General features: G+C 35.0%; 4 protein-coding genes and 1 pseudogene across 4 annotated transcripts; 3 read left to right on the forward strand and 2 right to left on the reverse strand.

The window, feature by feature from the left end:
• The first annotated feature begins 5,991 nt into the window (after window positions 1-5,991).
• Window positions 5,992-7,224, forward strand: LOC139865917 (histone H2A-like). Its single transcript, XM_071854028.1, has 2 exons — window positions 5,992-6,320; window positions 6,710-7,224. Exons 1-2 carry the CDS (start codon window positions 6,111-6,113, stop codon window positions 6,953-6,955), a joined length of 456 nt encoding a protein of 151 aa, XP_071710129.1. The 5' UTR covers window positions 5,992-6,110; the 3' UTR covers window positions 6,956-7,224.
• Window positions 7,225-8,535: 1,311 nt separating this feature from the next.
• LOC139889637 (large ribosomal subunit protein uL2mz, N-terminal part-like) lies at window positions 8,536-30,240 on the reverse strand (annotated as a pseudogene).
• A 4,602-nt stretch (window positions 30,241-34,842) lies between these two features.
• LOC139865920 (T-complex protein 1 subunit gamma-like) lies at window positions 34,843-41,082 on the forward strand. The gene is made up of 13 exons (XM_071854030.1): window positions 34,843-34,977; window positions 36,445-36,506; window positions 37,191-37,263; window positions 37,414-37,481; window positions 37,714-37,783; window positions 37,965-38,033; window positions 38,131-38,202; window positions 38,422-38,495; window positions 38,752-39,414; window positions 39,944-40,069; window positions 40,189-40,293; window positions 40,584-40,658; window positions 40,761-41,082. Exons 1-13 carry the CDS (start codon window positions 34,953-34,955, stop codon window positions 40,941-40,943), a joined length of 1,665 nt encoding a protein of 554 aa, XP_071710131.1. The 5' UTR covers window positions 34,843-34,952; the 3' UTR covers window positions 40,944-41,082.
• A 953-nt stretch (window positions 41,083-42,035) lies between these two features.
• On the forward strand, window positions 42,036-42,413 carry LOC139889643 (uncharacterized). The gene has a single exon (XM_071872584.1). It carries the CDS (start codon window positions 42,036-42,038, stop codon window positions 42,411-42,413), a length of 378 nt encoding a protein of 125 aa, XP_071728685.1.
• Window positions 42,414-43,281: 868 nt separating this feature from the next.
• On the reverse strand, window positions 43,282-52,023 carry LOC139889649 (short-chain dehydrogenase TIC 32 B, chloroplastic-like). The gene is made up of 8 exons (XM_071872589.1): window positions 51,693-52,023; window positions 45,952-46,183; window positions 44,987-45,066; window positions 44,726-44,879; window positions 44,470-44,548; window positions 44,301-44,385; window positions 44,168-44,214; window positions 43,282-43,458 (listed from the first exon to the last, which is right to left on the reverse strand). The coding sequence occupies exons 1-8, from the start codon at window positions 51,808-51,810 to the stop codon at window positions 43,282-43,284; spliced, it is 972 nt and encodes a 323-aa protein (XP_071728690.1). The 5' UTR covers window positions 51,811-52,023.
• Between the last annotated feature and the right edge of the window lie 20,066 nt (window positions 52,024-72,089).

Here is a 72,089-nt window from a genome sequence, read left to right on the forward strand (position 1 = left end):
AAAACAAGATTGGATAATTTTTCTTGTTGTAGCAACGTGAAAATTGGTAACAAATCTATATTAATCATATCCTAGCTAACTTATATTGTATTATACATGTATTCTAATATAATATGTAATCTTGGGATACCATAGACACGTATGCAAATGTTTTGACATATCATATCGACCCATGTGTATATATTATTTGGAACAACCATAGACACTCTATATGCAGTAATGTGGGAGTTAGATATACAGGGTTGAGGTTGATTCCAAAAATATATATACTTCGAGTTGTGATCTAGCCTAAGACGTGTAAACACCGGGTCGTGGATTGATTCAAGATAATATATATCAATTTTTTTCTGTAAATCTAACGTTGGACAACTAGTTGTAGGTTACTAACGAGGATAGCTGACTTAATAAACTTAAAACATCAAAATGTATTAAAAGTGTTATAAATATATTTTGAATATACTTTGATATATATGTACATATTTGTTATAGGTTCGTGAATCGACCAGTGGCCAAGTCTTACTTCCCGACGAAGTAAAAATCTGTGAAAGAGAGTTATAGTCCCACTTTTAAAATCTAATATTTTTGGGATGAGAATACATGCATGTTTTATAAATGATTTACAAAATAGACACAAGTACGTGAAACTACATTCTATGGTTGAATTATCGAAATCGAATATGCCCCTTTTTATTATGTCTGGTAATCTAAGAATTAGGGAACAGACACCCTAATTGACGTGAATCCTAAAGATAGATCTATTGGGCCTAACAAACCCCATCCAAAGTACCGGATGCTTTAGTACTTCGAAATTTATATCATATCCGAAGGGTGTCTCGGAATGATGGGGATATTCTTATATATGCATCTTGTTAATGTCGGTTACCAGGTGTTCACCATATGAATGATTTTTATCTCTATGTATGGGATGCGTATTGAAATATGAAATCTTGTTGTCTATTGTTACGATTTGATATATATATAGGTTAAACCTATAACTCACCAACATTTTTGTTGACGTTTAAAGCATGTTTATTTTCAGGTGAATACTAAGAGCTTCCGCTGTTGCATACTAAAATAAGGACAAGATTTGGAGTCCATATTTGTATGATATTGTGTAAAAACTGCATTTAAGAAACATATGTCGATGTAATATATTTCTATTGTAAACCATTATGTAATGGTCGTGTGTAAACAGTATATTTTAGATTATCATTATTTGATAATCTACGTAATGCTTTTGAAACCTTTATTGATAAAATAAAGGTTATGATTGTTTTAAAAATGAATGCAGTCTTTGAAAAACGTCTCATATAGAGGTCAAAACCTCGCAACAAAATCAATTAATATGGAACGTTTATAATCAATATGAACGGGACATTTCAGGAAGGGAGTCATGTGTTAACCCTCGGGTTAGGTTATCCTTTTTCGGGAAACTAAAAAAGGATTTATCACATATAATATACACCACCCGAGGTGTAAATGATTGGCTCACTATTCTGATTCGTGAAACTTTTTCTACTGACTTCACGTCTCGTCCGATAAAGTGTGGGGGAGTTTAACCCCACTAGGCATTAAATTTGGGGTCGAGTCAAGTGCATGATGCGTTAATAAAAGTGCACGATTTGTTTCAAGGTTTTAGTGACACTAGCATTAAAATTCAGCAAGGTACCTATAAAATTAGAATTTGTGTGATGAAGATCAAGGAATGAAGGATGCGCCATCGCTCACCTATATTCCACGATGTCCAGGTTTTTGTACCTAGGTTTTTCGAACTCCTTTTTCTCACTATTGCCCTCTCGAATTTAAATTTTTACTGATTTTAAGTAATGAGGGCATTACTTAATCTTAAGTGTGGGGGATGGTATAATTCTCGCGGGTATTCAAACAGTATTCAACTTGGCTCTTTTTCGTAATTTAATGGGAAATTTTAAATTTTTTTGAAATAAAAGTCTTAACGAAAAAGCCAAGTGTGGGGGATTTTACCAATCTTTTCGAATTACTATCACCAAATTTTGCTAAGAAAAATGTTTAAAATACTTTTGGCTTGAAAGGAAAAAGAATAATGTCACTAAACCTAAAGGATGTATCTAGTCCATCCTTGAAGGAAGTAAAGTCTTCCGAATGTTACCTTACTTGATATAGCAAACTTCCTAAACTATGTCATTTCATACCAAAAGTATTTTAAACATTTTTCTTAGCAAAATTTTTCTTAGCAAGATATAAAGGTAAAGTGGGAAGGGAAAGTCTTGAACTTTCAAACCCGAAAATAAACTTGGTAGGGTAAATCCAAGTCGCTATCCAGTGTAAGACCGAGTACGGTGAATAAGCTGGAGCAGGATTTGTCCCACGCGATAGCTTAGTCTTCGCAGTTTTAACCCTTGAATTAAAATGTACAAATTGTCATGAAAGACCGATATTAATATCGCGTCAGGGGCGCCCGGTTAAGAGTTCCATGATACTAAAATCATGGGTGCGGATAGCTTGCTAATCGCCGACTGAGACTTCAGTTTTCAGTTACTCTCAATCGGAATTTGAGGTTAAAATCGGAAAACATGTCTAGTGTAAAAACTAGCATGACATTTTCAAAATCATAAAACGTTTTCACAAGATCCAATTTTCTCTAAGGATCCAAATTTTTCGGAACTTACAACAAAGTTCATTTCTCCCGAGCAATCCAAATGTGTACGTGTGTTTCATATATTGTGTGTGTACCTCAACAAGTGTGTATTCCCAATTGTGTAACATGTGTTTCATATAGCGTGAGTTCGTGTTCCAAAAGAACGTGTGTGTTTCGTGTACTTCGTGTGACTAGTGTAAACTTGTGTACTATATCGTGTGAGTGTGATTCTTATTATTGTGTTCTCTAATAAATGTGTGTGTATTCTATTTTGTATTTTGTATTAGTATTTTTGAAACAAGACTTGCTTGAGGACAAGCAAGAGTTAAGTGTGGGGGATTTGATATTGCTCAAATTAGACATATCTTTATTCGCAATATCAAGTTCTATCGTTGTTTATTTCGTGTGTAAACATAGTATTTTCGTTTGTATTCCATTTTATTGTAAAATAGTTAGAATCATTGTGTAATTGAAGAAATATAGAAGATTTTGGATGATACTACTCAGAGATCGAAAACAAGTCAAAAATTCGATGAATAGTAGAGTGCGCCAAGAAGTGCGCCACGGGTGTGCGCTCAGCTCACTCGTCCAAATTTTGATCAGAGAATTCTGAGAGTTGTAGAAATAGTGCGCGCTGCTACAGTGCGCTCGACGCACTCCTGAGCGCACTCCAGCCTGTAAAGCAGATTGAACGCGTAAAGTCGAGCTGTAAAGTGTTTTCGGGGTTGGTGAACAGTGCGCGCAGCGCACCCCAAATAGTGCGCTCGGCGCACTCCACTTTCGGTGCAGATTATTCCCTTTTTAAAACCCTGTCCATCCTCATTCAAAACACACCACTACACAGTCATTTTCAGTGGCAGAGGTTATGATTCAAGGTGATCCTTGGAGTAATCCAGGATCACCTAATCCATCATTTCAATCCGGAATCAAGAATCATCAGGATCATCATCCAAGATTGCTTCAAGAGGTCGATTCTTGTTAGTTCAATGAATTATATCTTTGTTTCCAGTTTGTTATTGTCTTTAAATATGATTGTTAGCTAGTTCTTTTTATGCTTGTCTAGATTAATAATCGAGATGTTGATTGTTTACCTTTGTTGATTGATTGTTCTTATGCATGATAGTTTGATGTTTGAATACAAGAACCATTCTTGTTAAGTTTAATCTTTTCGATTCAATTAGTCAGTATACTTGTTCAACTAAGAAACACCATCTTGTTGACTTAGTATATTGATTTGCACCTATTGACAAGTATTTGTCCGTCTTTTACCAAAAGGGGTAAGTTGCGTTCAAACGATTAATCTATATAGGAATGTAAGAACGACTCTTGTAGATACTTTCGGATAGCTTAATTGATATGTGTAGTTGTCTAGGAGAACGATCAATTCCCTAGAATCTGTTATACATATTTTCATTAGTTAATTCCATATAACTAATAGGTGTTAGTAATTTGCCTTATCTAGTGACGTTTATAAGGATCCTATTGCTACATTAATTTGATTACTTGGGTTGGGTAAATTGGGCATTTAACCGGACCAAGAGAATGAACTAAGCTAAACCATTAGTTGACATAGAGTTGATCATGATCAACACATCATTGGCATGATCATCATTCAAGTCTTTAGGCTAGTTGAATTAATTGATTACAAATATGAGGTCTTAGATGACAAGAACATCACTTGCGTCGTGTAATCCCGTTTGAGTGTTTGCACAAGACAACTCTTGGTAAACCAATTAATTATTTCTCGTACGTAGTCAATCAATCCAGTCTTAATCCTAAAACAACAATCAACATTCGAGGTTAAAAAGTCTAGACGAGCATATTTGTGTAATTTGATATAAAAACTATCTTTTCATATTTATAAATCTGAAATACCAAAAATATTGTCCTTTAAACTTATTCCTTTATTGATTTGTCCATCGTTAAACGACAACCCAGTATCTTGTATTTGTTTGATTTCATTTTATCTAGTTAAAACTCAATTTAGTTTATACAATCTTAACTTGCACATATAACTGTCCTTGGAACGATACACGGATTTTACCATTATTTATACTACTACACGATCAGGTACACTGCCCGTTAGGGTGTGTAATCTTTAAAACCGGTATGTTCCATACAACAATTCATATACCACGTTTCACACATCAAAAACCCATGAGATTCGTCTCAAAAGATTAAACCAATGTCTCATTTGTCTTCTTTAAAAGCAACAAACAATTCAAACTCCCCAAAACTGCCGATGCTTTCCATTGAGAACAAAGAATATAAACAACAATTAGAATCACACAAAAACCAATCTATTTTTTTCATTTTTAATTCTTTTGTCAAATGTCAAATGGTGAAGGGTAGTGGATCTCCAAATCGGAATCAAAATTCTCGATTGCAGGTTCAAAAAAGAAATCCCTTGACTTGAAGATCTCAAGTTTAAAACCCTGACGATGATGTAGAATGATGATGATTTATGATTTAAGATGATAAACGGAATATACTGAGTTTATATCTATACATGTGAATTGAAGTTGAAAAAATAGGGACGAGATGAAATCCGTCAGATATGAGTTATGATAAACTTCAATCAATCAATTAAAAAGTTACATAAAAAGTGGAATCTGAAACGGAGAGAGTAAACGGAATATACATATGGATTCATGTTTTTGGTACTCATGTTAATTTATGTACACGGAATAAAGTATAAAGTATATACAAAATAACGACAAAAAAAAGTTTGTTTATTCATGTTTTTCAAAGACGGACTAAAACGGAATCTGAAACATTTAACTGGAACTTATAACCGGAATTTTAGAGGAGATGACGGAGATGAGATGAAAATGACGTGGCAACGAAATTTACATAAGATGAAAATGATTTTACAAATGTTGAAGGGAATGGTGGGATTAAATAAGACTTAATGAAAAAATTTAACATACGTTAACTTTAGGGATCAACCACAAACATTTTCTACATGTTAACTGACATCTTCTCTACAAGTTACTTAATACATAAAATAGAACAATTAAAATAGTTGAATGCATATAATAGGAGATTTAAAAGTTGAATATATACAATAAAAATTTGGTAAAAATTTAATGTATTTTCAAACAATTTTTTTCTTTAATTTTTGGTGAACAAAATAATAGTGAAGTTGAGAATACATTTCCCTTAAATTATTTGATCAATGCCGGAGTAAAAAAGACAGTTGACATGGCTTTTCCTGATTGGCTTATTCCCAGACACGCGGATCCCCAATCCCTTACCACCCTAATCCAATCCAACGGCCATAAATCCCCGAAAAAGAAAAACAATTGAACAACCTCATCAAACCAAAACAAATCCATATTCCATATATCCATATATAAATATCATCACTCAATTATTTCCTATTCACACGCACTCTCTGTGTATCTGTATCCAACCTTTTCCACAACCAAAAATTCACCGGAAAATTTCATAATTTCTCCAAATTTAATTAAAGTTTAATTAATCTGTTGCTATGGACGCCGGTGGAAAGTTTAAAAAAGGTGTTGCCGGAAGGAAAGCAGGCGGTCCAAAAAAGAAACCTGTCACTCGTTCCGTCAAAGCCGGCCTTCAATTTCCGGTTGGTAGAATCGGCCGGTATCTTAAGGTCGGTCGGTACGCTAAGCGCGTAGGTACAGGAGCTCCGGTTTACCTCGCTGCCGTTCTCGAATACCTTGCTGCTGAGGTATTGACGAAAATTAGGGTTTATTTCTAGCGGTGTTTAATTGTGGTTCATTTCCTATATATTTAGTTAAATTTTATAATTAGTATACATATACATATACATATTTATATCATTATTTGATTTCGTGATAATCTGTTTGAATTTGTTAGGGTTAGCTCGATTTAGGTATTTTCAGATCCAAAGTTGAAATTAGGTATTATGCAATATTGTAAATGATCCTATGTACAACATGGATTTGGTAATTGGTTGCTTGAAATTAGGTTATAAGCTCAAACAAAACTGTAGGTTTAAGTAAATTACATGATAATTTGTGCAGCAACTAACAATCAGTTAGTTGATGAAGATGAATTTTGAAATTTGTTCTTGTGTGATTTTGGGATTGTGATTAGGTTTTAGAGTTGGCTGGTAATGCTGCTAGAGACAACAAGAAGAATAGGATCATACCAAGGCATGTATTGTTGGCTGTGAGAAATGATGATGAGCTTGGAAAGCTTTTATCTGGTGTGACGATTGCGCATGGTGGTGTTCTTCCTAATATTAATCCCGTTCTTTTGCCAAAGAAAGCTCATGAAAAAGCTGCGAAGGAGCCTACTAAATCTCCATTGAAATCGGCTAAATCACCAAAGAAAGCTTAGTTGTTGAATGAAATGAAATGAATCGTCTTTGTACGTATGCGCCTTTCTTTTGGTGATCTTGGATTAATTGAACTTTGTGGTGTTTTTAGGTAAGATGTAGTCTGATTGTACTTGGCTTTGTTCATGTAAGGAGTTCTAGTTATGAAGAAGAATCTCTCTTTTTCTAATGACAATTGTTAACTTTCTGAATCTATTGAAGTGATTGTTTCAATGAATGTGTGATAAATGCTGAATGTTGTTCAAATGATTCAAGTATCTTTGTTTGATTATTATGATGTTTTAGGATCGTTGTTTGTTTCTTTGCATTGAATCACTGTACTCATGTGTTAACTTAACAAGCATTAGGCTCCTGATAGATAACTACTTGTGCAAAAGATTGGTTGGTAAGAATTAAGAAGTGTAAATGGTCTAGTTATGGTCTGGTGAAATGTTGTATGAGTGATTAGTGTAATAGGTTTGCTATGCTAATGCATCTCAGTATCATAAAGTGAAATTTATGTATTAGTGATTTAGCATCTCAGTATCATATTACATACATCAAGTGCTATGTCAATGCATCTCAGTATCATATAGTGAAACGTAGTATTCATATAGTGAAACGTAGTATTTAGAGTAAGTAGCTAATCCAACTGTGGTGGTGGTTGAATATGGTTTTTTGTTAGGTGATGCATTATACTTGAGCTTCATACAGTTTGTGCTGAAACTGTTAATGTCTATACCAAGTTATTGACATATTGAACTGAAAATGACACATTAATACAGTAATTGCTTGAAATGAGTTTGTTGAACAATGTTCGGTGATATTGTAGAAATTATACCGGTACGGAGTGATATTTAGATTATCTGGTGTTCAATGTCAACAAATGTTGAGATTGTTTTGAGGAAACACGGGTCTTTTATTGTGGCCCAATAATGAAAAAGTACTACTTGTCTACTCTAAGAGGGGCACACATTTTAATCCTATGGGGTTTAATTGGGTTATCCGGTGACATTTTCTGATCATTTTCCTCCTGGTCACCTTAAGATATGCAGCTATTGGGGTTTCAATTTGAACTTGAGATCTCTTGTTGTGCGAATATATCCAGAATCCGGTCACTAAGTTATCTTGGGATGATTTATATTTTAAGATATCATGTTTGAAATTGAACAGTTGAAAATCACAATTCAGGTGTGAATAATAAGCTCGATTTGAAAAATCTTTTGGAGGTAATAGGACATTATCCTTTTAAGTTTTTATACGTTCCTCACTATGACCTTTCCAGATGAAAATAAGATCCACAAGCCAGATAACAAATATGATATTTTACTAAATGCTAAAGTAAAAATCAGATGGATCTACTATCATATGAAGAACAAAGAAAACAAGTGTAGCTCCTTATCAGTTGCATTTACGAGATCGATATATAAGACCAAAAGCTTATAGATCGTTGTGCATTTTACCCAGGAACACCCAAAATTTCTAAAAACTAAAGAAACATACAATACTCAATGAACAAACTACAAATTATGGAAGCAAGATTTGTCTTGACTCTATGAAGTTGACTCATTTCGAATAGGTTAACATAATAACATGCTTCTCGCTAATTATTAAGTAACTCATCGTTTGAACGTTTAGACGAAGCACAATTCATCACTATTCTCTTCTCACTTCCATTTGATGGGTGGCTAATATATAAGTTACAGGTGAACGATCTACGGTAAACTTCCCATCTCTTTTTTCTTTGTCCATTGCTTTCATCTTTGACTTTGACTCATTTAAACCAGCTATTCCAGCAAGCCCTGATATCTCTTGTGCCTTAAACTCTGCCAAAAAAAGGCCGCTTTACGTTTCATCTTATGAGCCCACACAATGCTATCTTTATCCCTTTTCTTGATCTCATCATTTTCTTTAACACCACCTTTCATTCTTGAAACAAAAAAAAAATAAAAAAAAAAATAATAAAAAAAATAAAAATAAAAATTCAGGCTTTGCACCTGCAACTGCCATGCGTGGCAAACCCAACGCTCTAACAAAGGAACATGGCACGTTATCTCCCTTAGTTTTTGCAGACGAAAACGCGGATATGAAGACCTCCTTCACATATGTCATTTGCTTCCTGCGGGTGTGGCTTTACTGGTAAACGAGTTTTATGACCCGCGAATCATAGCTTTAGGAAGACCAACCACTACATGATCCCTTTTTGGTACAGAAGAAACCATATGTCTATCTTCCAGCATCCCAGGTAAAGAACATAACGAAAACAGACCTCGACTATTTATACTCATGGTAGGTAAGATCTTACACTCGTCCATTCCGTTGACTTTCTTTTGATGGTCAACCTCAGCCCCCTCCTTGTAGTGACCCATCCTAATCCATCTGGACGAAGTCTTCAACAGTTGGTCCCATTGCGAGGTTCTGACCTCTATATGCCATGAACGACTCCATGTAATATGAGCAAATGCACAGCGGAAGATTTCTTTCATACCTGAGAATAAACATGCTTTAAAGTGTCAACCAAAAGGTTGGTGAGTTCATAAGTTTATCATTAAACAATAAAATTCATCATTTTGATAGACCACAAGATTTAAATCCTGCATGGTACAAATGGGCCCGAATCCTATACCCACCTGTAATGTACATGCGATATCTTTTTGTGATGACCCGGAAAATTCTGGCCAAATTTAAACTTAATCTTGTATGATTAACGTTTCCAACACGATAAACAAAGTCTATGAAGTTAAATCTCAAAATTTTGAACTGTTCAATTAACCTTCGATTGTTCTCAACGAAACGCGAACAATTATATATAGATACATATACTATAACTTGAAAATGTAACAAAGTGTTGAGGATATGATACTGTGCATTAAACTTATTGGTTTGATTATCTGATTGATATATTTAACTACAGAGTTAAAAGATTATGTCAAATGATTCTAGTAAAAGATATTTACTGAGTCTCTTAAGAATTATGATATTTTTACGTGTCTCTGTTGAGAGATCCACGTTGTTTTGAGAAATCATTCATTTTTAACAGTATTCGAAATAAATGGTGAATTATTTGTTTAAATAACGTAATTTGGACACATACAATAATAAGGAATATTAACTGATAAGAATTAATTATATGAATAACTTGCGATACGTATTTTAAAACGTGTTTATAAATATTGAGAATAGATATTAACTTGGTTATGAAACGTTTGATAAATACTATTATATTAATAAATAACGAAACAATGATTTATAGAAGTAAATGACCAAAATACTCGAAAGTTTAAGATATACTTTGGGTGGTATAATTTAGGGATAAATTAAGGCTATATTTTGACAAAGGTACGTGTCCCAGAATGTAAATTACAAGTTTTCTCAGCGTACGAAGGGACACTCGAAAAACCGAAACCGGGACATAAGTCGCGTAACAACGTACGACTTATCGGAACAAAAATTACAAGTTAACTATGCATGTGAATTTAATATAATATATAATTAATTATATAAATTAAATATATTATATATATTATTAATAATTATGTCGACAAACAAAAATACAAAAAAATGTGAGCTGGATTTTGGGGCCATGCGATCGCATGGAAAATAGGCATAAAACCCATGCGATCGCATGGGGTCAGATTTCAGGAAAAGTTTATAAATTAAATTCGTTTTGCTTCGAGACACACACACACACCAATCCATCTATCTCCCTCTGTAATATATATTTATATATTATTATTATTATTAATTAATTAATATTATAATTAATTTTAATACTATTAGTAGTATTATTATTAATTAATATTATACATAAAATACTACGACGAGGTCATGAGCGTGTCACTTCAAAACAAGTTTTTCGAGCGGGATAAAGCTAAGGAAACTATGAGTTATAGCTATGGAGGTTAGGGGTAATATTCGTGGGTAATATTCACAAGTCAAACCTAGTGTTTATCATCTCCGTTACGTCTACGTACTTTTCTGAAATATTGAATCACAATAATAATACGTAAGCATTTATATTTTATATTTTATAAACTAATTGTGTATCCATGTCTAGTGCTCGAGTATATATATTTATACAGGCTTGTATGCTAAATTCATCGTTAAACAGTTTATAATGAATCACGAATTAAATACATATATTATTGGTAAAAGATATATGATATACATGTTTTTGGAAAGCTGGCGAAAAATCAATAACTTTTCATTTAGAAATCGCGTAATTTCGATGAACGAAAAAAAAGATATGGTCAACTGAATTATAATTGACGTTAATTGGAATTGCTTTTGAATCTGCAATTAATATTTAAATAACTTTTTGGTAAGATTGATAAATTGAATTTTTGAATATTACCAACCGAGTAAATGAATCCTTATATAAGGTACGTCTCGTTTTGTTGAACTATTGTCAAAATTGACCTTTCGAAACGACTTTGGATAACTTTTGTATGTCGATCTCGAGCATTAGGATTGTGATACACTATGACCATACCTTGCTTGTTAAACATTTATTGACCAAAATATGTTCTCTAGGTTGAGGTCTACGGCTATTTGGGTATTTCGAGTTTCGATCACATTTTGGTGAACAACTTTATGTGCTGCTAAGGTGAGTTTCATATGCTCCCTTTTTAATTGCTTTTGCAATCTATATTTTTGGGCTGAGAATACATGCACTTTATTTTAAACGCAATGTATACAAGTACATACTTAATTCTACACTGAGTTTGAACCGAAAATCCCTAAGCTTTGGTAACTAGTAACTGCCAGTTATAAGAACTGGTGGGCGCGAGTAGTTGTATATGGATCCATAGGGCTTGACATCCCCGTCTGTTCCAGGTATAGAAACCCTAGCCTGAACTATAAAACAGACGTATGCTATTTGAGTTTAGTACACGTTGGTTTGCGTGTATTATACATGTTGGTTGCATGTATGTTAAAACAGGGGTACTTATTATAGACGTTAAAGCTTAGTTACCAGGGTGCTCAATCTTGTAGAATCTTTTGATAAACGTTTCAGGTGAAACAACTAAAATCTTGTGATCCACCTTTATATACAAATTATACGAAACATTAAAACTATGAACTCACCAACCTTTGTGTTGACACTTGTTAGCATGTTTATTCTCAGGTTCCCTAGAAGTCTTCCGCTGTTTGCTTATATGTTAGACAAGCTATGTGCATGGAGTCTTACATGGCATATTTTTTAAGGAAACGTTGCATTCATCAAATCATCACCATGTATCTTATTTTGACTGCATTGTCAATGGAAGTACTATTGTAAATTATTATTTACGGTGATTGTCTATATGTAGAAATCATCAGATGTCGAAAACCTTTGATTTAAATATTCATTTATGGTGTGCCTTTTCAAAAGAATGCAATGTTTACAAAACGTATCATATAGAGGTCAAATACCTCGCAATGAAATCGATGAATGACGTGTTCGTCCATATGGATTTGGAGTGATCGTCACACTTTTAAATACATTACACATTTCTCGTGTACGAAATCCATTTTTCATAAATCATAGTAACCGTACACATATTCCGTGCACAAAATAACATACACATAACTTGTGTATAAAATCATTCTCTCGATACATAATATTCACTTCAATTGGTGGCAATTATCATGTCCACATAATTCAATGGTGGCAATTATCATGTCCACATAATTCAATAATAATCCGCAGAACTTCTGTCTGTATAATAATTCATTCGAGGAATGTTTTGCTTATGTCTATCTCGTCAAACATTTATAAAAGCATTTCATGTATTCGCAGTTTAAAATATATTTCAAAAACATTTAATAAAGCAGTTGTAAAAACAGCGCATGTATTCTCAGTCCCAAAAATATAAAGAGTAAAAGGAAGCAAATGAACTCACCTACTGTATTTTGTAGTAAAAATACATATGACTATATTGAACAACTGAACAATGCAGGGTTGACCTCGGATTCACGAACCTATATCATTTGTGTATTTATTAATATACATGTAATTGTAATCGAATAAATATATATATATTATTATTAATAAGTTTCATTATATAAGTTTTCATTTCTATATATAGAAATATTAATGTAGTTAGATTATATGTAGTATATATATATATATATATATATATATATATATATATATATATATATATATATATATATATATATATATATATATATATATATATATATATATATATATATATATATATATATATATATATATATATATTTATATAATATCATGATAATAATACTATTACTTAAATTTAAAAATGATGTTGAAATTAATTATCTTGATAATATCATTAGTCACTTTGTTAGTAAAAGTATTGATAATGTTAATTGTAATATTAATAATAATAATAAAATGTAAATTTTTATAAGATGAGAATTTTTAGAATTATAGGTTTTTAATAAAACTGATAACGACAATTCTTAAAAAAAATTTTTTTTTTAATAACAATAACTATTATTAATGAAAAGTTTGATAATAACAATAATCTTAATACTAATAATACTAATACTTAAATAATAATTCGATCATAATGGTATTATATTTTAACCTTATTGATAGTACTATTAATGATACTAATAATAGTAATAATAATAATAATGATATTAATAATAATAATTCACTACCTCAAGAAATAGGATTTCTAAAAAAAAAATGTCCCTGCCACGGATCGAACCCACGACCTCTGGCTACACAACACGCCCACTAAACCATCTGAGCTAACTTGCATTTTTAATTTAATACCCATTCCAAATATAATTAACCCGTTCGTGTTCGTCCTATTAATAAGCCCACGAAGCAAGTAACAAGCCCAATTGAATTGTGTGACGCCCCGTACTAAATCATCATGTACGGACCATCATCAACAGGATCATTACAAGGTTAAGTACTATATGCGTTTTCAAAACAGAGTTTGCATTCAATAATAAAAGTGACGTCATAACATACGTCAATTGTTTTACAAATCAGAGTATGCTTCACTAAGTAGAAGCATTAAATAAGTGTACGTGACCATAATGGTCATTACATAACATAAGTTCATAAATAAAAAGTTTGAATGCAACATAAGTAGTCATGCGATAACGACTCTAGGCAGCGGGTTCTACAGCACGACTAGTAAGATAGCGGAAGCGACTTCAAGCACCTGAGAAAATACATGCTTAAAAAGGTCAACACAAAGGTTGGTGAGCTATAGTTTAAGTATAACAGTAATGTAAGTAGGCCACGAGATTTCAGTGCTACAACGAGCGTTTCAAAAGTATGTAAAAGTATATGCTTAACCGTGGGCACCCGGTAACTAACTTAACGTTTAATGTACCCCCTTAAAGTGCACTTGGCAAGTGCGTATAACCTCGAAGTATTAAACACTCGTTAAATGCTAGCGCTACTAGCCCGAGTGGGGATGTCAAACCCTATGGATCCATATCTAAGATTCGCGTTCACGGTTCAAAAACCAATGATTAAACGTTACCGAGCTAAAGGGAATGTTTATGCCGTTGTATAACCCACACATATATAAGTTTAAGTACTCGTGCCTAGTATGTAAAACATAAAATCCGCATGTATTCTCAGTTCCCAAAATAAGTTAAAGTAAAAAGGGAATGCTATAACTCACAATGATTAGTAGTAATGGTAAGGTAGTAGTCGGAAAGTGGTGTGCAAGTAACGGTCCAAACGTCCTCAACCTAAGTCAAATAGCACTAAGTCAATAAGTCGTCTCAAAAGGTTTACAAGTACGTAATTAAGGTCATAAGGGTCATCATCAATCATCATTAAACAAAAGGTAACAAGTAAGACTCGTTTATGAAAGTCGTTTAAAACAAAGGCTGACTTCGGTCAGTCACCACGGCCTCTACCCTTACTGAATTAAGGTGAGACCAGTGGTCATGGCTCCGTCTATGAGTCCCTTGAGTGTGGTAAAATTTACAGAAGCAAACTCGTCTTGGTTTGACCGTGGCGACGGTCTAAGTGCGAGTAGGTCAGAAATTTCTGCACAACGTTAAAGGACATGGTAACGATCGGAGGGCCATAAATCCTAAACCGTAACTCGGATTAAGACGAGTCCTATATGAAAAGTTATCTACTCGAAAAGTTCTATATAAAAATCAAGGTTAGAACAGCCCAGGTCTACTGGTCTGTTCCAGAAGCATCAGGTCAGTAGGTTTTGGACAGAACAGTGGGTTTTGGAGAGTTCCGGTTGTCTCGGTGCTTGATGTTCATCACGGTTCTCATCCTTGATGCGTATAGCTTCAAGTGTACAACTCGTTGATGTGTTAACATCATTTTGACCAAGGTTTGTCCATCATAACTCAAGTGCAAGTATTGTAAGTGTTTGATGAACCAAGATTACATGTAAGTTTATGAACAAGTTCATGAACACTAAGAAAGATCACAACCAAGTGTTAGATCCATGATACTTGCACCAAAGTGTAAGCTCTTGTTGGTTTCATGTTCTTGTTCAAATGTGTAGTAAGCAACTAACAATAAGAAATAAAGAAAATGAATGATAAGCCTAAACCAACCATGAAGGTGGTATTCTAGTAACATACAACAAACAAGAACACAAGTAACAATTATAAAGATTATAAACTTTAAATCTTTGAAATAAATAAAGTAGAAAGTTAACAAAACAAGAAGATGATTCATAGTTGCTCTTACTTTTAAAGATTCAACCCTAGTTGATCTTTAAGTGAAGTAACTTCAAAGTTACTTCAAGAACTACAAGTAAAGAGTTTATACAACTATGAACTTCAATTCTTTGAAACAAAATATGTAGAACATAACTAGAGAGATTATGTTCTTGACGTTCTTGTTAAATACAAGATATAATTGAAGAATCAAAACTAGAAAGTTTGATCTTGTAACTTGGTAAAGAAAGACAAGTAAGTAAGTAAATAATAACTAGTAATCTACAAGTAATTAAACTACAACAAGATTAAGTAACAAACAACAAAAGATGATGATGATTGTGAGTGTTCTTGAATTCGGTTTTAGAAGAAAGAAGAAGAGAAAAAAAAGGTCTTTAAGTTACTTACAATAATGAGAGAAAAGAGAGAAAATGAGAGTGAAAGTTCAAGTAGCTTGTGTGTGTTTTGAAATGAGAGAAAACAAGTGAAGGATTGATAAGGAAAAATGAAATCAAAAAGCTCCTAAACACCCCTAAAGGCTACGGTTTTCAGCTGCATCAAGGGAGGGGGAATTAGTTTGTTGGGTTCTTGCATGTAAAGCTCATAAAAGGTGGATAAAAGGGTGGTGTTCATGGGGATTATAAGGCAACAAGATTCTAAATATACAACTAGCTAGTTAATGTTGTAAGTATTACTTACATTATGAAAGACATGGGCTAATAAACCCATTTAAGATGTAGGGTGGGCTTGTGAGTCTAATTCATGAGTCCATTAAACTAATTAAAGCCCAAGTTGCAAGTAATCCAATAAAAGTCCAAGTTAAGCCCAAGTAACTAACTAAAAGCCTTAGTTAATTAAAATGATTAATAAAATTAATCATGGATGTAAATAATATCTTAAAATATTATTCGTGCAAGTTCTGGGTGTCACAAAGACGTTTCGGGCATTTAAAGTTCAAGTACGGGCAATTAAAGCAACATGTAAATGTAATCGCATACATTCGTTTAATCAAGCGTATTAATAATAATAATTATTAATAAATAACGTAGGAAAAACCAGGGTCGTTACATTACCCACCTGTTAAAGAAAATTTCGTCCCGAAATTTAAGCTGAAGTAGATGGAGGAGTCGGGAAAAGATGAGGATATTTCCGCATCATTTGATCCTCTCGTTCCCAAGTAAACTCAGGTCCTCGTTTGGCATTCCATCGTACTCGTACAATCGGAATCTTGTTGCGTTTCAAGGTTTTGATCTCACGATCCATAATCTCAACAGGTTCCTCCACAAAGTAGAGTTTGTCATCAATAGTAAGTTCTTCCAATGGTATGATGAGTTCGGGTGCAGCAAGACACTTCTTCAAGTTTGACACATGGAAGGTAGGATGAACTGAGCTCAATTGCGCTGGTAGATCTAAACGGTAAGCAACTGGTCCAACACGTTCCAAGATCTCGAAAGGACCAATGTATCGTGGGTTCAACTTTCCACGTTTTCCAAAACGGATCACACCTTTCCAAGGTGCAACCTTCAACATTACACGATCACCAACATTAAATTCAAAGTCTTTCCGTTTAAGATCGGCATAGCTCTTTTGGCGATCACGGGCAGTCTTAAGTCTAGCTTGGATCTGAGCAATCTTCTCCGTGGTTTCGTGAACTACCTCGGGTCCGGTGATTTGCTTTTCACCTACTTCGGCCCAACAAATAGGAGATCGGCACTTACGACCATACAATGCTTCAAAAGGTGCAGCATTAATGCTTGAGTGATAACTGTTATTGTACGAGAATTCGGCGAGTGGCAAATGCCTTTCCCAGGCCTTTCCAAAATCAATGACACATGCACGCAGCATGTCCTCCAAGGTCTGAATCGTTCGTTCACTTTGCCCGTCAGTCTGAGGATGATAAGCAGTACTCATGTCAAGACGAGTTCCCATGGCTTCTTGCAAAGAACGCCAAAATCTGGAAGCAAAACGGGGATCGCAATCGGAGATGATTGATAAAGGTACACCATGACGAGATACAACCTCTTTGATGTACAGCTGAGCAAGTCTTTCCATTGTATCAGTTTCCTTCATCGCTAGGAAGTGTGCAGATTTGGTGAGGCGGTCAACAATAACCCAAATAGTATCGCATCCGCCCACCGTCTTCGGCAGCTTAGTAATGAAATCCATTGTGATCCTTTCCCACTTCCATTGTGGGATTTCCGGCTGTTGAAGTAACCCAGAAGGTCTCTGATGCTCGGCTTTAACCTTCGAGCAAGTCAAACACTTACCAACATAAGTCGCAACGTCCTTCTTAAGATTCGGCCACCAATACTGTTCCTTAAGGTCGTGGTACATCTTACCTGCACCGGGGTGAATCGAATATCTTGATTTGTGTGCTTCATCAAGTATCAGGCTTCGTAGATCTCCATAGCAAGGTACCCAAATTCTTCCGGCATAACATCGGAGTCCAGACTCTCTAACCTCGAATCGAGAGACAAGTATGTTCAAATGCTCGTGAGATATGTTCTCCTCCTTGAGAGCCTCAACTTGGGCTACTCTGATCTGGTTGTTGAGGTTCGAATGGATGGTGATGTTCAGAGCCCTAACACGGAGAGGTGCCGTCCTCTCCTTTCGGCTTAAAGCGTCAGCTACAACATTGGCCTTGCCAGGGTGATAACGGAGTTCACAATCGTAGTCGTTGAGCGTCTCGATCCATCGACGCTGTCTCATATTCAATTGCTTCTGATCGAAGATGTGCTGGAGACTCTTGTGATCGGTGAAGATAGTGCTCTTAGTTCCATACAAATAATGTCTCCACAATTTGAGTGCAAAGACAACGGCTCCAAGTTCAAGATCATGTGTAGTGTAGTTCCGCTCGTGAATCTTCAATTGGCGGGAGGCATAGGCAATAACCTTTGATCGTTGCATCAGTACACAACCAAAACCACTCTTCGATGCATCGCAATAAACAACAAAGTCGTCACTGCCTTCAGGAAGTGATAGGATAGGTGCGGAGGTTAACTTCTTCTTCAAAGTTTGGAATGCTGATTCGTGTGTGGGTTCCCAAATGAACTTCTTGCCCTTGTGAGTCAGTGCGGTCAAAGGACGCGCAATCAGAGAAAATCCTTCGATAAACCTTCGATAATAACCGGCGAGACCTAGAAATTGGCGAATATGCGTTGGAGTAGTGGGGGTCTCCCACTTGCTGATGGCTTCAATCTTGGCGGGATCAACTTTGATACCCTGGTCGCTCACAACATGACCCAAAAACTGTACTTCCTTCAACCAAAATTCGCACTTGGAGAATTTGGCGTAAAGTTGCTCTTGTCTTAAGAGTTCAAGCACTAATCGGAGGTGTTGCTCATGTTCTTCTTCGCTCTTAGAGTAGATGAGGATATCATCTATGAAGACGATAACAAACTTATCCAAGTAAGGCTTGCAGACACGATTCATGAGATCCATGAACACGGCAGGTGCATTTGTCAAACCGAATGGCATCACGAGGAACTCATAATGACCATAACGGGTCCTGAATGCAGTTTTCATCACGTCACTTTCCTTCACCCTCAGCTGGTGATATCCGGATCGCAAATCGATCTTTGAATAAACGCTCGATCCTTGTAGTTGATCAAAAAGGTCATCAATTCGTGGAAGAGGATATCGATTCTTGATAGTCAATTTGTTGAGTTCACGGTAGTCGATACACATACGGAAGGATCCATCCTTCTTCTTTACAAACAACACAGGTGCGCCCCAAGGTGAGAAGCTTGGTTGGATAAACCCTCGATCTAATAGCTCTTGTAGTTGACTCTGTAATTCTTGCATCTCGGAAGGTGCGAGTCTATAAGGTGCGCGAGCTACAGGAGCAGCTCCTGGCACTAAGTCAATCTGAAACTCTACTGCCCTCGGTGGCGGTAATCCAGGCAGTTCTTCGGGAAAGACATCGGAAAACTCGTTCACAATTCGAACGTCGTTCACTTTCTTCACCTCAGTTTCTACCGCTTTCACATGTGCTAGGACAGCAAAGCGTCCCTTCTTCATAATCTTTTGCGCTTTCACGCAACTAATGAGGTTCAACTTCGAGGTACATCTCTCTCCATAGATAACCAGTGGTTCGCCATCTCCTTGTGGTATGCGAAGTGCTTTATCTCCACAGATAACATCGGCCTTTATCTTGCTCAACCAATCCATACCGACGATCACGTCAAAACTTCCCAGTTTGATAGGTATCAAATCAATTTCGAAATCTGCACCAGCTATGTTGATAATAGCTCCACGACTAATATGGTCAACCTTTTCAAGTTTTCCATTGGCGACCTCGACAAGCATACTTTCCTTCAAAGGAACTAACGACCAATCTAACTTATCACAAAAATGTCTACACACATAGCTCCTATCGGCACCAGTATCAAATAGGACAGAAGCTAAAAGATTGTTGATCTTGAATATACCTGTCACCAAGTCGGGGTTGTCGCGAGCGTCCCTTGCATTAACATTGAAGGCTCTAGCACGTGGTGGTCCGCCATCCTTACGCTTGTTAGGACACTCATTTCTGAAATGGCCCGTCTTTCCACATTCATAACACTTCTTAGGCCCATTGTTGTTGTGGTTTGGCTTCACATTCAAAGTGGTAACCTTGCAATCCTTGCCAACATGTCCAGATCGTTGGCACTTCTCACAGATAACATTGCAATACCCAGTGTGGTGCTTGTAGCACCTATTGCATTGTGGTAAGGTTCCTTTGTAGTTCGGATTGGTGCGGTTGTTGTTGTTGGGGTTGGTGTTGTTGTTGTGCATGTTGTTGTTTTGCCTGAACCCTTCGTGTCGTTTTGCCGGGTTTTGATCATAGTTCCTACCCCTGTTGTTGTTGTGGTTGTTGTCCCATTTCCTCTTTTCACCACTAACAGTTTCAAACTTAGCCTTCTCCGGCTCGTCCAGGATGATTTGATTCAAGAGAGTATGCGCCATGCGCATTGCTTCGGGAACACTTGGTGGTTTGGATGAGGTAACATTACCCTTGATGGACTTAGGAAGTCCCGAGAAGTATTTCTCCAAACGCTTAAATTCGGGGGTGACCATGGTTGGACACATAAGAGCCAATTCCAAAAACCTACGGTTGTAGCTGTTAAGGTCGTTCCCTACGGTTTTCAATTGCATAAATTCGATTTCCATCTTTTGAATCTCGGTTCTCGGACAGTATTCCTCGATCATAGCACATTTAAATTCTTCCCAAGGCGTAGCATACGCCTCATCAATTCCTTTCGCTTGGGCCATGGTATTCCACCATGTGAGCGCGCCATCAGACAGCGTGCAAGATGCAAATTTCGTTTTGTTAGCCTCAGAACAATTGCTAACCCTGAATACCGATTCCAACTTTTCGAACCATCTGGTGAGACCGACGGGTCCCTCAGTGCCACTGAAGTAGTGTGGCTTGCAGTTTTGGAATTCCTTGTAAGTACACCCATCTCGGACGACAGGTGGATTGACAGGCGGTGGTGGTGGAACTTGGGGTTGTCTTTCAGCTAGTGCAGCAGCGACACGTTCGTTAATCATGTCCTCAATCTGGGCGGCGGTAGGTGTGGTTCTTCCGTTGGCCATGATGTTCTATACAAACATTTTGACTCAAGTCAAAATCCATTATGCAAATAATAATAGTATAGTATATAACAACCAACATGAAAACAGCACAACACATGTTGATTAAGTAATGCAAGCATATATAAGTACCACAAAACCATGATATGATAACGTAAATAGAACACTTGCGCACAAAGTAACAACACAAATTCCATTCATTAATGATAATAAGTTCATACATTACAATAAGTTCGTACATTACATAAGTGAAATATGAAATTACAAAAGAGATTACAATACAGAATCTAGTACAAAGTCCTACGGCGACGGTGGGTACAAGATGTCCAAAACATGAGCCAACTGCTCCTCGAGCTCAGTAACTCGAGTCTGGAGAATCTCAATCTCCCGCCTCATTTCCTCATTAGAGGAAGATGGTGGGGCAGGTGGTGCTGGCGGTGCAGGTGGAGCCGGTGGTGCTGAAGTGGATGGTCCGGCTCTGGGTGGAGACGGTAATATCAGTGGGTCGGCGGGGTACGGCACCAGCCGTTTACGAGCAGTGATCCTACGACGCCGACCATAAGCGTCAGTGATAGTACGACCAGGAATTATGCCAGCGAAGCGATACCGCTTCTTCGGCGGGGTAGAAGGTGCCTGAATCGGTCGGTCAGCGGGATCCTCCTCATCACTGGAGTCGTCAGATGAGGTGTCGTCTGAAGAAGCATCGGTGGAAGAACCGTCGTCTGAATCATGCGGTGGTGGCGCGGGTGGCTCAACATATCCGAAAGCGGCCAACATCTGTCGGTGTCGGCCTGGCGTAATCACGGCTAAGCGGCCGTCGGCAGTGCGTCGGCAAGGTGTGCGCCAGTGATTACGGAAGGGTCCTTCCCCGAACTCCGCGGGGATCTCCATGCCACCAATGCGAGCCAGTTGTCTCAGGGGTCTGGAAGAAGACGCCGGGATAGGCACACTAGAGCTAGCTCCAGAACTAGAGGCGCCGGGGTCGCCAGTGGGTGTCGGGGCCGGAATGTCGGCAGCAGCAGCAGCAGCAGCAGCAACAGGTGCAGCAGTGGGTGGAACAACGGGGCCTGAGCCGCTCGGGATGTCAGTAGGTGGAACGTCCGACATCTGAACAAGGAAAAATAAATTTTCCATGTCAGTATGTCATAAAGCAAGCAAATAATAGGCCAACAGTTTAAATCATGTATAACAATAAGTAGCATGGCAATATCAGTAATCGTACGAAACTAGCATGCAATCGAAAGCAAGTAATAGCATGCAGTAGTGAAATCACGTAGTAGCATACGGCATATAGCAGTAACAGTAAGCAGCAGCATGCAGTAAGTTCAGCGGAAACAAGTAAACTAACAAGTTGTAGATTAGCCCTATTAGTGAATCCTACTCGGGTCGGTCTTAGACTCACTAATGCATCCTAATTCCCTACAACCAATGCTCTGATACCAAATGTGACGCCCCGTACTAAATCATCATGTACGGACCATCATCAACAGGATCATTACAAGGTTAAGTACTATATGCGTTTTCAAAACAGAGTTTGCATTCAATAATAAAAGTGACGTCATAACATACGTCAATTGTTTTACAAATCAGAGTATGCTTCACTAAGTAGAAGCATTAAATAAGTGTACGTGACCATAATGGTCATTACATAACATAAGTTCATAAATAAAAAGTTTGAATGCAACATAAGTAGTCATGCGATAACGACTCTAGGCAGCGGGTTCTACAGCACGACTAGTAAGATAGCGGAAGCGACTTCAAGCACCTGAGAAAATACATGCTTAAAAAGGTCAACACAAAGGTTGGTGAGCTATAGTTTAAGTATAACAGTAATGTAAGTAGGCCACGAGATTTCAGTGCTACAACGAGCGTTTCAAAAGTATGTAAAAGTATATGCTTAACCGTGGGCACCCGGTAACTAACTTAACGTTTAATGTACCCCCTTAAAGTGCACTTGGCAAGTGCGTATAACCTCGAAGTATTAAACACTCGTTAAATGCTAGCGCTACTAGCCCGAGTGGGGATGTCAAACCCTATGGATCCATATCTAAGATTCGCGTTCACGGTTCAAAAACCAATGATTAAACGTTACCGAGCTAAAGGGAATGTTTATGCCGTTGTATAACCCACACATATATAAGTTTAAGTACTCGTGCCTAGTATGTAAAACATAAAATCCGCATGTATTCTCAGTTCCCAAAATAAGTTAAAGTAAAAAGGGAATGCTATAACTCACAATGATTAGTAGTAATGGTAAGGTAGTAGTCGGAAAGTGGTGTGCAAGTAACGGTCCAAACGTCCTCAACCTAAGTCAAATAGCACTAAGTCAATAAGTCGTCTCAAAAGGTTTACAAGTACGTAATTAAGGTCATAAGGGTCATCATCAATCATCATTAAACAAAAGGTAACAAGTAAGACTCGTTTATGAAAGTCGTTTAAAACAAAGGCTGACTTCGGTCAGTCACCACGGCCTCTACCCTTACTGAATTAAGGTGAGACCAGTGGTCATGGCTCCGTCTATGAGTCCCTTGAGTGTGGTAAAATTTACAGAAGCAAACTCGTCTTGGTTTGACCGTGGCGACGGTCTAAGTGCGAGTAGGTCAGAAATTTCTGCACAACGTTAAAGGACATGGTAACGATCGGAGGGCCATAAATCCTAAACCGTAACTCGGATTAAGACGAGTCCTATATGAAAAGTTATCTACTCGAAAAGTTCTATCTAAAAATCAAGGTTAGAACAGCCCAGGTCTACTGGTCTGTTCCAGAAGCATCAGGTCAGTAGGTTTTGGACAGAACAGTGGGTTTTGGAGAGTTCCGGTTGTCTCGGTGCTTGATGTTCATCACGGTTCTCATCCTTGATGCGTATAGCTTCAAGTGTACAACTCGTTGATGTGTTAACATCATTTTGACCAAGGTTTGTCCATCATAACTCAAGTGCAAGTATTGTAAGTGTTTGATGAACCAAGATTACATGTAAGTTTATGAACAAGTTCATGAACACTAAGAAAGATCACAACCAAGTGTTAGATCCATGATACTTGCACCAAAGTGTAAGCTCTTGTTGGTTTCATGTTCTTGTTCAAATGTGTAGTAAGCAACTAACAATAAGAAATAAAGAAAATGAATGATAAGCCTAAACCAACCATGAAGGTGGTATTCTAGTAACATACAACAAACAAGAACACAAGTAACAATTATAAAGATTATAAACTTTAAATCTTTGAAATAAATAAAGTAGAAAGTTAACAAAACAAGAAGATGATTCATAGTTGCTCTTACTTTTAAAGATTCAACCCTAGTTGATCTTTAAGTGAAGTAACTTCAAAGTTACTTCAAGAACTACAAGTAAAGAGTTTATACAACTATGAACTTCAATTCTTTGAAACAAAATATGTAGAACATAACTAGAGAGATTATGTTCTTGACGTTCTTGTTAAATACAAGATATAATTGAAGAATCAAAACTAGAAAGTTTGATCTTGTAACTTGGTAAAGAAAGACAAGTAAGTAAGTAAATAATAACTAGTAATCTACAAGTAATTAAACTACAACAAGATTAAGTAACAAACAACAAAAGATGATGATGATTGTGAGTGTTCTTGAATTCGGTTTTAGAAGAAAGAAGAAGAGAAAAAAAAGGTCTTTAAGTTACTTACAATAATGAGAGAAAAGAGAGAAAATGAGAGTGAAAGTTCAAGTAGCTTGTGTGTGTTTTGAAATGAGAGAAAACAAGTGAAGGATTGATAAGGAAAAATGAAATCAAAAAGCTCCTAAACACCCCTAAAGGCTACGGTTTTCAGCTGCATCAAGGGAGGGGGAATTAGTTTGTTGGGTTCTTGCATGTAAAGCTCATAAAAGGTGGATAAAAGGGTGGTGTTCATGGGGATTATAAGGCAACAAGATTCTAAATATACAACTAGCTAGTTAATGTTGTAAGTATTACTTACATTATGAAAGACATGGGCTAATAAACCCATTTAAGATGTAGGGTGGGCTTGTGAGTCTAATTCATGAGTCCATTAAACTAATTAAAGCCCAAGTTGCAAGTAATCCAATAAAAGTCCAAGTTAAGCCCAAGTAACTAACTAAAAGCCTTAGTTAATTAAAATGATTAATAAAATTAATCATGGATGTAAATAATATCTTAAAATATTATTCGTGCAAGTTCCGGGTGTCACAAAGACGTTTCGGGCATTTAAAGTTCAAGTACGGGCAATTAAAGCAACATGTAAATGTAATCGCATACATTCGTTTAATCAAGCGTATTAATAATAATAATTATTAATAAATAACGTAGGAAAAACCAGGGTCGTTACAAATTGGGCCTAATAAATGGTACGTGTGTGTTGTAGAAGAAACAGAACACGATAGCCACAACAGCCATGTAGCTTTTACGGCCTAATCATGTATCATCATAATTACGGTTCATCATCTTTATCAACGTGTATTAATAGAAACGATTAATGTAACATGATGATCACTTAGGGTTTTCCAACAATAACCGAAACATAAATATGAGACGAGTACAAGAGCGAGTAAACAACACTTCAGATCATTATCATCATGTTACAGTGTCATCGTTCATATCTCATACCGTCATCAACATCCTCATCTACATCACATCATTCTTATCGTACTGTTCATCGTCATCATCTTAACAACATACACCATCATCATTCGTTGTTGTAATAGGAAACAGAAACAGGTACGTCGTAGCAGTAATACAGTGGTGGTTATGGTTGATCTTTGGTGATTGTTTGTACAGTGACAGAAACATAAAAGTGCAGCAGCAGTTTAGTGGTTAAGATGTATTTCGATAGTTGGTTCGAGTATAAAAGAAATTGATAATGGTGGTGTGGTTCGTGGATTGTAAAAACAGAAAGGAAAACAGAAAAATAATGCCGGTGGTAATAGGTGGTGTTGAGCTATGCTGATCGATAGTGGTGTTGGTGATTCACGGTGGTGGTTTTCTAGTGGGTTCATGATGGTGAGGTTGTTGTAATGGTTGTGTTGGCGATGGTGGTTGATATGGGTGGCCGACGGTGGTCTTGTGGTGGTGGTTGAGCGGTGCAGAAAAATAAGAAAGATGGTGAGGTTTGGTGCTATCTCACGTACGAGTATATATATATATATATATATATATATATATATATATATATATATATATATATATATATATATATATATATATATAAGTCAAGTTCAAATGAGAACCAAATAAAAAGTGAGAACTGGAAGAACTAATCTTGACCATTGATCAAATATGATATAATTAATATAATTTAACATAAAAATTAAATATAAAAGGGTATATTAGTAAAACTAATATTAGTGTCTACGTCAGTTTCATAACCGTTTCTAACTTACTCCTCACATAGCCATTATTTTTTGTTGCAAAAGTCAAATTTCATAACATTTTTTAAAAATTATTAACGTGTGAATTCATTTAATTCACGAATCGTCGGTGACAAAAGAATAAAGAAAATTTATATAATGACAATCAATGTTAATTATAAGAAATGTTTACACATGCGTAGTATTTTTTTATTTTTTTATTTTTTTCTGGTAAACATACGTAAATATGTATAAAGTAGATTGTTAACCCATGCATAAATTAAAATAGAAGATATGAACATATTATACCCACATGTGAACAAATTAACTCAAGAAAATGTGAACAAATTCTTTTTGATCATTTTCTATAGCTAGTAAAGTGAACATTGCATTCTTTTGGTTTTTAATGTGCACAAGTAAACACAATTTTCTTCATCACGCGTTCAAATTGATATTTGTCTTCGTTGCTTCGTTCTTTCTCATGCACACATATGAACATATATCATCTCTATCTCGTGGGCACATATGAACATAATATCGTTGGCACATATGAACATATATCATCGATCTCATGGGCACATATAAACATACATCATCATTCCGCATCTCGTAAGCACATATGAACATACATCATCATTCCCGCATCTAGTGAGCACATTTGAACATATATCATCTTTAATTATGTGTGTATACGAACGATTTGATTCTACCATCTTTCTCAAGCTATGCATTCACATGCGAACAATTCCATTTGACAAAAAAAGATGATGGATTATTAGGTGTGAATACATATATGCTCACCATAACCGAATTAAGAACATAATGAGTTACTCCCATGATTAGAATCAAACTGCATTCACAAGCATCTCACTTTTATACTCTTAGCGAGCATATATATACAAACCTGTTACATGTACGACATCTTTACAATCTTCATGTTCGTTCTTCCATTGTTTATAACCACTCGAAGTTCACAAAATATCTACCATAGAGTTCATAGTTGATTGATTACTCACGTATGCCTTTATCATCTTCATAACATCAACTTGGAGTTACTCGTCATCTTGATAGTTTTTGTATTCTTCCTCGTCATCGTATCACGATATATATAAAACTCGAGCGAGATATAATTGATTAACAAAACATGTCAGTAGTTATTGATTTCTTAGAATTACTAAATGTGAAATATGATTTTATTGAAACATACAACTATACAAGCGATCAGTTATAAAAATGTTTTAAGCCTCTTTATAAATGAAAATGTTGTCCAGTAACTGCAAGACATGAAATTTGTAACTTACTTTCAAAGAAGAAACGGATGGAACTTGAATTCCCATAATACCCTTTTATCTTTACTAAACCCCACTTGATATTATGTTTAATTACCATCATGTCACGTGTTGTCATAACCATTGATTTAATTATCTAACGATCAATATTGGTTCTCATAGTTCTTGACATTTTACTGGTTCTCATTTGAACTTTTACCTATATATATATATATATATATATATATATATATATATATATATATATATATATATATATATATATATATATATATATATTGTGTGAGAGAAAGATAATAGCTAATGATCCATATCATGTTACTTTGAAAAGTGATGTAGCGAAGTGGTGAGTTATTTAATACTCTAAGTCAGTAACTAGAGTTTGTATGGGTAATACTACAGTAATTTTTGGGTTTAATATTTGGCCATGTAGCAATTTATTTATGTACAAATAATACTATAACAAAGTGCTTCACCGAAATACAATGGCAGAATGTTTTCTAGCTCGTGTTAGGGGTTTGATCTGGGAGCATATGACTAAGCTTAAAAGGCCATAGAAAGAATATTAGGTGGATGAAATATTCACAAATATTTGTCGTAGTCTTATGGGTTAATTATCACTTTTCTATATATAATAAATAAAATACTTAATATGATAATAATGATTCAGCTGTGAAAAGAACCAAAAACAAAAAAATCTCAATCAATTTAAAACAGCACAGCTATGAATGAATTGGATTATTCTACCGACAGTTTATCCCGAATGGCTATATCGTGTCCATTGCTAAACAGCTAACGTATAATAGTGTTCCTAAAAATCTCAAATTTTTAGATTAAATATATTTAATTATTTCACTCATTAACTGTTTGAAACCTGATAAAAAAGGTTCGATAATTATTTATTTTTTGTTCCAATTTATATGTACGGAGTACTAATATTTAAACTTAAAAAGGTAAAAATATTTTTAACAAATCTAACATCTTCGTAATCGATTTACAGTTCAACTTTTATTTTAGTCCTTCATGAACATGTAATATATCTATATTAAAACTAACGAAACGTCAACCGAGTGTTACTGACGTTTACTAATTAGGCTCGAAATCATCCATTTTCCATTTACTCTCTCTCTAAATATAATCAGTTTTAAATAACAAGTTTTATCACATAAATATATATATTATATATTTTTAAACAAATAGATTTAATATTATTTTATATATTTACAAGTAGTATTTATATACATATTTATATACATATATATATATATATATATATATATATATATATATATATATATATATATATATATATATATATATACATTTGTAATAATAGTTTTCATTATATCGCATATTATTTTACATATTTATTTCTAACAATTACCTCATATATTATTTCAATTAATATTTCAAATTATTATTATTATTATATATATATATATATATATATATATATATATATATATATATATATATATATATACATGTATCTATTTACAATTAGTCGTTTGTGAATCGTTGAGAACAGTCGAATGTCAATTGAATATATGAAACAGTTCAAAAATTTTGAGACTCAGATTAACAGACTTTGCTTATCTTTGTCAAAGATATTAAATCATATCGAGAGTTTGGTTCAAAATTAGTCGAAATTTTCTGGGTCACTACACTCCTCCCATCTGGGCCATCTCACTACTGCAATTCTAGAATTACGGTCTAGGTCATGTTCGATCCTTTCAACAACACAAACAGATGAAGTGTTTCGTTTAAGATCAATTGTCTGTTGTGATCATTTTGCTCCACCTCTTCGATGGAAAATCGTTATAAGTCATGCAGAATTTCTACTAGCAGACTTCCCTTTGCCAGAGACGAATTGTCTAAGCGGCCTATCATGAATGACAACAGTTTTAGCACCTGCAAAAGACTCTTATAATGGTTTATTTACTCAATAAGTGCAATAATCTCTCCGGTAACGATATGAGTCTCATATGAATAAAACATATATTGATGATTAGAAACATACACGTGTCATATCAACAGAAATTAACATTTTGATTACGAACAGCACCTTAATGCAATGTTAGGGTTTCAGGCGATAAAAACAAATTATACATATACAATTATATAAACTAGTTGAAATTAACATTCTCATTACAAGAAGAGCTTACCAAAATATTAGGTATTCCGATAAGTCAGGTCAATTGTTTGGTGATTTCGGTCCGGCGGGTTGAATGTAGAAGAGCGACGCCTTGTGTGGATGTATGTGTGTAGATGTGATGCCTTTGTGTCGATGTATATGTGTAGATGTGATGCCTCTTACCTTTTGTCTTTTGTCCTTTAGTGCCACGTAATAGGATAAGGAGAACATCTTTTTTGCCGAGTTGTACTATTTGGTCAAAAAGCTGATAAAGTGCATGTGATCCATGGCGCGATCCGCCAGTTGTCTGTACCAACCATCGTGCACCATGCACCATTACGTGCCAGGTGTATTATGTCGAGATCGTGCACAACCACTTATGTCGTCCTTTACTGTCATACTGTCTTTGTGTAGCGCAGTTCGGTTGCGCCACCGTTGGATCGGGTAGCACATTAATCAGTGCTATGCGTGTAATAACCCGCCTTTTTTCGTTAAATTATTTTAACGCCCGTCTTTTTTTTTTTTAAATATCTTTCGTTATGTAGATTCGTATCCTCCGTTGATTAGCGTTTTAATATTTCCGTTATTTAATTATAACATCTCTCGTTTACTCTAGCGTATTTAAAATATTTCATTCGGTTAATTCACACACCCGTTTTTAAACTTGAGGGACTAAATTCGCCATTTGACCAAAGTGGTAAATAGTTGAACTAGTCACCACCTCCCTTCCCCACCATTCATTATCCACCCCCTCTTTCTTTTTCTTAATACTTCCACTATTTCTCTCAAACTCACAATACAAAGAATCATCATCTAAATCATTTTAAGGAAGCAAACATCAAAATAAATCGTACTTTTGAAATCCTCTCTTCATCCTCTACGTTTTGGTATCAATTTCATAGTTTGGGGAAAGTTTTTCAAAATCTCTAATTTTCATAAATTAGACCTTTAAACTTAAAAGTGCGTTAATTAGTGTCTATGGTGTAACACCCCAGCTTAACATGACCACAATATTGTCCGCTTTGCCCGCAGGCGCACGGCTTTTTCTTGGCGACCACATACGAGAAGAACTTTCCCAGGAGGTCACCCATCCTAGTAGTTCTCTCGCTCGAGCACGCTTAACCACAACGTACTCGCACATCCGCTCTGCCTGTGATCCCAAAACGCGTTGTGTCATTTAAGCGTGAGTATTACCTTATAATCCCATGATCACTCATGTCAGTGGGCGATGTGGGATTCGCCTAAGGTGTTACATTCACCCCCCTCAGGGACTCATCGTCCTCGATGAGGTTTGCCCCACACCCCCAACAGCACATGAGTGGCTCTGATACCATTCTGTAACACCCCAGCTTAACATGACCACAATATTGTCTGCTTTGCCCGCAGGCGCACGGCTTTTTCTTGACGACCACATACGAGAAGAACTTTCCCAGGAGGTCACCCATCCTAGTAGTTCTCTCGCTCGAGCACGCTTAACCACAACGTACTCGCACATCCGCTCTGCCTGTGGTCCCAAAACGCGTTGTGTCATTTAAGCGTGAGTATTACCTTATAATCCCATGATCACTCATGTCAGTGGGCGATTTGGGATTCGTCTAAGGTGTTACATTTGGCTCGAGTCTAACATGAATATGTGATTTATTTGCTCGATCTTGCTATTTTGCATAAACTAGCATGAACTTGAAAAAGGGTTTGTTTAATCTTGTGTTTTGGGTGATTTAATGTTGTTAAATGTTAAAGCTCATGTATTAAATGTGTTACTAGCATCATTAGCTTCATTTTGGTATGTTGGATGACATGAAAACCTTACATTAACATAATTATCAATTTTGTGATTCTTGGTTAGGGTTTAATAGATTTTAAAACGAACTTTTGATGCATTAAATGCTTTGCAATGTTATTGGTAATTACCTACGAAATGGCATATTATATGTGTGTAGTAAGTTCCAGAATCATGAAATGCGTTTTACGAACTTGAAACTTTAATGATGAACTTTTAACGGTCATTAGACGAGATTTCGGTTATCGTAAATGTAGGTTTTGGTTGATAATATGTGTTTAGTTGCATTCCTCGTTAAAATACCTTTCCAGCGATGTATGGCATGCATTTTATGTGTTTACAGTTCATTAGTTGCGTTGAAATGAAGTTTGGTTCGAGAATTGAACACTTGAAACAACCCAGGGATCAGCTCACGCCCATTGCCGCGGCTCGGCCCACCTTTGGCGCGGCGCGGCGCGGCGCGGAATTTGCCTGGTTTGGGGGCTGTTCAACTTTGTCGTTTCACGTTTAATTCTAACTATGCTACACACCTCCGATTAACATGTAACTTGTTCTAATATGCTCATATATGATTAATTAGCTTAGAAAAATTGTCCGAGACCCGGCCCGAACGTGTTGACTTTTTTGTTGACTTTGACTTGACCAAAGTTGACTTTTATTCAAACTTAACCAATACATTGTTTAATCGTTATAACCTCTCTCTTGTACTTATATCTTGCATGAAACTTGACAACGCGATTCACATGCTATATAATCGAGTCGTAACGAGCCATAGGACTAATTGAACACATTTCGCCCGACCTTGTGTCGTAACCGATAATTGATACAACTTACTTGTTTAGGTCAAGACTAAACAACTTTCATGCACACTTTTACTTTGTGAAGTACCTTTATACTCGTGCACTCAAGGTGAGATCATAGTCCCATCTTTTCAACAACTTTTATACTTTAAATCATGGGATGAGAAACATATACGTATCATACTTTTATGCTTTGAACACAAGTACGAAAATAAACATTCCACAGCGAGTTAGAACAAAAAGCCTCAATTTAATTATCATTAGTTACACTTGTAGGGTGTAAACGTGAACCTATATTGTGTGGATCCATACGGGCTTGACGCGCCCTCATTCGGACGGTTCGCTACCGTTAGCGGATGAAATATATCTTCGGGTATAGTGTATGTTCTAACACTACGCAACAGGGTACAAAGCAGTTAAGTCTTGATAATTGGGTGCTCGCGAACGTACAACAACTTTGGAATGCAAACGATTTGGATAATCAACATATACAAAATCTTGTGGTTCAAAACCACGTTTTCAAATACATCTATGATTTCACCAACGTTTTTCGTTGACAGTTTTCTATATGTTTCTCAGGTTCATACTTGGCTACTTGATACATGCTTCCGCACACTTTGATTACTTGTTTGGGGTCAAGCATACATGCATACGCTAGTGATAGCACCTTTGGATTCAAACTTAAAGCATACATACTTACGCTATTTATAGCAATCGTGATTTTCAACTTATATTATGTCGCAAGTTATTTCATTTATACTTATTAACTTTTGTAAACTTAAACTCGTTGTCGAAACGCTTGGTAACTTAAAACTTTGCAAGTCATACACGTTTCAAATGAATGCGACATAATTTTGGTCAAACGCGTCTCATTTAGGGACTATGACCAAGTAGCGGGACCTAAGTTGACGGCGCCATCAATGGCGATTTTGTCGGGTCGTCACAATGCGCTACAACGTTTATAAGCGCAAACATCATACTTGCATTTTTTTTTTTTTGAGGAATCGACTGATTAGGCGTAGGTTAACAACCACGTGTGATGCACATGTATAAGATACGTGAGCATGCACATCATTAAGTCCCCCAGTTCGAGAATTATGCGCATGGTGTCGAACTTAACTAAATTGCAATTCCCATCGAAAAAGACTGCCAATGTGTAATGTTCACGCAAAGAGAAACTAGTGTTTCAGTGGCGGCTGCATTTGATAAATTGGCGCCTTTTTGGCGTGTTGTCAGTATACATCAAGTATACATCAGGAGAAAAGCCTTCCATCAAACTGTCCACCTTCACATCACCACCAACCTTGAAACGTTGCCCCATTAACGAAACCGAACAACATAGTATCCTATAGTTAAATATGTCAACTTGAAAGGAAAAACTGGCTCACAATGGCTATGTTTTATACTAAAATAGGCCAAAATACCCCTATTTTCGAAAACTTTACAAAAATATTCATGTGTGGTTACCGAGCATCGTTGCTGGTTATACTATTATACCACCCAACACACATCACGCATTAAACACCATGCACCATGCTTGTTGGTTCGTATGTGTTGTGTGTTGCACATGATAAGATAAGATTTTCTGACATTTTGTCAATTATAAAGATTATAACAGGCAAAACTGGGGTCCTAAATCTCACATTTTTTGGATTTTTTGTCGATTATCAACATGTTAAAAGCTAAACCTAGGGTCTCGAATCTCACATTCAGGATAAGTGGATAAGTGGTTTAGCTGATTGTTAGCCATTGTAGAAGATGTTAAATTATCTAATATCTTGATTAACAACTTTAACACCAAGAATTTTCGCGGAATTTTGCTCAAAAAAAGAGAATGTGGGTTCTTTGGTGCGTGCGTGCGTGTTAAAGTGGGTAAACGGGTATAATCACGGTTGTGGGTTAAAGTGTAACTATGATCGAGTGAATGATAAGCATAAAACAGATGAATCTAATGAATTCACTAAATTGCCGTTTAATGCGTGTTTCTAGGTTTATTGTGAGTGTGAGTTTTAAAACTTAATTGGACGCCTTAATAAACGAACAACACGCACCATGTGTGTTGGAGGTTGGTTAGTGTGTGATGCATTACCATTGCTTGCCTTGCGTAAGTGTTTAGAGAACATGCATCACACATCAAGTTACACACGTCATGCATTGTGCATGGTCAGTGAGCATTAATGCAAATTCAAAATTTTGTATGCATATTGTTAAATACTTTTGGATGAATGGGGAATTGAGTGGCCCATTCAAGTAGCCCATTTGTACAATATTACAGCCCATTTAACGATTCGAATGCTAAACACCAAAAAGTAACACAAATTTTAACGACTGCTGCTTTCGTTCCTACCTTTTTCTTCATTTCATTAAAAAAAAAAAAAAAAGAAACCCTAGAAACAAACAACACTACTACCAGCTTCTGTAACAACTGATCTATACACAGGGTTGTTTCTTCCACTCATCTCTACAATAATGCAATCACCGGTTCTCGTTCTCAGTAAGTTTCTATCCTTCTCACATTCATACGCACGTGTGTGTGCGTATCTAAATGCTATGATCTCGTGATTTGCTATGTGCATTTTAGATAATGATTCCGATTACATTATTTATACTTATATACAGATCTAGGTTTTACATTACTGTAACATATGTGAGAAGTTAGAAGTTTATTAGGTTTAGCATTTCGAGACCTCGAAAGTGGACTTCCGTTGTTTAAAAGATGATTTTGTTCACGGTTTTTGTTGCATAAATGATTTTTGAGAGTGTACGATTGTATGTGTGAGTAATTACTAAATGCATTGTCACAGAAATTTGAATTGTGTGGTTACTGTTATGAAGTTGTAACCGGTGGTGGAAGGGGGCGAAATTTTTTTAAAACAGCAACTTTTTTTTTGGCAAAATATGTAGGCTTTTGAGTAAAATATGGAGGCGTTGGGGGCAAAACATGGAGACTTTTGGGAAAAAAATCCACCGGGGGCAAGATAGAAAAATCCAAAATATGTGCATTAAAAATTACAAATCCACTTGGGGCAGGTGCCCCCGCTGCCCCTTACTAGTTTCGCCCATAGTTGTAATTGTATGTGAGATGGAATATGTTTTTTAAAAGACGTTTCAAATAGCATGCTTAATATGATTATACTGCTCAATGCATTATTGGTATGTCTTATTCTTATTATTATCAGTAAGTATCCAACTTGTGGTGATTTCAGCAATTATAGCATGCTCAAAAATCCTTGACTGCCATTGATTAATAAGCCACTTGTTTCATTCGAGAAATTGCTTTTTCTTTTGGAAAGAGTTTTTTGTGTCCTTACACTCGCTTAAAAAATTATGTGCCGTGGTGTTGATATTAGTGCTGTTCTTATTCAATGACATTCGTCTCATTTGTAGATTTAGGCGAAATTTCAACTTTAAATTGCAAATTGGGGGTGTGGCAGGGCTTATAAGTTTCATTAGCGAGTTCCAAATATCATACTGCAGCTAGTACCTTAAGTCTATCAAACAAAAAGTTCCATAGTTAGGTTCATAAATCTTTCAATACCTTAAACTTTCATATTCTATAATAAATTTCAAGTTACCTGTATAGAAATAGAATTTGAACACGTAAGTACATACCTAATGGGAAAAACGTTGAAGTGTTTCAGAAAAGGGGAATTTTCTGATGATACAGAAAAAAAATGCACATGGAATTTTTTTCATAGACGAACATTAATTAAAACAGGCCCATGCAGAAAATAATAATCGTGTGAGAACACAATTACAATGCATCTGTATCTTTGTTGATGAGTATCGCATGATGACCTTCATACCAGCTATGTTTTTGAATTATGAATCGTTTCGCTCTGCATCATGTATCTTTATTGATTAGTATTACATGATGACCTTCATACTAGCTGTGTTTTTGAATTATGAATCGTTTCGCTCTGTAATGATTGCTTAAATGTATACTCGTTAAAATGCGCAGAGGATTCGCTCACTCGTGAATCTGGAACTAAGGTGCACCATGCAAACATCCAAGCTTCTAAGGTACAAATTGATTTGAATGTGTTGACTTGGTTAAATTATTCTTTAAGCCTACTAAAAATTATACGCTAGTTAAAAGGTCTTGCTACAGTCGGTTGCCGTAATATCTTATCTTTCATTGAAGTATTTGACTATTTGTGTATACATGTTAAGGAACACCAAAGTTATTCATAAATCAGTATTATTTGTTAACTTGTTATGTTGGCTACTTGGCTTCACACAATGAACATATAAAATACATTCACTGTCAAATGTCCTAGACTTAGATTATGTCTAATTTAAAATGATATATCTGATATAAGCTTCTGGCATAATATTATTTAGATCATACATGATATATTGACTCTTAGCAGGACATCAAATATAATAGAAGAGAAAAAGGTATCTGTAGTAACTAAAGATTTTTGTAAGGAGTTGAGCCCTGAATAAGCAAATAGATGTTGGATGGTTCATTGGTGAATACTGTATTCTATGGTGACCCGTAACCTACACAGATGATTTGGTGCAGGGTGAAACAAAGAATTTTGACACCACTTGATAAGCTGAAACCAAGTTTATCAATATAAATCATTATATCTTTTAGACAATAGTGAAATGTACCTGATTACTTTTATTGCGAGTACTCTTTCAAAATTTAAACTTTAAATCTATCATCTGACCTTGCATTCATTTTCATCTCATTTGCAGGCCGTGGCTGATGTTGTTCGCACTACCTTGGGTCCAAGGTCCATGTTAAAGATGCTTCTCGATGCTTCAGGAGGTGGTTACATTTTAACTATATACGTGATAGATGTGTAACACACATGCATATGTGTGTGTACGCATGCTTGTAATTTTGTTAGTATGTTAGTCATTGTATTTGAACGCGAGAATATAATAATGGTAATTAATTCTTCTGTATATTTTGTAGGAATTGTGGTCACTAATGACGGTAATGCCATCTTGCGTGAGTTGGATATTGCTCACCCGGCTGCAAAGGTATAAGTGTATAACTGCTGAATCGTAATGTATTTATATTAATTATGATTAAAACGTCAATGCCCAGTTTCATCTTTAATCTACCCTTTGCTACCTTATCTGGTCAGACAATTGTTATAAGATTATATGCATTATATATCTTAATCTTATTTTCTTATAAAGTTCATTTCTTCTTTATACATTTATGTGATTTGAATCTTACCCTGCATTGCTATTTTATAAATTATTTCAGTCTATGATTGAACTAAGCCGCACGCAGGATGAGGAAGTTGGTGATGGAACTACATCAGTTATTGTTCTCGGTATACCTTTCTTAGGATTTTTTTATTGTTTCCTACTGTTGTTGCTAGGGAATTTAATTTAATTAAAAATTAAAAAAAAAATTTGTTTTATCTTTTAAAATATAAATCTTAACTTGAAATGATAGGAAATTGTGTATACGTTTTAACTTCATCTTTCTGATTGTTAAAATTCAAATTTCAGCTGGTGAGATGCTTCATGTTTCAGAAGCTTTCATTGAGAAGAAGTACCACCCTACTGTTATTTGCCGAGGTATATTATTATTTATACTTGACATGTAAAGTATATTTTCAACCCTACAAAGCGTTCACAAAATATATGCAAGGAATTAATAGTTATGCTTTTGCAGCTTACAACAAGGCTCTTGAAGATGCTCTTGCTGTGCTGGATAAGATATCCATGTCTATTGATGTCAATGATCGTATGTTACCTCATATTCTTATTCCCGTTTTCTCCTATATCTCATACATACTAATGTGTATTCTGTTGCTCAACATTTCTGTAAATTACGTTATTTAGTTTATGAAATTGAATCTTAAAAGGTATATTTGCTAGAATACTTCTCATTTTCACATAGTAACCATTTTTATATGATTAATCTCAGTAAGAATCGATTGAGCGTGCTTTGTTTTCGTTGTAGGTTCAATGATGTTGGGTTTGGTGAAGAGTTGTATCGGCACCAAGTTTACTAGTCAATTTGGGGATCTAATAGCAGTAAGTATAGTTTATGTGTATACAGAACTATTGTCCCTTTTTATTAGTTACCGCGTTTTATGCTTATTTTGCATTTCTAGAACCTATGAATTTTTATAAATTGTTTTCTTCAATAGAATTATCTCGGGTATCGTTTTCAATTCTAAATGATTATTTTCGGTCTTTTTATAGAAGAATGATTATGTTTAAATCATTGAAGTTTTGTAATTTTTTATTATTTTGGGTGTTACTGACCATCACATATGTAATCTTGTAGGATCTAGCACTTAATGCTACAACTATAGTTGGAGTAGATTTAGGTCAGGGAATAAAAGAAGTGGATATTAAAAAATACATCAAAGTTGAAAAAATCCCTGGTGGTCAGCTAGAAGATTCGAAAGTTCTCAAAGGTGTGATGTTCAACAAAGACGTAGTCGTCCCGGGTAAAATGAAACGGAAAATCGTAAACCCTCGTATCATATTACTAGATTGCCCTCTAGAGTACAAAAAGGGAGAGAATCAAACAAATGCAGAGTTAGTCCGAGAAGAAGACTGGGCAGTACTTTTAAAAATGGAAGAAGAATACATTGAAAACCTGTGTGCACAAATACTTAAATTCAAGCCCGATTTGGTGATCACTGAAAAGGGACTTAGTGACTTAGCCTGCCATTATTTTAGTAAAGCTGGAGTTAGTGCCATTAGGAGATTAAGGAAAACGGATAATAATAGGATTGCTAAGGCATGTGGGGCCGTTATTGTGAACAGACCTGATGAGCTTCAAGAATCGGATGTTGGGACTGGGGCTGGGTTATTTGAGGTTAAAAAGATTGGTGATGAGTTCTTTGCGCATATTGTGGAGTGTAAAGACCCGAAAGCATGCACGGTTTTTCTTCGAGGTGCTAGCAAGGATCTTTTAAATGAAGTTGAGCGGAACTTGCAGGTAATTCTGTTGTATTGCTTTGAGGTTGCAAATTCGACCATATTACTAGTTAAATGGGTTAATTCAGTTTATATTTGTAGCGACCAAATAGGTAAGGAAATGATTAATTAATCTAAAAGGTGATAAATTGGTTCAAAGAGTCAAATAACCTTAAATGAAAAAAGCTACAAAACAGGTCAGCTGGGTTGAGTGTGGCAAATAATAAAATATAGAATAGAATGGCTAAAACGTGTAAAACAACCAGGTTTATATGCAACTGGTCAAATGGGTAGTAATCTCCAAAGTGTAATCTTACTAGCGACTTTCCACTTATTCTAACGAACTCTGTTTCCATTGTGTTTTTGTACGTACAATTTCGTGTAGCATTTCATTTGAAATATAATTTCTGTGCTCATGTTTGAGATGTAAATTATTTGTTAAACAACCTAGTTTTATGAACAAGCATCTCAGGTCAAGCATGTACGTGCATAATATTACATATTATTATTAAGTTACCTTCAATTTGTAAACTTTTTTTTGCGGTTGATAGGATGCAATGTCGGTGGCTAGAAACATCCTGAAGCATCCAAAACTTGTTCCTGGGGGTGGCGCTACTGAGTTGACTGTTTCTGCTACACTAAAGCAGAAAAGCTCATCAGTTGAAGGCATTGAAAAGGTAATTCTTTATATTTTTGACATTGATTATTCTTTCTTATCTTTTAGTTTTAATATTTATATATTATATATTATATCTGAATATTATGCTGTTATTGATATGTATATACATTGAAACAGTGGCCATATGAAGCTGCAGCTATAGCATTTGAGGCTATACCAAGAACATTGGCACAGAACTGTGGTGTTAATGTCATTAGAACTATGACTGCTCTTCAAGGAAAGGCAAGTTACCTGTTTTTCTTTTTTTACTTTCTTTCAAATCTAAAAATGCCCCTAATTTAAGATGAATTTATTCAGCATCGTAAACAGAAAAAGTTTTACTTTGGCTTTTGTGTCATTAAAAAGTTAGCACCTGAGTTTATAAAAGTTGTTCCGCAACAGAAATTATACCAAAGTTTGCTTATTTTCTAAAGCAATAATCCCTTTTGTGAATATCAAATTTCTCTAGAATTATTTATGTTAACCTTGTAAAATTTTATTCATGACATTTTTGTTTTTTCATTTTGTTACAGCATGCGAATGGTGAGAATGCCTGGACTGGGATTGATGGAAATACAGGTGAAATTGCCGATATGAAAGAATTAAAGGTGCGGTTTTCATTACCTGTACCACTATCGACCTTTATTGGATAGTTATCTTCTTTTATTTATTCTTTTTTGTGATTTTTTTGTATTTGTATCCTTATATAGATTTGGGACGCTTATAACGTAAAGGCACAAACGTTCAAGACTGCCATTGAGGCTGCTTGTATGCTTCTTAGAATTGACGATATTGTCAGTGGAATTAAAAAGAACCAGGCACCTACCCAACAATCAAAGCCTACTATTGAGACAGGAGAAGATGCTGATAATGAACAGATGATTCCCGAGTGAAGTGTTACGAGCATTACACATTAATCTAGTTCCGCCGGCAAGTTTTTAACTTGATCACTTGCAATATCTTGGTGTCTATTGGTATCCGAAATTTTGGTCGTTATTTTTACGTTAGGGGCGTTTTGCTTTGTTTTTGTTTTGTTTTAACTACCTTTGAATCTGAATATTTACTTTTTGTTTTCTGCTGTTGACTTTACATATTAGGTTTAGTGTTATAATTTCTATGTATATCCTGCATTAAGTGGGTTTCTATGATCTAAAACGGTGGGTTGAAAAGAACCGTGTGTGGTGTCTTTTATGTTGTGTTAGATTAAATTTATGTTAGATTCACGGCCGTTTATCTTTTTTTTTTTTTTTTTTTTTTTTTTTCTCTCTCATTAAGTTCTGTATAAATATAAATGGTAATGGATAAGAATGATTGCATTAATCAATGAATGGTTGATACTGTTTACATTTTTGTGCTCAATAGAAAGTCTGATTGATAAAGTTGACTAATTTACCTCTAAATTAGAAAATGTTTTCAATCCTTTTTTTGTTTGTTTCACCCCTAAATTTGGTTCGACAATGGATGTTAACTTCACAAAAAACATAATTAATTACAGATTCATGTAAAGAGGGTGATCATGTAAACGGGGGGAGTGAGGGTAGCTTGAAAATTGGAGGTGTTACATGGATAATAGTGTGATATTATATTATAATTATAATACTAGTACAACACAAATACTAGTGATCTACTTGAATACCCCTCTACAAGAGGTAAAATCATTATTCATACAAAACTGTTCACAACTTTTATTATTTTCGTAGTCTTCACACTTTAAGCAAAAAGTTCACATCATCAAATCAAAAAGTCAAAGTCAACTCTTATTCTTCCACGTCCACAATTCTCAACTAATACTTAACCAATCAAACAGTTTCTAAGAGTAGTTGTCCACTTCCTCTTCTTCCACCCACAACAACTACAACAAATTTTATTAAGTTGTTGGATTGGTTCATCAGCTTATTTTCCTCAAAACATATACCTTACATACATATGTAACATGTACATATTTCATCCTAGAACTTATTCTAGGCAAAAATAAAAAATAAAAAATGATAATTCCATCTTATTTCCACTCAATTTTAGAAAGGTTATCCAGAAGGTGGCCGTTACTAATCTACGGCGCCACCTGGACAACCCTTCTAACCATCACCGTCGCGGTCACATCGTTCGCACCAGAACTCTCGTTTGTGTGGGCCATAGCACCAACATCTCCATTCTCTAAAGTATGTCAAGATCAAAAAGAAGGCTTTGTTAGAGTTCCTTTTGATGTTCCTTCCGATGTCTTTTGTCTTCCGGTCGAGATGTTTAAAAAGTCAAAGATGGACCTGATGGTCCCACCCATTTTTGCGGCTGTCATTGTGGCGGCTTCCGCGTGCTTTGTCCGAGCTCTTGGTCTGTGGGAGGTGGACGACACAGAGGCTCAATAATGTTTTCATGCCTTTGTGTGCGAGAACATTATGTCGTTTACAATAGATTCGATTGATTTATTACAGTTTAGATTATACAGTATGATACTCAAATCTAAAATCAATATTTATATTGTAACCACCTGGACCAACAAGCTATGTGAATTTGGTAATTTTATGGATATTTTTTCTAGCAATACCTGGACTAAAAGAGTTTTGAGTATGAAATTTATGCTTATAATTTTATTTTGATATTGATTTTAACATTAAGAGCTTTTCTTTTCTCCTGTTTTTTTTTTCCTTTCCTTTTCTTTACTATTTTGAAATATTGTTTAGTTAACAAGCTTCAACTCGAGCTTCTTATATCAAACCCGAATAAGCTCAGGAGCCTAAACTATCATTTCATTTATATACATTAATTATAATTTTAATACTAATCTAATATATAAATATATATTAATTAATTAATTATTGTATATATATGACTCGAATTCGAGCCGAGCTTGTATAATGTGAGCCGAGCTCGAGCATTATATATTAAGCTTGAAATTAGCCAAGCTCGAGTCTAGTCGAGCTGAGACTCGATTCAGCTCGTTTACACCCTACTTGTTGGTAGAGATGACTCAAACCAATTTGAAGGTTTGAAGTGATGTAGAGATCAAATTAAACAGCAGAAGTAAATTTAAAAGAACATAATTTAACATACCTTTCAACTCTTACATTGAATCACCTATTATGAGAGATGCAACACATAATATATAAAACAATTTATTAAACACTCAAGCATTACTAATTTAGTCTTTGGTCCACTGCTAGCATAGTCTTGCTCCGTAACACATACGTTACAACTTACGATAATTTGTAACTCATGCGCAACAACCGTTGAATCTTAAGCTTTTCGAAGAACAGAATCGAGTAAATGGTTGCTGTAATCCCAGAGCTTTTTAGCCAACTGAGGATCCCTAGCTAAATCACTTGCAGGCCATTCATTGCAATCCAGATAATACTTGCCACTAACCCCTTTCATACTCGAGTGCACCGCTACATAGCACGTTGTTGCTGCCCCCTGTTCATCGTATCAGTTACTGATTATTTTATCTTTTTCGAAAGGCAAACATTTTATAGCACGAGAAGCAAAGGTACAACACCAAACATAGATGCCCATTACATAACAATTGGGCACTATGGACTCGAAACTAAAGTTACTAATTATTACACGCTTGAAACTTGTATGTGAAAGTTGAACTCAATAAACTGAAAAAAATGATTTGGTAAATAATTGAGCATTTCTTTGCAAAAGAAAAGACCTTTTCTTAAATTGAACATATTAGAATTCTAGAGTTGCTAAAATGGGTAAAACGGGTTTGGATGATGGGTCAAAACGGGTTTGGTTAAAGAAGGGTTCTAGGCAAGGGCGAATGTAGAGTATGTTAGGTGGGTTAAATATTATATTTAAAAGCTACTACTCAAATTGTATAGGATAACACTAAATTTAATGATAGACCTCATATATTTCTAAAATTAATGGTTTTATTGAACGAACAATCATTATTTAGGGGAAAAAATTTACAAAGCATTACTCAAATTGTATAGAACCCATTTGAGTTTTAATCCTATAATCACCACTATTGGATGATGGGTCAAAAGCGTTTTTTTTTTTTTTTTTTTTGCAAGGGTCAAAACAAGTTGGGTTGATTCGAAACACTTGTAACCAAAAACTCTTTAAATAATCAGCGAGTCAAATATGATTGCACTAAGTGTTTCAATAAGCATACCTGTGGGATGTTTTTCCAGAATATAAAGGTCAGCACCCTCATAATTCCTGCAAGAAATCACAATGAAAACAAATTATATTTATATCTTTTTTATAATATTCTGATTGTATTTCTACGGATTGAACACACTTACTCATGAAGTTCAAAGAATGTTTCATAAGATTCGTCCATATAACCCCAGGGTGTAGAGAGTTAACCGTAATATTTATACCTTCTTCCTGCATTTCGCATCAATAAAATACATTAATCTACCACACATTAACAACAAACAGGAAGAAAAAGGTGGAATAAAAAAAGTCAACCTTTAAACGTCTAGACAGCTCGTTTGCATGTAATATGCTCGCTAACTTCGATTGCCCGTATGCTTTTTTGTCTGAGTAACTGTTCTAGGCAACATGTTAGGACTATGTACACAAAAACAGTTTACGGAACGTGTTGCTCATCAGATTTGGATTCTTGATTTTTTTAGTTAAACAAAGCTTAGTCTTGTATGATTTGGAGTAAAAATAACAATATTATATCAGTAATAATTAATACTCCATATTTTTTTAATATTACCTCATTTTATCATTGATAGCATCAAACTTGATCCCTTCATCATAAGTACTAAGATGAGCAATTGATGACAAATTTATGATCCTGCCTTCGATTCCAGTATCCGATGCAGTCTTCTTCATCTTGTCAAGCAGTAAGTTTGTCAGGTAAAAGTGCCCTGCAGTCCATGCCATATTGATCAGGATGAAGAAGACATGTTATCGTTTATCTTATTGACGCTTTTAGTCTACGGCATATAACATAAAACAAGGAATGGTGATGTACCTAAGTAATTTGTTGCAAACTGCATCTCAATCCCGTCTTGTGAGAGTTGAAACGGGCAAAACATGATGCCGGCATTGTTTCTACAGTTTCAAAATAACTGTACATAAACATAAAATAAAAAGTAGATGCAACATTACAAGGTTTCTACAAAGGTGTCAAAATGGTCGGGTAAGGAGGCGAGTTTGGATCAAATCGAGTTATTTTTTGGTAAAATATGGGTTAACCCAACAAAAAGTTATTGTCAAGTTTTCTTTAGGTTTTTAATAAATAATCAGTTTGTCAAATGTTATTACATTTAATTACTGTGTTCAAACCAAAAATACACACTCGATCCATAAACAAAAAAAAAAAAAAAAAAAAAAAAAAAACGAGTAAACCGGTGAACAGATAAGGTTTTCCTCGTTCAGGGAATATTTTTACTCATGTACGTAGCCTAATCATGTTACCCTTGACCATTTCTGACACTTTTCCTAATTACTCCAAGATCAAGAAAAATGGTTTTTAGTAACGAGGGCTATTGGTAACCAATAGGAAATAGCACTAAATTGATTTAGTGACCAAAATAGGTTGGCCACTTGTTGTCACTATAGATCCGTCACAAAATATTATTAGAGACCAAAATACCAAAATTTGGCCACTATATTAATCATTTGTTTGGTCACTAATATCGTATAGTGACCAAAATTTAGTGACGACTTTTTTAATGGTAACTAAATAACATTATTAGTGACCAAATAATAAGTCGTCACTAAAAGATCGTCATAAATGACTATTTTTCTTGTAGTGGATTAGATGCTAGTGAGGATTGAACCTGGGGCCTCTGGTGAGGATATCGGGATATCATGACCCCACGACTAGGCTATCTTGAGGAGGTTCATAAACGATAAAACGTTACCAGAACCGACCACTCATAAGTAAATTGCTGCATTCAGTTTTCATGGTAAATGTAAAAGAGAAAGGCTCACATCAATATGTTGAGGGGAAGGTTAAGTTCAAGGAAGTTGTCTGCAAAGGCCTTGACCGAATGAAGAGAAGAAAGATCAAGATGAATAATATCAATTTTAGCATTTTCATTGGATTTAAGGATGCTTTGTTTTGCTTCATTTGCAGTCTCCATATTCCTTGCTGCTATTATAACATGAGCTCCTCTTAGTGCCAAAACTCTTGATGTCTCTAGCCCAATCCCACTAGCCCCTCCTGCAAATTCACCATCATTTTCACATTCTTGTTTCCTTATTTCTTTTACTGTCAATTTTTATCTGTACGCCACTAAAACACGTTCTATGAAGTAGTACAATACAACATTTTAAACCGTATTTAGTTTCATACAATCATCACCCTTTTAAGAATGACAAAGATCTAGCAGCCTACCCTAGGGCATTGTGTATATATATATATATATATATTCTTCTATTTTTTATTTTCTCTGAATACTTTTGGAGAGCTTACAGCTATCAAGGAGATGAAAAGTTCTATGAAGTAATAGAAAAAAAGGTCTAAGAACCTAACAGAACTTATCAAAATTAAAAACTGATCAATTGACCTGGTCTAGGAATATGTTCTAAAAATCAACGAGTTTTTCAAATTTTAGGCGGGACGGGGATCGTAATTATTTATACTTCTCGAGGTATAATAGTCAAAACTAGCGATTTCAGCATTATCAAAGACAAAATGCAACACATACCCTCAAGATTGTTAGAGTTTCCTTAAACTGCTAGGCGGTTAGGCCAGAAGTCCTTTGGTCCTAGGTATTGTATATTCCATTCCATATGCATAACAATTTGATAGTAAAATTAGCGTGTGTTAGATAAGAAATGGAATATACATACAATACCCTCATTGTAGGGTTTAACACTCATTATACACCACTCATTATGTACATTTTGTCTTTGATAATATTTGAACTCACGACTTGAAGATTAACGAGTTCTCGAATAATTTTTTAGGACAAATTTTGTACTTCACCTTTAGAAATTTTTCTGAAGTTGAGTGACTGGAAAAACCTCTTTAACTTTAAAGTCTTCTATTACTAAAAAAGTTACTATTAATTAGTGTCGATCATTTATATGTCGTACCAATAATATCAGTTACGAGTACATAGTACAATTTACATTTACTAGTTGTAAAAGTAAAACTTAAAATAACTCGTAAATGTTAACCCTACATCAATAAGCTACTTTTTTTAATACTAGCATTTGAATCTGAGAATAATAATTAGTTCCATTATTCGATCAAACATAGAGACGAATCTTTTATAAAGTCACTGAAATCACGCACCTCACTAAAATTTTATACACTTATTTAAGAATACAATATATACATATGTTCAATTTGAACTTAAACTCATAACTTTGTAATTGAAATGCTAAACCAATTATCGAAACCAAAGGGCCATCGACATGGTGGTATCGAGATGTCCTTTGACCTCGAGGTCAGGAGTCGTTAGGTGAACAATATGTACTAGTGAAATGACCCGTGCAATTACGAGTTTGTTTAAACGAAACAGTTTAATGATATGTTTTAGGTATTAAGTGAACGTACATGCTAAAGTCATTTAGTTTAATGACCCGTGGAACCACAGATTCCGACTGAGAAACTTGTCGTTGTTTTTACAATCATATTGATATACTTAACTTGGTCAGAATACATGACTACATTTATTCTACCACCACTTTCTTCCAATTTTCATCATAATTATTATTTTCTTGTCATAAAAACTACATTACAACATTTTATTGAGATATGTATTTCGCATACATATGTAACGTAATTAATCCCGTAAAGATAACTCATATTTGAATAATACTACGGAGTAATATAATTATAATAAATTTTGCTTTAAAATTGAGTATTTATATTTTTAATAATTATTATTAATAAAAAATGTCTCTTCAATTTAAAAAAAAAAAACTAAAACACACTTATTATATGAAGATTGTACAATATGCTTCAAAGTTTGTACATGTGTTCATGAGCTGTTTTGTAAAAGATTGTACAATTTGTTTTAAAGTTTGTACATATGGTCATGGCCTCATGGGGGTGTTTTATGATAAGGTTGTACATAATGTTTCAAATATTGAACATATGGTCGTATGGGTGTTTTACCATAAGATTGTACATAATGCTTCAAATATTGTACATATGATCATTGTGGTATTTTATCATAAGATTGTACATAATGCTTCAATTATTATACAATTAACATTGTATTAAAATAGTTAATTATTTTAATGATATCATCATGAGGGGCTTATAAATTTTTTTCTTTATTTTTGAATTTTTTTAAGATTAAATAATCCTTATTTATGACATTATCATTTAGAGATTTATACGATACTATAGAGTATAGATAGATAGATAGATATGTATTCGTGTAAAAATTGTATTGTGTGTGTACATTAGCCTTTTAACAATAAAAAATCTTCTAAAAATACTAAAAAAAATTCATAGAACTATTGAAACTTTTTTTTAAACAATAAAAGTGAACTTTTTAATCAGTGCACATTACTTTACTACACTATCTATTAGACAAAAATGATGAATAGTAACTAGGGGCGTTTTCGTCTTTTCACCTTTTTCCCCCCTAAATTTCATTTCACTTACAAAGCCCCCACCCCACCCACCACACACACACACACACAACGAAATTGTTGTTGTAAACTTTAATTTGATAAACTTCAAATGGTAGTAGATATTATGGATAGCTTTATAAACGAAATTGTTGTTGTAAACTTTAATTTGATGAATTAGAAGTCACAACTTGATTAGTTGTGACTTATTATTATGAAATGGGTTGTTAGTAATGGTTAAGTGAAGGCTACTTCAATGAAATTCATCTTTTGAATAAGTCATATGAAGATTTGCTTAAGTGTGTTAGCTTAGATAATGAGAAATTACTTAGGTAATTGTAAAGAAGAACTTAAGGGTGTCATTTTGGGTATGGGTCAGGTTGTTAAGAGGAATTTTATGATTAGAATGTAGAAGTTCTAGTGATAGAGCTTAGAAAGTAATTGTGTACGTGTTAATTTGTGTTATTAGGTGACAGAAAGGATAACTTACTCTTTGTGCCGAATAGTGGACGATTGAACTCTCAAGGTGAGTATTTATGTCGTAAATAGGTAACATGTTATTGACTTGCACTTGAGCAAGTAATGGCATGTGATTTGGATGGGGATATTATCCCAAATTTTGCTTAGTTAACTAGCATAAGCAGTATACTTAGGTGACAATAAGCCATGTTCGTTGTCACAATTTGCTTAGGTTGATCTGTTAGCAATGTATATAGTAAGTGTTACTACTTTGTATGCATATGCCATGCTTAGTTGTTATAGCTATTTACACATATTTATCCACTAAACGTTTTGTTTACTTTGTTTAGTTGTATGTAAGCTGTAGGTGAAGTCGGCTCTAGCGATAAAGGCAAAGGCAAGGTCTAGCTCGTCTAGTAGAACAAGACCTTTTGGTAAGTGGATGCTCCGATTCTAGACCCCGAGAAGATATCAATACTTGAATGTAAAAACGCTCTTTTGTGTTTTTGAACTTGTTTATGAATGAAATTATGATGGTCCTCTGAAAATGATTGTGGTAGTATGCTTAGTTTTTGATACATTTGAAAGTTTCGGAGGATTGTAATTTTTATAGATATGTGGTGAAATGAAGTGTTTTAGACTTGGTAATGCGTTTGAAATTAGTGGAAAACTGGAAATGTAGCTTTTGGACAGTTAGGTCAAGTGTCAAATGGGTCGAATTTTAAAGTATGGAGCAGGTTTGGTGAAGTGTTACTGTGCGCCGCACAAATAGTGTGCGCGCCGTGCAGTAAAAGTATCTTGGGACCAGTAGTTGAAATGGTTACATAATGTATGTCAGTAAGCAAATTTTAAAAAATAAATAATTTGAGTCAAGGGCGTTTCATTAATGATGCATTGAATTTTAATTCATGTACACGCCTTCAATAATTATTTAATAATTTAGATAAGAGTCGTAACGGATTGACGTTTATAAATAATGATATAGTATTGACTACATAAAATTTAAAAACCTTTGCTTTCGAAAATGCTGAGAGTCTCGTTTTATTTAAAGAATATTTTAAGTATAATGAGATGACAACTATTGAGAGTAAAACACTTTGATAAGGTTTTGTTGAGAATTTTTTATTTGTTGATTACTTTCAGTAATATTAATTTTTTTAATCATTACTAAATAGTCTAGTGATTGAGGCCCTGAGTTCCTTGCAATAGGTCTCATGTTCGAATCCCCTATAGGGCGAATATCTAGTGGTGACCAGGGATGAGTTGGAAACAACCAGGGAGAAATCATGCTCGACTGAGTACATTAAAGATGGGGTCAGATTACTCGTCTTCTCGGGTAGCCCAAACAGGAAAAACCTTTTACCTTTTTTTTTTTTTTTTTTTTTTTTTTTTTTTTTTCCTTTTAATTTTTATGAGAGTTTATTTTATATTTGAAACCTAGTGAAAACATATAATTTGATACATCAGGGGTGGTTTTGTCGGTGGAATTTTGCCCCACAACAATGGAACATGAAATGCCCATAAACAGGTGTTATGATCAACTGTTTTCCATTAGACTGTATATAACTCGGCGTCAATTTTATCCCGTCATCTCACTTGGCAACAGCTTTGACGCCCTTGAAGCCCCTAACGCGGCGTCAAAATTTGACGCCCGACTGGTGTGTCAAATGTGTGTCAGCCAATCAGATTTTTTCAAATATTTTTATATATTATTAATTAATACTACGTATATTTTTATACTCAACTACCAATAATATTTTACCACATCACCCATTCACAAATTTAACCTTCAAATTTGACACTCCCCTTTATTTAACTTCATCTTTTGACCTTGGCACATCACCAAAAAGTACATCATTTGACTTTAATGTCACCGACACGGTTGGAAACAGTCTTACCAACTCAGTTTTTTACTCATATCATGTACTCATGTAGTTAACAACATAACAAATGGTTTTATATTTAACAAGACCACTTGCATTCCACTTGCATTCCGGTGTCAAAGGCAAATCAATGGATTCGAATAATTTGGTGACTTCCATTGGTTTTAAAATTAATTATATATTTAATTTATTTTTATTTTCTTCATTCCCTACCGCTAAAGATATATTTGTCATATCTTAAGATTGTTCTCTCTCTCTCTCTCTCTCTCTCTTTTTTTTTTTTTTTTTTTTTTTTTTTTTTTTTCTTAAGATTGAGTTTTCACATCGAGCCATTCAACTTTGAATTAAAATGTTAGTGTCAAACTCAATACGGAGTTAATTTAACACCAAACCACTTATCATACTGTAATTGGTGATAAATCTCTAATAATCGCATCTTTAGATAATAATTTAAATCATATTTAACATATCTTTTAGAAAGTTATTTTTAATCATAATAGTTAGTAATATCACGCAGTTAGATTTCAAGCAAATATTAGAGCAAAACAACAAGATAAAATTTTCAGAAACTACATTTTGAAGCCTCCCCTAAAAAAAAATCACTTAAGAAATTAAGTGCACCACCAACAACAAAAGAAAAAGAAAATATTAGATACACAACATGCTTTTGGTGTATGAACAAACTTTCTGATGTAGAAATCACATTCTTTTAACAAATTTTAGTTCCAAGGTTACAACCTCAAAATAATAAAAAAAACAATAATATCTTTAAAGAATGTATGTATGTATGTATACCTGTAATGACGACAGTAAGATTGGAAGCATCGATACCAGCGGTGACTTGTTCGGCGGTGGTCGCTGATCCGAACCCACTAGGCCCTGGCCATCCTGTTATCAACCTTATTATTGCCATTTGCTACTGTCTTTTTGAATGTTTAATTATTAATTTCAAAGTATTTATTATTATAATGTGCAGAAAAAGAAAATGAGTAGTTAAGTAGTTAAGTATATGAATGTATACGAAAAAGAGAAAGAAGTGTGAGTAAAGAGTTTGGACTATTTATAGAAAGAAACTCGTGAATGGTACAGAGACCGCGGTGCAATTATGTCACCTTTGATTCATGAATGAGATAATAATATATGCTGTTTTTATTCATTTCTTACTTTAGTTAGAAATACGTGTATTTGTAAACAATTCTATGTATTTATTGAAAGTTTAGATGAAAATGGTTATAACAAGTTAAAATGATAATGACAACCATAATTGACTTGATTTTATCCTTAAAGTTCAACCTCTTGAAATTTCGAACGTAGTTGAATGTCTATAGCAGGATATGATTTATTATCCGTTCTTGGCAGTTTCAACATCTTTAGTGCCGGGTGTCTAACCTCTTTTATGTAATTAGCATTCGACAGGTTATGGTTTCTTGCCGTTTAGAGAAGCTTGCGTTTCTTTCTTCATATTGTCACAAGTTCCACGACATCAAATGCAAGTGGGTGATATACTAATGAATTTCTTGAATCGAGCTTAACGAAAATACGAGTTTTGTTTGTTTTAATGGTTTTGCGTCAAATTGTATGATGGTGTATGTATTCTTTTCGGACAATTCCTAACACAGAAGAGGGATGCTAATAAGCTGAAGTGTTTGTGCAATGCTATTAGGGTCGCGTTCAATAGAAAGTTAAAATAGTTCAATGGATCTAGTTAATCACACTTGCTAGAGTGTAATCAATACATATCTCATTCAATTCGTTGATTATATTATAACTTAAGTTCCATTTTTTTGGTGTGTTTAGATGAGTTAGCTGGTAGTTGGAGTCTGTAGATGGCTCTAAAAGCTGAAGTTTATTTTTCGAGCTGAAAGTTGAAGCTTATTTTTTTTTAAGTGTATGATAAAGTAATTGAAGCTAGAAACTTATAGTTGTAAAATGACTTTAAAAGACAAAATATAATTTTTTTTTTTTTTTTTTTTTTGAAAAGCCAAGAAGATATTTTTATATATGCATAAGAAAATTACAAATACAACAGGACTTGAGCCACATGCACTGAGAGGGAGCATGGGCTTAACACCAAGAGGAAACTAGCAGCTTACATCAACTCGATCTAAAAGGATACAAAACGAAAATGGACCAAGAACAGGAAAAAAAATAACTAGCCATGGTCGTCAAAGTCTTCGTACACCCAGGGATTGAGAAGCCATTTGTTCCATTCAATTGAACCTTTCTTCCACCGAGCCGAAATCCAAAGGTAACTCTTCACTTGAATTTCATTGACCGCCATTGGGACACTCCAATCTTTTTTCTCGAATACCCTCATATTTCGATTTTTCCAAATCACATACCCACTAACCCATTCAATTGCTTGCCACATCTTTGAGAACGAATGAGGTTGCGAATTAGATGATTTACCTCGGAAACGTTCATTACAACTTGCAAACGTGACCCTCCTTTGTTCCACCAATTCAAGATACGTCGCCATAGCTTTATAGCAAAAGGACAGGAATGTATGACATGTTCAACCGTTTCAAGCGCGTTGTTGCAAACCGGACATTTAATAGAGTCAAGGTCAATACCCCGTCTATCCAATTCAACACGAACCGGGAGACGGTTTAACATAGTACGCCACACAATTATGCCAAGTTTTTGTGGCAACATGTTATTACGAAGCGTACCCTGCTGAGAATAATTTTGTTGTAGGAATTGCTCGTTTAACAATTCAGAAGCTGTACTAGCAGTATAGACTCCACTATTGTGAAACGACCATACCCATGAATCCTCTAACCCATCCGCAAACCTGAAGGAGTTTAAAAGCTCTTCTAACTGAAGCAGTTCAGCCCCTGTACGGCCAGCATGCCTTCTTACCCACTCGAAACTGTAAAACTTTCTATCTCCGTCTCTTTTAACTCTTCCCGACACTGGTATATTTTTTTCAGCTTCTAACCTGTAAAGACGTCCAAATTTCTAGCACAACGGTTGGTCAGCAAGCCATAAATCCTTCCAAAATAATGTGTCATTACCAATGCAAACAAGTTTAGAAAACGAGTCAGCAAGATTTAGATTGAATTTTCTGAAAACAGCATCCAATTGTAGTATGGAGGACCAAACAGAACGATTACCCGGAGACAAATTATAACCCAACCCCCCATCCCACCCATATATGCTTTTGATAATATTAACCCAAAAAGCATTTTTTTTAGTACGGAAACGCCACCACCATTTGCCCAATAAAGCCAAGTTTTTGGCTTTGAGTGAGCCAATGTTCAGCCCACCCCGATCATAAGGAGCCAAAATAGTTTCCCAACCCACCCAAGAAATTTTAGAGTTGCCACCCGACCCGCCCCAGAAAAATTTACGTCTCATACCTTCCAGCGAGTTGATGACACCCGAGGGAGCACGAAATAGGGAGAAAGTGTACAGCGGGAGACTGCTAAGTACCGATTTAATAAGGGTGAGACGGCCTCCAAACAACAAACTTTTCGATTTCCACTCCTACAATCTATCGCGAACCTTGTCAATATACAGATTCCATTCTTTTAATTTGTTCATTTTGCTTCCGATAGGTAACCCAAGATAAGTCATCGGGAACTCACCCAAGCTACACCCCAAAATGGCAGCCATATGTTCAGAACATACTTTAGAAACCCCGACACCGAATAGAGAGCTTTTTGAGAAATTAACTTTAAGGCCATATAACTTCTCGAAACACTTCAATATTTTCATAAGATTAGTGGCATTTCTCCTGCTCCAATCTCCGAAAAGTAAAGTGTCATCGGCATATTGGAGGTGTGACACCACTACATTGTTAAGTCCTATTTCAACCCCTTTGTACAAATTTCTCTCGATGGCCTTTTTCATTAAGAGATTAAATCCTTCCGTAGCTAAAATAAATAGATAAGGAGAGAGAGGGTCTCCTTGCCTTACCCCTCTGTTTAGCTCAAATTATTTTGTAGGGGATCCGTTTACGAACACGGATACCGAGGCCGATTTAAGACACGAGTCAATCCAAGCTATCCACCTTTCACCAAAACCCATTATATTCAGGACACCTAGGAGATACTTCCAATTCACACTGTCAAATGCTTTTGCGAAGTCCGCTTTGAAAACAAGACTTTTACGTTTGCGTACCTTTAGTTCCTCAATTACTTCATTGGCAACCAGGATCCCATCAACAATGTACCGACCCTTTATGAACGCACTTTGCTCTTGGCTAACAAGCTTAGGTACCACCCGTTTTAACCGGATCGCTAATATTTTTGCTATTAACTTATAAAAGCTACCTAGTGTGACAACCCGGAAATTTTCGACCAAATTTAAACTTTATCTTTATATTGTTCCGACACGATAAGCAAAGTTTGTTAAGTTGAATCTCAAAAATTTTAAACTGTGTTCATACATTCATTTAACCTCGACCAAATTTTGACGATTCACGAACCATTATTTAAATGAATATGATTATATATGTGTGTGTGTGTGTGTGTGTATATATATATATATATATATATATTATAACTTGAAAATATTAACAAAGTATTAGATGTATAATACTTTACATGAACGTAATTGTTACAATATATGTTTACTATATTTATCGACATAATTAAAAGATAATATCGAATGATTGAATTATCAGATTTGATTACGGGTCTCTGTTGTGAGGTCCACTGTGATTTAAGAAATCTGTTCTTTTTAACAATATTTAGAAAATGGTAAAGTGATTTACAAATAAGAACAAAAGTGTCAAATAATAGAAATTATACAAAGGATAGTGGAGATTCATTCATATTTTACAATGCATGCTTTACATCAATTTACTCGTGTCTTTTGATAAGATAATTATTTAGTTTTCATAATATTGAAAATGTTTTATGATATAGATGAAACCTTCTAAAGAATGAATTTGAATATATACAATAAGTCAGAATGTTAATTGTTAGAACTAAATATATAAATAACTTGCAACGTCTATTTAAAACGTGTTTATGTATATTAAATATATATGATTTCAAATTAGTTAAGTAAACGATAGTAACACTCGCTTAGTGATTCGATTGATATGTAGATATGATAATTAGTACGTTTAAGAAGTTAAAATAAACGCTAGTACATAAATGAACTATACCTAGTTAAGTTTTAAAAATGAAAACGTTATATGATATAATAATTTCTATTATGTAAACGATCTTAAATTATACTTTGTAATATAATTAGTATTTGAAAAACTAAATATTATATTATTAAATAAATATTTCTAATATATATAAACTTATATTTCTAAATGAATATATATATATATATATATATATATATATATATATATATATATATATATATATATATAATTTTTTTTTCTTTTCAAAATGATAAAATATAACTTTCATATAAAATGTTTTGATTTAAAATAATACTATCATATACACACATATATGTATATATGTATATATATATATATATATATATATATATATATATATATATATATATATATATAGCGAAACGATGATTTAAAGAAGTAAATGACCAAAACACTCAAATGAATAAGTTACAATTTGAGTGGGATAGTTTTTCATTGATTTGAGTCTTGTTATGTATAAAGGTACAATACACGAAACATAAAGTACCAGTTTTCTAAGCGTATGAAAATGCGTTCGAGAAACCGAAACCGGGACATAAGTCGAGTGACAACATACAAGTCATCGGTGCTAAAATTACAAGTTAACTATGCATGTAAATATAATATAATATTTAATTAATTATAAAGATTAAATATATTAAATAATGAAAACGAGTGTCGGTGAAGTGAAAAACGAATATGTGTTGTAACTAGGCCTCATGCGATCGCATGAGTCCTCCTCACAACTCTCATGCGATCGCATGAGGGGGGGGGGGGGGGGTGAGGCCAGGTTCTATTTAAGTCGAACGTTTTCTGTTTCTGAATCATTCATTCATCTACCTCTCAATATCTCTCTCTATATTTATATTTAATATTATTATTATTAAAATTATTATTATTAATCCTAATATTATTTTTAGTAGTATTAGTATTAGTATTAGTATTAGTATTAGTATTAGTATTAGTATTAGTATTAGTATTAGTATTAGTATTAGTATTAGTATTAGTATTATTATACATAAAATACTACGACGAAGTGATGAGCGAGTTATTTCAAAACGGGTTTTTCGAGCGGGATAGAGCTAAGAAAATTATGGGTTATAGCTATGGAGGTTATGGGTAATATTCGTGAGTATTGTTCTTGAGTCAAACCAAGTGTTTATCATTTCCGTTGCGTCTACGTTCTTTCCTGCAATATTGAATCACAATATTGATACGTGACATTCATATCTTATCTTTTATATATTAATAGTGTATCCCTGACTAGTGCTCGAGTATATATGATTATGCATGTTTGTATGTTTAATTTTATCGTTAAATAGTTTATGATAAATCATGAATTTAATACATATGCTATTGAGATAAGGTATAAGATATGCATGTCGTTGGAAAGCTGGAGAAAAATTAATAACTTTTCATTTAGAAAGCGTATGGTTTCGATGAACGGATTAAAAGATATAGTCAACTGAATTATCATTAATTTTAGTATTATTATTAAAATGATTATTATTATTACGATCGTCGTTATCGTTATCGTTATCGTTAACGTTATCGTCGTTATTATTACTATCTAATAATTATTATTTTTATTATTATCATTATCGTTATTAATATAAGTATTATCATTAAAAATTGTTATTGTTATTATTATTACTATCGTTATTATCATTAAGGTTATTATTATTATTATTATTATTATTATTATTATTATTATTATTATTATTATTATTATTATTATTATTATTATTATCATTAGTATTATTATAATTATTATTATTAGTATCATTATCATTAAAACTAATATTAATATCATCTAATTATTATGATTACTCATTACTATTATTATCGTTATTATGAATGCGATATAAAAGAGGACTAAAAGCTATTAAACAAATCAATTAGGAAATAATGAGTATAAGCATCATGATAAAATTAAAATATTGTAAGATATTAATTTAGATAAAAATATCGTTTTTATCATTATTATTATTATTATTAAAAGTATCATGTAACGACCCTGGATTTTCCAACATTTATTTATTAATATTTATTATTAATACTTGTGATTTAATGAATGTATTGTTTATATACATTTACTTGTTACCGCGATTGACTATTAATTGCCCGACACGTCTTTGTGACACACGAACTTTACACGAATAATATTTCGGATATTATTTACATTCACGATTAAGTTTTATTAATCATTTTTTTAATTAATTAAGGTTACTAGTTAATTACTTGTGCTTTGTTGGATTTATTTGTTAATTACTTGAACTTGGGCTTTTATTAATGTTAATGGACTTAGAAGCCCACCCTACTTATCTTAATGGACTAATTAGCCCATCTTTCATGTAAGTATTACTTTAAGACTTAACTAGTTTGATTAATACATATGGAATCTAGTTACTACATACTTACACCTTGTTCCCATGCAAACACACCTTATTACCAACTTTTGAGCCAAATACATGAAGGAACTAGTGGACATTTTCCTTCCCCCTTTGCCTTTGGAAACCGTCGGCCAAGAAGAGAGTCAAAGGGAGTTCAAAATCTTTTTTGATTACTTATTCTCTTGTATCTTCATTTCTCACACACACACTTACTTGCAACTTCTCATTTTTCTCTCATTTGCTCTCTACTTTGTAAGTAACATGAGCTTTTCTTCTTCTCTTTTTCTTATCTCAAAACCGTGGCCTAACACACTCATCATCATCATCATCATCATCATCATTCTTTGTTTGTTGTTTTGTTATTTGTTCTTAGTTGTTGTTACTTACTAGTACAAGAATCAAACTTTCTAGTTTAATTCTTCATATTATCTTGTATTTACAAGAACACACAAGAACCTAAACTTACTAGTTTATGGTTCAACACTTAATGTTTCAAAGATTTAAAGTTCATGAGTTGTAAAATCATTACTTGTGTTCATGTTTGTAAACTTCAAGTTTACTTTCTTAAGGATCAAAGCTTTGGCTTGAATCTTTCCAAGTATGAACAACCATGAACTTGTTACTTGTAGATTTAACTTATTTCTTCATTTTTTGTACTTTAAAGTTGAAATGTTGTGATTTGATCAAGTATTACTAGTAATCTTGATCTCATATTTCTTGAAACTAAAAGTTAACTTTGTAAGTTCAAGAACATAGAAGTATAACTTTTTAGTTATAACTTCATATACTTGTGTTGGATTTAACTTAATAACTTTAGATCTAGACTTTTGGGTCTTGGATCTTCAAGATCAAACTAAGAACTATGTTCTACAACTTAAGATCTTGATTAGTTAGTTTACTTTCAAGTTTGTAGCTTAATATTACTTTTAGAGTTAATGTATGTGTCGGATCTAAGATCTTGATGTAACATTGGTTCATCAAACTACTTGCAACACTTAATTGAGTTGTGCTACTTATCTTAGACTTACACTTGTGTTATTATGGTCAAAACTTGGTAAAGGTGATGTAAACACATCAATGAGTTGTACACTTGAAGCTATATACATCAAGGATGAGAACCGTGATGAACATCAAGCACCAAGGACCCACCAGAACACACTGTTTACTGTTTTCTGGAACTGATCAGAATACCTGGGCTACTGTAAAGTTGATTTTCAGTTAGCTCTGTTTGAGTAGATACATTTTCGTTTAAGATTTGTCTTAATCCGAGTTATAGTTTAGGATCTATGGCCCTCCGAACGTCACTATGTCCTTTTAACGTTGTGCTGAAAATTCTGACCTACTCGCACTTAAACCGTTGCCACGGTCAAACGAAGACGAGTTTGCTTCTGGAATTTTTACCACAACTAAAGGACTCATATACGGAGCCATGGCCACTGGTCTCACCTTATTTCAGTAGGTATAGAGGCCGTGGTGACTAACCGAAGTCAGCCTTTGTTTTAAACACTTTTCTAGAATGAAACTTACTTTACACCTTTTGTTTGATGATGAATGATGATGACCCTTAAGACCTAATTTACATACTTTTAAACCTATTGGGACGATTTACTGACTTAGTAATATTTGACTTAGGTTGAGGACTTTCCGGACCTACATACTTGCTTACTTTTCCCGAGCCAACTTTACTACTACTTTACCACTGTGAGTTATAACATCCCTTTTTACTTTAACTATTTTGGGAACTGAGAATACATGCGCATTTTACATTTTACATACTAGGCACGAGTACTTAAACTTATATATGTGTGGGTTATACAACAGCATAAACATTCCCTTTAGCTCGGTAACGTTTAGTCATTGGTTTTTGAACCGGTGAACGCGAATCTTAGATATGGATCCATAGGGTTTGACATCCCCACTCGGGCTAGTAGCGCTAGCATTTAACGGGTGTTTAATACTTCGTAAACATACGCACTCGCCAAGTGTACTTTCAGGGGGTTATAAACGTTAAGTTAGTTACCAAGTGCCCACGATTAAACATATACTTTATCATACTGTTTTGAAACGCTCTTTGTAGCACTGAAATCTCGTGGCCTACCTTACATTACTGTTATACTTAAACTATAGCTCACCAACCTTTGTGTTGATGTTTTTAAGCATGTTTTTCTCAGGTGCTTAAGGTTAGCCGTTTCCGCTGTTGTACTAGCTTTGCTGATTAGCCACCCGCTGCCTTGTTAGAGTTGTTACCGCATGAAACAGTTTATCTTGCATTCAAACTTTATTACTGTTGAACAATGATTTGTAACGACCTAAGGGTCACGTACTATTATTACTTGCTTCCGTTCATAGAAGCATACTTTTGGTTGTAAAACAATTGACGTTGGTTATGACGTCAGCTTTTATCATGAATGCAAACTTGTTTTGAAAACGCATATAGTGTTTGACCTTGTAATGATCCTGTTGTTGATGATTCGTACACGATGGTTTTGTACGGGGCATCACATTTGGTATCAGAGCATTGGTTGTAGGGAATTAGGTTGCATTAGTGAGTCTGGACCGACCCGAGTAGGATTCACTAATAGGACTAATCTACAACTTGCTAGTTTACTTGTTACTGCGAAATTTGCTGCATGCTGCTGCTTACTTTTACTGATATATGCCATATGCTACTACATGACTTCACTACTGCATGCTATTATCTGTTTTTGATTGCATGATACTTGCCGTTATTGCCATGCTATTTACTGGTATACATGATTTAGACTGTTGTAGTTACTTGGCCTAATACGTGCTTGCTTTATGACTTACTGACATGGAAAATTTATTTTTTCTTGTTCAGATGTCGGATATTCCACCTGTCATCATTTTGGACAGTGACTCAGACTCGTCTTCCACTTCACCGACCGTTGTTGCCGATTCCCAGATGCCGTCGTCGACACCCACCAGTGACCCTGGCGCTTCATCCTCTGGTGCCAGTTGTCATGCACATGCCCCAGTGGTTACCTCTGACGGAGCCGAGGACCTCCAGGAGATTCCAGCTCCACTTGCCCCCGGACCCTCGAAGCCACAACACCATCCCGGTGGTGCTGTGATTCCCGCAGATCTTGGGGAAGGTCCAGTCCGTAATGAGCATAACCATTGGTGCCGACGCGCTCCTGATGGACATCTCGTGCCGATCGGACCCGCCAGATACCGACAGATGATGGCCGCCCGAGGAGAGCAAGTACAGCCACCCGTGCAGCCACCTCCACATGATTCGAACGACCCATCCTCAACTGAATCTTTATCCGACGACACCTCCTAAGACGATTCCAGTGACGATGAATCTGATGAGGACCCTGATGATGCACCTGTACAGCCACCATCCACCCCGCCGAAGAAGCGGTACCGTTTCGATGGTACCGTCATTCCAGGGATTAATGGAGGTCGAGCATTCACTGACGCATATGGTCGGCGTCGTAGGGTTACCGCCCGTAAGCGGCTTGTGCCGTATCCTGCTGATCCCTTCATCCGTAAGCCTTACCGTTTCGCAGCCTCTACTTCAGGAGCCGGACCGTCTGCACCACCAGCACCACCCGTGCCGACTGCACCGCTTGCCCCACCATCTCCTTCTGTCGAGGAACTGATGAGGGAGGTGGAGATCCTCCGTGCTCGGGTAACTGAGCTTAAGGACCAGATGTCCCACGTAATGGACATCCTACACCCACCGTCACCGTAGGACTTTTGTAGTAGATTTCATTATGTAATCTAGTTGTAGTTTCATGTTTCACTTATGTATTGTACGAACCTATGCTAATGTATGCAGCTTATTATTATTAATGAATGGAACTTTGCGTTATTTAATTCTTGCACGGTGTTCTATTTACGTTACTGTATGATTCTGTGGTATTTGTACCTGGTTGCATTACTTAATAAACATGTGATGTGTTGATTCCATGTTGGTTACCATATACTGTATTATTACTATTTGAATACTGGATTTTGACTTGAGTCAAAATTTTTGTTTAGAACATCATGGCCAACGGAAGATCAACACCGAACACAGCCCAAATCGAGGAAATGATTGCCGAAAGGGTAGCCGCAGCCATTGCGGAAATGCAACCCCAAGCCCCACCGCCACCGGTTATTTAGCCCATTTGTAATGGGTGCACATACAAAGAGTTCCAAAGTTGCAAGCCCCATAACTTTAGTGGAATTGAGGGGCCAGTTGGTCTCACTAGATGGTTTGAAAAACTAGAATCTGTATTCCGAGTTAGCAACTGCTCAGAGGCAAACGAGACAAAATATGCCTCTTGTACACTGGCGGATGGCGCCCTCACTTGGTGGAACACAATGGCTCAAGCCAAGGGTATTGATGAGGCGTATGCCACGCCATGGGAAGAATTCAAAGCGACCATGATTGAAGAGTATTGTCCGAGAACTGAGATACAGAAGATGGAGATTGAGTTTATGCAGTTGAAGGTTGTGGGGAACGATCTTGATGGGTACAATCGTAGGTATTTGGAACTAGCCCTGATGTGTCCTACCATGGTCACTCCGGAATTCAAGCGTATGGAGAGATACTTGTGGGGACTTCCTAAGTCCATTAAGGGAAATGTCACCTCGTCTAAGCCACCCAATGTCCCGAAAGCAATGCGCATGACGCATACCTTAATGAACCAAATCATCATCGATGAACCGGAGAAGGCTAAGTCCAAAGCGAGTAGTAGTGATAAGCGTAAGTGGGATAACAGCAAGGGTAGAGCCTATGAACAAAACCCGGTGAAGCGACATGAGGGTTTCAAAGGAAACAACAACAGTGGGAACCCCAACCTGAACTACCAGGGCACCTTACCACAATGCAAGAGGTGTTACAAGCACCATACCAGGTATTGTAATGTGGTTTGTAAAAAGTGCCAACGGACTGGACATATCGGTAAGGACTGCAAGGTCACCACCCTGAATGTGAAGGCGAACCCCAATGGACTGAAAAAGTGCTACGAATGCGGACAGACGGGCCATTTCAGAAATGCGTGCCCCAACAAGCGAAAGGACGGCGGACCACCGCATGGCAGAGCTTTCAACGTTAATGTAAGGGACGCCCGTGAGAACCCCGACTTGGTGACAGGTATATTCACTATCAACAATCTATTAGCTTCTGTCCTATTTGATACTGGTACCGATAGAAGTTATGTATGTAGACACTTTTGCGATAAGATTAATTAGTCGTTAGTCCCGTTAAAGGAGAGTATGCTTGTAGAGGTAGCCAATGGAAAACTTGAGAAATTTGACCATATTAGTCGAGGAGATATTATCAACATAGCTGGTGCAGATTTCGAAATTGATTTGATACCCATCAAATTGGGAAGTTTTGATGTGATCGTCGGTATGGATTGGTTGACCAAGATAAGGGCCGACATTATCTGTGGAGATAAAGCTCTTCGTATACCACAAGGAGATGGTGATCCACTGATCATTTACGGAGAGAGATGTACCTCGAAGCTGAACCTCATTAGTTACATGAAAGCGCAAAAGATCATGAAGAAGGGACGTCTTGCCGTGCTAGCACATGTGAAAACATTAGAAACTGAGGTGAAGAGTGTGAACGATGTTCGAATTGTGAACGAGTTTTCCGATGTCTTTCCAGAAGAATTGCCTGGATTACCACCACCGAGAGTAGTAGAGTTTCAGATCGATTTAGTGCCAGGAGCTGCACCCGTAGCTCGCGCACCTTCCAAAATGCAAGAGTTGCAGAGCTAACTACAAGAACTGCTAGACCGTGGATTTATTCAACCAAGTTTCTCGCCTTGGGGCGCACCTGTTTTGTTTGTGAAGAAGAAGGACGGATCCTTCCGCATGTGTATCCTCTTCCCCGTATTGACGATCTTTTTGATCAACTACAAGGATCGAGCGTTTACTCTAAGATCAATTTACGATCCGGTTATCACCAGTTGAGAGTGAAAAAAAGCGATGTGATGAAGACTGCATTCAGAACTTGTTATGGTCATTATGAGTTTCTCGTGATGCCATTCGGTTTAATCAACGCACCTGCCGTGTTCATAGATCTCATGAATCGTGTCTGCAAGCCATACCTGGATAAGTTCGTTATCGTCTTCATAGATGATATCCTCATCTACTCCAAGAGCGAAGAAGAGCATGAACAACATCTTCGCCTAGTGCTTGAACACTTGAGACAAGAGCAACTTTACGCTAAATTCTCCAAGTGTGAATTTTGGTTGAAGGAAGTCCAATTTCTGGGTCATGTTGTGAGCGACCAGGGTATCAAAGTTGATCCTGCCAAGATTGAAGCTATCAGCAAGTGGGAAACCCCCACTACTCCGACTCACATTTGCCAATTTCTAGGTCTCGCCGGTTACTACCGAAGATTTATTGAAAGTTTCTCTCTAATTATGCGTCCTTTGACCGCGCTGACTCACAAGGGCAAGAAGTTCATTTGGGAACCCGAACAGGAATCAGCATTTCAAACCTTGAAAAAGAAGTTAACCGCTGCACCTATCTTATCACTTCCTGAAGGCAGTGACGATTTCGTCGTTTATTGCGATGCATCGAAAAGTGGTTTTGGTTGTGTACTGATGCAACACACAAAGGTTATCGCTTATGCTTCCCATCAATTGAAGATTCACGAGCGGAACTACACTACTCACGATCTTGAACTTGGAGCCGTTGTCTTTGCGCTCAAATTGTGGAGACACTATTTGTATGGAACTAAAAGTACTATCTTCACCGACCACAAGAGTCTCCAGCACATCTTCGATCAGAAGCAACTGAATATGAGACAGCGTCGATGGATCGAGACGCTGAACGACTATGATTGTGAACTTCGCTATCATCCTGGCAAGGCCAATGTTGTAGCTGACACCTTGAGCCAAAAAGAGAGGATGGCACCTCTCCGTGTACGGGCTCTGAACATCACCATCCATTCAAATCTCAACAGCCAGATCTGAGTAGCCCAAGATGAGGCTCTCAAGGAGGAGAATATATCTCACGAACATTTGAACATTCGCGTCTCTCGATTCGAGGTTCGGGAAACTGGACTCCGATGTTATGCCGGAAGAATTTGGGTACCTTGTTATGGAGATCTATGAAACCTTATATTAGATGAAGCCCACAAGTCAAGATATTCGATTCATCCCAGAGTGGAAAAAATGTACCACGATCTTAAAGAACCGTATTGGTGGCCTAATCTTAAGAAGGACGTTGCAACTTATGTTGGTAAGTGTTTGACTTGTTCAAAAGTTAAGGCCGAACATCAAAGGCCCTCTGGATTGCTTCAACAACCGGAAATCCCACAATGGAAGTGGGAAAGGATCACAATAGATTTCATTACCAAGCTACCAAAAATGGTGGGCGGATACGATACCATTTGGGTTATCGTTGACCGTCTTACTAAATCTGCACACTTTCTAGCGATGAAGGAAATGGATACGATGGAGAGACTTGCTCAACTATACATCAAAGAGGTTGTATCTCGTCATGGTGTACCTTTATCGATCATCTTAGATCGCGATCCCCGTTTTGCTTCCAGATTTTGGCGTTCTTTACAAGAAGCCATGGGAACTCAACTCGACATGAGTACTGCATATCACCTACAGACCGACGGGCAAAGTGAACGCATGATTCTGATTTTGGAGGACATGTTGCGTGCATGTGTTATTGATTTCGAAAAGGCCTGGGAAAGGCATTTGCCGTTAGCCGAATTCTCGTACAACAACAGTTATCACTCTAGTATTAATGCCGCACCTTTTGAAGCATTGTATGGCTGCAAGTACCGATCTCCTATTTGTTGGGTCGAAGTAGGCGAAAAGCAAATCACCGGACCGGAGGTAGTCCACGAAACAACGGAGAAGATTGCTCAGATTCAAGCGAGACTTAAGACTGCCCGTGATCGCCAAAAGAGTTATGCTGACCTCAAATGTAAAGACTTTGAATTCAACGTCGGTGACCGTGTAATGTTGAAGGTTGCACCTTGGAAAGGTGTGATCCGTTTTGGAAAACGTGGAAAGTTAAACCCACGATATATTAGTCCTTTTGAAATCTTGGAATGTGTTGGACCCGTTGCATACCGTTTGGATCTACCAGCACAATTGAGCTCAGTTCATCCTACTTTTCATGTATCGAATTTGAAGAAGTGTCTTACTGAACCGGAACATGTCATACCTTTGGAGGAACTTACGATTGACGACAAACTCCACTTCGTGAAAGAGCCTGTTGAAATTATGGACCGTGAGGTCAAAACTTTGAAACACAACAAGATTCCGATCGTCCGAGTACGATGGAATGCCAAACGAGGACCTGAGTTTACCTGGGAGCGAGAGGATCAAATGATGCAAAAGTATCCTCACCTTTTCCCAACTCCTCCATCTACCTCAGCCTAAAATTTCGGGACGAAATTTTCTTTAACAGGTGGGTAATGTAACTATAACGACCCTCATTTTTTCATCTATATTTTCTTTCGTATAATTTAAAATGCCCGAAAAAAAAAAGATTAAGTATTAATGAATGGTCGTTATATATATATACGAAACTAACAAACGTTAAACGGATAAATATTATTCAACAAAGTACATCTATAAGTTTATATTATATAACGAAACCTAAACTTATCAAGTAATTTATATAATGTATACTTAAAATAAATAAGTTTACAACATATAAATTCATATCAAGTAACATAAGTTTATTAGTTAAATTTATAAACTTTATACTTGACAAAGTTATATATACATATATATTTATATATAACTAAAAAGTATATACATATTTATAAGATGTAAAGTTTATGTAAATATGTTACCACTTACAAAAAACTAATCTATACAATGATATCTTTTATAAAAATGAAGGTTATAGTCATTGTAAAAAAAAAAAAAAAAGTTACTGTAGCGCCGAATAGTAAAAATTTTTTTTTTAATACTTTTTGCTTTTTATTTTTTTAATTTTATTTTAGATTTAGATCTAGCTTTATAAAAACACTTTTCTTTATTTAATGCAAATTATGGGCTGATACAATTATTAATATTTTTATTTTTCTTTTCTTTTTCTTTTTATTTCTTTTATACATTTTTTTTATACCAAGTTTTCACCTATAAATACTAGCCATTTCTTTCAAAATCCTTTACACTTCAAAAATTTATTCTCACTTGAAGAACATACTCTCAAACCTCTGCAAAAATTATTTTTGTAAGTTCTCTATATTATTTTTATAGTTTTTATTTAGTTTTTATCATATTTTTGTGCTAGTTTTATGTTAAATACCAAATAAATACGAAATTAATTATAATAAATAATGTAAATACATGATAATTAGTATTAAGTATCCTAATGACTATAAAAATTATTTTTATGAATTATACATTCGAATTTATATTTATTAAAAATCAAAAACTGACTTTTTTTATATTCAGTATATATAGATAATGAAGAAATAAATAGTAAACAATTTTATATATTATGTTTTATAATTTTTGCTTGTTCCTTAGGTCATAAAAGTAATTATAAAAATTTATGTTTGATTTATTTGTCATTTTAAATAATTAATTTGTATTTTCTTCTACTTTTGCTACAGTACCGGAAAATCTGTTTTAAAAAGAAAAATAGAATTTAATGACATAACATGTTTATGACTACAATAATCAATGGAAATTACTTAGGAACTAATAAGAAAGTTATAAAATTTATTTTTAGAATTAATAATTATATATTTCTATTTAATTCTGAATTTAAACTAAAAACAATACAAAAGTTGAATTAAATAGTTAAACTATTAATATAAATGTACAAATAATTTTTCTAAGCTTAATACACTATATTAGGCATACGAAAATTTTAGATGAATTAATTGAGTTGATATAATAATTATTACTTTATAAACTTTAATTTATCTTGAACCGAAAAAGAAATTAGAAATAAATACTTTTACACCATAACAAAAATTTATAAATTTTTTCTAAGTTTATTTTGGTCAGTAGAACCTAAGAAAAATATAAAATGTGTTGTTAAACTTGTTTATCTATTTATTTGTATTTTATCTATAAAAAAAATTTAATATTTAATACATAAAACTTAATATTTATGTATAGAAAATTTTTATAATGTTTTATACATGTCCCTTACTGTTATGAAATCAATAAAACACTTGTTAGCATTTTTAGATAATTATTGGTACTTATATTGACATAAAACTTAAAATTAAACTATACATATTTTAACATATAAGATAAATATATATATATATATATATATATATATATATATATATATATATATATATATATATATATATATATATATATATATATATACATATTAACTTGATATTAATACATACCCATTCATAAAACACAATTTCTATGTATAACACTTGTTTACCTACTTAAATATATCCTACTTATTATTAGGATTTAAAAACCAAACAATCTTAATAACGATAATACAATCGAACTTAAGTAAATACTTATTGTATAAAGTATTTAAAGTGTTGTATTCCTATACGCACTTAAAAACGTATTGGAACGGTATATTAGATGGGTATAGATCTCGATCTTTCTCGAGTGGATGGACGCTCGAAAGTCTAGGCGGAGAGTTTGGATTACCGAGTTAAAGGATCCTGTGGCTCAGAAACCTATGACCTGAAAAGGCCATTTTAAATTGAAAGTGTTAGATTGGAAGCTTGTCTAGTATGAAAAGCCTTTCCAAAATGATAAACCTTCTTTAAACTTACTATAAAAGAAAATACTTACACTTATCATAATACGGGCAAAACATCTAAACTATTCTCAACTTATTCTTAGGTTGACTTATTCCGTGCTTCGATCATCCATACTTCCTCTTTAAGGATTACTTTATCTCATCGAATTACTAAGGTGACTTTCATAGCCCCACTCTTATTGCTATAGCACTTTTTATACTTACTGGGGTAAGACACATGCTGCTTTTATACTTTAAACAACTTAGACACAAGTACGAACCTAAACTGTACTATGACTAGCTTATGCTACTAAGACCCCACAGTGATATTTTTTAATTGCTTTCAGGATAAGGCATTCTTAATTATTGGGGGTAGGCCTATCGGGAGTAACGTCCCCGATACATTTGACCGCGATGTCTTTGTATTACTTAATAATGATTTAAACATGGTGATAAGGTACTGCCAACTTATCATCGGGGCAACAAAACAAACGTTTAGTCTAAAATATCACGAATCAGTACTACTTTTGGATCTGCGTGATCTACTTTTATAACAAATCTTGTGGTCTAAAAACAAACGGTCAAACATATTTGTTAAACCTATGAATTTCACTCAACCTCTTTGGTTGACACTTTTAGCATGTTTGTCTCAGGTACTGAATGATCAGGACCTCTATATCTACTGCTTATGTGATGACTTACTTGGCTAGGATCAAGACTTATCGCATATTTACTTTTCTGCATTTGAACAATTTATAATTCTTGTAACGACATTATTAATTCTTCCGCTGCGTTTATTCAAATACAATTTGGTTTTATTCATATAGTTATTGTTCTCATTTTATAATATGTTGGTATGTATTATGATATTGAATCACATTTCGCCCAGGCCCTAACTGGGGGTGTGACAGATTGGTATCAGAGCATAACCAGGCTGTTATAGAGAACCAGGATTGCATTTTATGTGTGCCTTATTTGTTAGCTAGGGTACCTTAGCGATCTAGGAAACTATAACCTTTCCTGCCTTAGACTTTAAAACACTTAGGATTACCTTAGAATGTTAAAGCAAAGAGTTCAACCCTACCTCTCATTCTTTACAATCCTAGCTTAAAAATCTAATCAAAATCTCTATCTTAATGTTAGGATGTCAAGCTATCATCAAATAAACAAAATGACTCTTTTCAAACCAGCTGAGGAAGATACTGAAGGATCTTCTACTGAAAAATCAGTTCGAAGCCCACTTTATAGTCCTCCTTCACCATCAATGAACTATAGCCCAAACACTCGTTACAACTCGCGTGGGTCTCCCGAATATTATCCAACCCTGAGAAATGAAAGCAAAGGAAAACATCCTACCAATGCTGCTGACTCTGACTCTCATCAATCGATGAATACTCCCGAATGGAATGCTCATCAAGACCTCCCTAACCATGACAATGACTCCTCAGATTATGAGCCTGAAGAAGAGCCTATTAAAGAATCATCTGAAAACTCATCTCGAAAGAGAAAACAACCCGAACCCGCCGCCACTAGAGAAGCCGGTCCATTATTTTGTAATAACATTGAGCACGTGATGATGAAGAGTAACCTCCTCAACCTTCAGCAAAGTTGTGATAAGAATAAAGAGTATAGTAGGCGCCATGTTGCTCGGATAGAAATGCGTCTAAACAACCTAGAAAAAGAAAACACAATCTTGAAAGAAATCATCAATGAGTCCTTCGACTCTCAAACTGAAAAGCTAGAAAAACTTGTGAAAAATAACATGGACAAAGTGATGGAGACAGTAATGAAAGTGAAGACTGAGGAAGAACGGAATGCCCGTTGGGGAAAATAATCTCTTGCCTACCTCCAAGAACTAGTTGAGTCTAAGATGAAAATAGAGAAAAACCGAATCAATCATCAACTGGCTATCAAGGATTTCAACAACAACTTTGTCAACAGCTGCATCACTAACCTCTACGATAATTTTGAATACCTCCACGAGAAACAAAAGGAGAAAAATGAAAAGATAGAGAAATTTATGAAGGAAGCTGAGAACGAGAAAAAGAAGAACTAAAACCTATCTTTTGTTTTCCTATTTTCCATTTACCCATCTATGTAAAGGCTTATGCCTAAACTTTTTCCATTCCAAACTCGTGTAATAAAGGCTTATATAATGCCTCATTTCCAATAATGTTAAGTGTTTATTTAAGCATATTGTCTTATTCACCTATGTGTGTTGTGCAAACGTTATAAATCATGATTGTAAACTTATAACACCTTGATTCTTCAACTAATAATGTATTTATGTATTGAAGATCAATGGCTCACTCAACTCGTGGCAACAACAACAACAACAATCTTATACCAAATGTCACTCTTTCTACTGAACAATTTCAATTATTGCTAGCGGCCGCCCAAGGCAATAACAATAACAATAACAATCATAATGTTCCTTCTAAAACTTGCTCCTATAAAGATTTTAAGAACTGTAACCCACCCACTTTTAGTGGAAAAGAAGAAGCCGTAGAACTGGTCCGATGGTTTGAAAAGCTAGAATCAATCTTCCGTATCTGTAACTGCGGAGATAATGATCGAGTGAAGTTTTCCACAAGTTCACTCACTGGCAATGCTATGACATGGTGGACTGCTCATGCCAAATCTGTGGGAATAGATAATGCTAATGCTACCCCATGGGATGAACTCAAAGGCATGATGATCACTAAGTTTTGCCCAAGAAGTCAAGTCCAAAAGCTCGAGGCTGAGTACTGGGAACTCAGAGTTAAAGGAACCGATATCGAAAGCTATACCAATCGTTTTTTGGAGCTTTCTACCTTATGTCCCGAAATGTTCCCAACTGAAGCCCGCAGGATAGAACGGTATATCGAGGGTCTACCCGAGGATGTTCAAGGGAATGTGATTTCTGCCGAGAAGGTTACTGTGGATGCTGTGATCCACATGGCACAGAGTTTAATGATGGCTAAACGTAGGAGAGTTTCGGTTAATAAACAAGTCGAAGTTAAA

The sequence above is a fragment of the Rutidosis leptorrhynchoides genome, chromosome 1, assembly GCF_046630445.1.
Source record: "Rutidosis leptorrhynchoides isolate AG116_Rl617_1_P2 chromosome 1, CSIRO_AGI_Rlap_v1, whole genome shotgun sequence".
In the NCBI taxonomy this organism is placed as follows: Eukaryota; Viridiplantae; Streptophyta; class Magnoliopsida; order Asterales; family Asteraceae; genus Rutidosis; species Rutidosis leptorrhynchoides.

Bases quoted from the DNA above. Each gene is read 5' to 3' on its own strand.
- LOC139865917 (XM_071854028.1), top strand. From the start codon at position 6,111: ATGGACGCCGGTGGAAAGTTTAAAAAAGGTGTTGCCGGAAGGAAAGCA. The intron at 6,321-6,709 runs GTATTGACGAAA...GATTGTGATTAG, and splicing joins TCGAATACCTTGCTGCTGAG to GTTTTAGAGTTGGCTGGTAA.
- LOC139889643 (XM_071872584.1), top strand. From the start codon at position 42,036: ATGATAATTCCATCTTATTTCCACTCAATTTTAGAAAGGTTATCCAGA.
- LOC139865920 (XM_071854030.1), top strand. From the start codon at position 34,953: ATGCAATCACCGGTTCTCGTTCTCA. The intron at 38,203-38,421 runs GTATGTTACCTC...TTTTCGTTGTAG, and splicing joins GTCTATTGATGTCAATGATC to GTTCAATGATGTTGGGTTTG. The intron at 40,659-40,760 runs GTGCGGTTTTCA...ATCCTTATATAG, and splicing joins CCGATATGAAAGAATTAAAG to ATTTGGGACGCTTATAACGT.
- LOC139889649 (XM_071872589.1), bottom strand. From the start codon at position 51,810: ATGGCAATAATAAGGTTGATAACAGGATGGCCAGGGCCTAGTGGGTTC. The intron at 45,067-45,951 runs GTGAGCCTTTCT...TTGAAACTGTAG, and splicing joins CTTCCCCTCAACATATTGAT to AAACAATGCCGGCATCATGT. The intron at 44,386-44,469 runs GTTGACTTTTTT...TGCGAAATGCAG, and splicing joins AGCTGTCTAGACGTTTAAAG to GAAGAAGGTATAAATATTAC.